Source organism: Heterodontus francisci, chromosome 16, assembly GCF_036365525.1.
Source record: "Heterodontus francisci isolate sHetFra1 chromosome 16, sHetFra1.hap1, whole genome shotgun sequence".
NCBI classification, from domain to species: Eukaryota; Metazoa; Chordata; class Chondrichthyes; order Heterodontiformes; family Heterodontidae; genus Heterodontus; species Heterodontus francisci.
In genome coordinates, this window is record NC_090386.1 from 87,457,323 (window position 1) to 87,529,411 (window position 72,089).

The following is a 72,089-nucleotide window of genomic DNA, read 5'->3' on the forward strand; positions in this document are numbered from 1 at the left end:
TGATAACCCACGCAAAGGCGGGGAAATGTGACAAACTGTTACAGCACTCTCCCTTCACTTTGGGCACCGCAGTATCAATCCAATGCAATCTGAGGGGATGGAACCCTTTTCTTTCTCTGCTGGCTGTAACAGGCTCATAGTGTAGAAACTCTCTTCAAAAGTCAGCACCAATCGGTAAATAAATTGCCGGTCTCTCTCGCAGAGGCCAAGGTGTGGCTGGTTGGTGCAAGAAATTAAAGGACTCATATTGGCAAATTGCACAGCTCTCTTCTAACTTTGGCTGTAAAGGACTTTGAGGGGTGGGATCATATCTCACCATATCTCTCAATCAAATTTACCTGGAAATTCTTCTCCAACTCTTCTCTTGAATCTTCTGATGTGGCCAGCTCTCTTGGCGGTCCATTCCATTCATTCTCTACCCTCTACAGAAAGTTTGTAAATCTAAACTGCCTTTGCACCCTCCCTCTTTTAAGTTTAAAGCTACACTCTTGTGTTGTGGAATCTGTGACTATGTTAAACACACTGATCCTAAATTTCCATGCACTAATGGCACACTCCTGACTTGGGTGTTCAGCCGTGCCTCAACTGGTAGCATAGAAATGTACAGTGCCGAAGGAGGCCATTCAGCCCATTGTGCCTGTGCTAGCTCTTTGAAAAAGCAGTTGTGCCCACACCTCTGCTTTTTGTCCGTAACTGAGTAAGTTCCTCGTCCCCAAATCCCTGTCCAACTCTCTTCTAAAATTAGTTATGGCATTAGCTTGCCCCACCTTTTCAGATAGAACATTCCAGATCCTGACAACTCTCTGAGTGGGTAAAAAAATCTCATCACCCCTCTAGACCTTTTGCCAATGATTTTGAATCTATGACCTCTGATTTTTGACCCACTTGGCAAAGGGAACAACTTTTCTCTATCTATTCTATCAAAACCTCTCATCACTTTGGAAACCTCCATCAGGCGACCTCTGCACCTTCTCTGTTCCAAGAACAGTCCTAACCTTTCCAACCTCTCCCCATGCCTGAGGTTCCTCACTCTTACCTCTGAATCAGAGGTTTGTGAATTCCCACTTCAAAAGGCTGCCACTCCAGAGACACGAGCACAAAATTTAGGCTAATATCTCCAGTGCAGTACTGAGGGAGTGCTGCACTGCTGGACTTTAAACCAAGGCCTTGTCTGGCCTCTTGGGTGAAGGCAATGAAAATAAGAATGGGAACAGATGTAGAATGGGCTTACGAGTCACGATCATCTGCTTTACACTATTGCACTGACTCAAAACCTATACCACTGTTTCTTACTATTAATATCTCAGAGCATGATTTTAACCCCTCGTTCTGGTGTAATATACAAGCTGCATTCCCACCACTCAAGCGATTTAATTTATGTTCAATCACTAACCACAATTTTGATAAGATGCATGATTCAAACAGTACCTCTACCAGAATCTGGGTACAACATGTGACTACTTGTTCTTTATACAAGTATGAATGGTTTTGCCCCCCATAATCATATCTGCCTTAACTTGTTTCTTCCATTGCATCATTATATATGAGGTTATGTGCCCTTCTGCAATTGTGTCTAATGCGAAGGGGCATTTACTCATAACGATTAATATAGATTGTTCGTTTTCCACTGTGTCAGTTGACCTCTTTAGTCAATTAATCAGCGCACTCATAGTGATTGCTTTGGTTAGACCTATATCCTTCTGCCTGTTTCTTAAGATGGTCAGGGTTAGAGTCACAGCCACTGCCAAGTTTGCCGCAGAGGGGGAGGAATTCCTACCAACACAGTTTGTGGACCAATGACCCTGCACTTCCTGAATGTACAGGGATTCAACAAGTCCAGTACAAAGTGCCATACTCACCACATCTTGGTCATAGGTACCAGTGGGTGGAAACGAAAGGCACTGAGGGAAATGGTTAAGGTTAATCTTACAGAAAGAATGACTGCAAATGGTAAAGTAATTCGGAACATCAAAAGCTAATCGGCGCTGCCTGAGTTCTTCAGAAAAGCACCCTTAGTCCAACCATCTTCAACTGTTTCATCAATGACCTAACACCAGCATTATCAAATGCCCAACCATCAATATCCTGGGGGGGCGGTCACCATTAATCAGAAGCAAAATTGGATCGACTATACCAACATTGTGGCTACAACAACAGGACAGAGGTTTGGTACTCTGCATAGGGTGGCTCACTTCTTGATCCTTCAATACCTCTCAACAGGGCTCAAGTCAGGACAGTGATACTTGACTTGCCTGGATGGGTGTAGCCACATCACCACTCCAGTAAGTCAACTCCATCCAGACCAAAACAGTTCACTTAATCGGCATTCTTGCCGCTGAATTAATATCCACCCACTCCACTGTTGGTGCCCCGTGGTTGTAATCTGTCCTACCTACTGGATGCACTGCAGCAACTTATTAAGTTTACTTTGACAGAACCTCCCAGCTCCATGACCTGCACCACTAAAAAGGACAATAGCAGCAATGTCATGGGAACACAATAACCTTCACGTTCTTCTCTAAGTTACGCACCACCCTGACTTGGACGTATATCACCATTCCTTCATCGTCACTGGGTCAATGCCTCATTTAAACCATCACAGTAAGGTTTCCTCTGCTTCAATCAGAAATTCCACTGCCACCTTCTCAGGGCAACTAAAGATGGACAATAAAAGCCAGCCTTGTCAGTGACATCCACATCCCAGGAATAAATAAAAAGAGATGCAGGATCTACATCAAATCCCACTTGTCAGTGGACACCTTTTTTTCATTCTTGAAAGATGGCCATCTCTGGCCAAGCAGGTATTTATTGCCTGTCCTTAATTGCCCTTGAGAAGGTGGTGGTGAGTTGCCATTTTAAAAAACTTCAGTCCATGTGGTAAAGGTGGTCTCACAATGCTGTTGGGTGGGAATTCCAGGATTTGACCCAGCAACAATGAAGGAATGGTGATATGAAGCAACCCTCATCCAGACCTTTGTTACCTTCAGACTTGCCTATTCCAATGCGCTCCTGACTGGCCTCCCATCTTCCACAAACTTAAGTTCACCTAAAGCTCCGCTGCCTTAACTTGCACAAAGTCCCATTCACCCATCACCCCTCTGCTCGCTGACCTACACTGGATCCCGGTTAAGCAATGCCCTGATTTTAAACTCCTCATCCTTATTTGCAAATCCCTCCACGGCCTCGCCCCTCCTTTTCTATGCAATCTCCTCCAGTTCCACAACCCTCCAAGATATCTGCGTGTCAATAATTCTGGCTTCTTGTGTATCCTGGATTTTCTTTGCTCTACCATTTGCAGCCGGGCCTTCAGCTGCCAAGGCCCTAAGCTTTTGAATTCCCTCCCTAAACCTCTCCACCTCTTGACCTCTCTTTCCATATTTAAGCCACTCCTTAAAACCTAAGCTCTTTGATCGAGTTTTTGGTCATCTGCCCTAACATCCCATAATATGGCTCAGTGTCAAATGTTGTTGGATAACTTTCCTGTGAAAGCCTTGGGATGTTTTACTGCATCAGTGGCGCTATAGAAATGTAAGTTGCTGCTGTTTAAGGGTAACTTGGAGGTGAAGGCGTTCTCAAGTGTCTGCTGCCCTTGTCTTTCTAGGTGGTGGAGATCGCAGGTTTGGAGGATGCTGTCGAAGACGCCGTAGCGAATTGCTCCAGTACATTCTGTAGATACCACACACTGTGACCATGGTGCTCCAGTGAGGGAGGGAGTGGACGTTTCAGTTGAAGGATTTGGTGCCAATCAAGTGGACCTGAGCTTACCAAGCACAGCAAGTTGTTGGTCTTATCGGTGGATAAGTGTTGGTGAAATCCTTGTCTAGACTGCTGAAAGGGGTGGTAACATTGGCAGAGAATTTTGCCTCAGTGTTTCTTGGCCAGATGCTGAACATTGACCATGGCCACAGAAACCGTGGAAACATCTGCCTGCACTCCCAGCCAGCATGTGATAGAAATTGGTTTAAGAAAAAGTTGCATGAAAACACATTACATTTTGGTTGCGTAGTGTAATACTGAGATTATATGTGCCATGTTTGATTTGTGGTTTCGAGCAGACTGGAAAAGAGGTGCTACAATTTCCCTGGGTGGGACCATCCCCAGTTTCTACCCATTTGCTACTCATGATAGTTCTCCAGTAAGTCCTGCTGGACATCTGATTAGAATGGAACTGGGCTTGGCTGTGATACCTCCACAGCTGAATAGCTGGAATTTCGGAATTGGTGTGACTTTAGCACTAGCGTGGATAAATCCCTGTAACAAAATAATGCTGATGGCACTTAATGTCAGGGCTCACACATTAAGAATACCAGTGAATACTGGCGGGCAGCCATAAAGACAGGGCTAAATTGTGGCGAGTCGAAGAGACTTAGTAGTTGGCAGGAAAAAAGACAGAGGCGCAAGGGGAGAGCCAACTGTGCAACAGCCCCAACAAACAAATTTCTCTGCAGCACCTGTGGAAGAGCCTGTCACTCCAGAATTGGCCTTTATAGCCACTCCAGGCGCTGCTTCACAAACCACTGACCACCTCCAGGCGCGTATCCATTGTCTCTCGAGATAAGGAGGCCCAAAGAGAATACCAGTATCCAGGCAACACCAGCAAGGAACAAGGAAGAGAATTGGAGGGGGAAAAAAATGCATTAATGTAAGTATTAAATCCCACCACAATATAATCAGTTGCATTGTTCAATCTGTTTGTGCTAGATAAACAGGGCTTGTGATGTGGACTAAACATTCCATTACACAGCCAGAAAAAATTATAGTGCAAAATGCAAGCATAAACAGGAACCATTTATCAGGCAGACCTAAGGTAAAACGTCACAGGAAACATACAAGGAGATGTTAGGCAACTGCCAGATACATAAATACTGGGACACTAACCCAGCACGTCATCTTACAGCACTCCACACTCAGGAGACACCCCTAGCGACAGCTGCACACTGACTCATTCCCCTTTAACTGAACCTTCACACTGTTCACACTGTCACTCGAAGGCTCTCTGAAGGCTTGAGAATACATTGACGTTCTGTCTTCATCACCTCAGCAGAGGTTTTATTGGATTAACTGCTTGCTGGGTGCTGTATGCTGTAGCTGGTGACACGGGTGCAGTCTTTATAGGAGAAAACAAATCCGGTGGAGAAGATACATCTTGCCTCAGGGAACGGGAGAGACAATGCTGTAAGTATTAAACATTACACATTTTACCTGGAGTGAAGAGAAAATGGGAGGGTAATGTGTAGAAAAGATGTTAATTTCTCTTTCATTATATGTGTCGCTGATATCAAAGCTTTTTTGCGTGTGAAAAGTTTGTGCCCATCAGCATGAGATATGTGAGTGATGGCGGATGGAACTTTTCCATTTAACGCATGACTTTCCCAGGACAGAAGTAGCATGCTTAGACACAGAGAAAAGTCATCCTCTACTCTGTCCCGACAGCGTCCTCAGCCCCTAACTTTTTGTGTAACATTTTACATGTTACATGAGGCTTCCAGAGAATATTGGTGAGAAATAGGTGCTGACTAAGGGGGAACATTTTTTATTCATGTCACACGGGTCATGTACCCTAAGTTATGCAATTTAGCAAAGATTTGCATTCTTACCAGGTACTGAATTTTGTAACAACTTTTGCAAAGTTGTTATAGTGTGTAGTAACGTGTCCGTGTTTAGTGACGTACAAATTTTAAGCTCTTTATACATTTTGACATCGCTACTTGATCTAGTATTCACTCTCTGCCATTTCAGTGCAATTGACGAAACTTACATTTATATGGACCTTTAACGTTGTAAAACCAAAGCAATCCGCAGTGATGGGCAGTTCTGGCACAAGTGGGTTAGAGCGGATTGAACTGAACTCACTTATTCTTTACAACTCCCTTTCCCTAAATGACATTGGTTATCACAAGGCAAATGGTTAAGACCAAGTTAGAGAATACCAGAAGTGCCTCCTCACATCTCTTACAGATCGAGGTGGAGGTGGTTTCGGGGGGTTGGGGGGTGGGGGGGTGTTGTTTACTATCTTGTTGGTCACCGAAAATTGAGTCACTTTTAGAATCTGACAACATAAATATTGAGAAGTTTGGTCAGAGTCCAGCCCACAGAGGAATTAACAGATATAAACCATTGCATAAAGAAGGTGCCTTTCTTTAAAGAGTTACTTTAGTTTAGCATCTGAAACAGAAACAGAGAGCAGAGTACTTTGTGAATATGTTTCAGATTCCCTGTACAAAAATTAAAAATACATTCTGAACCCTGTGCTCTGGTTCATTCCCCCCCCCCCCCCACCCCCATGTTAATTGTTCAGAAACCTATCTCTATCTGCATTATTCTAATTTCTGATGAATAAACTTGGTTATCAGAAATGTGGGGAACCTTGGAACATTATGAAAAATAACACAAAGGGCTGTGTTATTTGGAAAAGCAAAATACCTTTCAGCACTGTAAGGGTTAACTTGTCCACTTATAAACAGGTGGAGCAATTCAGACAGACAAGAGGATGTCTTGGGTGCCAACTGCTTGGGGATGTTGTTTTTTGTTACCCAAGTGCATTGTTGCTAAGTTAGACACTTACCCTTTTTGAAGTTTGAAGTCCCATGGCACAGTTTGTCAAAGAGCAGGGGAGTTCCCTCAAATGCTCCCCCACTGAAACAAGCTCTACTTGCCCCACTTCATTCCCCAGAACTAGCTCCAGCACTTCGTCATTCCTCAATGGGCTGGAAATATACTGGTCAAGCAAGTTCACTTGCACACATTGTTCAACTCCAGAAAGTTAGTTGGTCAAGGGTAGAACTAGAGCCAATCTTTACACACTTTTATATTTATTTACAGATTTACACATTATGAGCATACACCTCCTAACACCAACAAACACAGTTTTAGTCAATGTCTATTGTTACAACCATGGCAGGAGGAGTGCACTGTTTATTCTAGTTCCACTTATTCACGGGCCACAACATATATTTAATTTTTTTTCCACTTACCGATACAATCAATCATCGACTCTGTTTTTATCCCAGAATAAAACACACCAACCAAGTTTATTTAATAAACAACAAAATTATCAGTTTATTATAAAACAAGTCTTAACCAGTAATGAAGCAAAGCATAAACACACAGATTGAAATATTAAAGTTCCCTTTTACCTTAGCCCCTCACACTCACACACACACATATACCGGTTAACCAGAAAAATAAAAGGGATTTTTGTTTAGAGCTTTGTTGCCAAAAAAAAGACACAAAAAAACAAAAACACTTAGGCTGAATACCTGCTCATTCTTGAAGCAAGAAAATATGGAAAGATGTCCTTTGTTTTGCTTTGGCATCCCAAATGATTATAAACAGCTGTTACTGGGATCTTCCTAAAACAGTTTGTTCTAGGCAATATTGAAGATGTTTGGGTAGGCTTTCCAAGAAATGCAGTTACAGAGGCTTCAGGAAGGCCTTACAGCAGAAATACTGCAACAGGGGGGTTTCAGTTCATACACATTCGATATGCAGGGTTTCTTCAAATACAGGCGGAAGGAGGAGACTGACGCATTGGATATGCAGGTTTCTTTCCAAGAGACAGTAAAAGATGAGCCGGGTTTTTCTTGGCAGGCAAAAAGTAACTGTCTTTTGTAACAATTCAATGTGAAACCAAAAGCATTCCAGAAGTCAAGCCTCTTGACCTCTATAAATCTTGACCTGTCACTTCTTTGTAAAAATCTCCCCAAGTCAAAACAACAAGCTCCCTGCTGGTATTTTTATCTGAAAACAGCTGCCTCCGGTAAGGGCTTGTTTGCAAGCCAAGTTCAGGAATCCTTCTGGTGACCTCTTCTAAAAAAAGACCAAGTTCAACATCTTTTCAACCTTCCAGATGAATCAATGTCCATAATTTAACTATAAATTGACTATTTAAAACATACTTTACAAAAAATAGAAGCACTCTCGTAACACTTTTTATAAGGGCTCATGTGAATCCCCAGTTAATGCCCACCACGTCCATACAATTAAACGCTGTTAATATGCAATTAACACACATTTTAGGAATTCATCTTCCTCTTTGCTTTTTACATTTTTTTTTCAATTCTTTCCCAATATCACGACTTGAAGGTTCTTGCATCTTGCTGCAATTTCCTGGCAAGTTTGCTCAGTTATTTCCTTCCCCCAATTATTCAATGTCTGATACAAGACATTCAGTAACTGCAATTTGAATGTATGCTCATAAAAGGAGATTGCACTGTCAATACTCCTGCTTGTCTGAGATACTGCAGACAAGAATTGGTTTCTCCATCCCTGCTTCTCTCCTGTCTGTTTTGGTTTGTAGGATGTTAACAAACCCTGCAAATCCCGATTATGCCAGGAATTTGCATCTGCTCGTGCATGCCATTCAGGATCTTGGACAATCCTAGAAATTGGTGATATCCTGCAATTTGTTGACAAAGAACCAATGGGGGAGATAAGGAGACTTTTTTTGAAGGCAACGAGCAGTTGTGATCTGGAATGTGCTGCTTGAAAAGCAGAAGCAGATTCAATAGTAACTTCCTAAAGGGAATTGGATTTACGCTTGAAAAGGAGAAATTCGCAGGGCTTTGGGAAAAGAGCAGAGGTGTGGGACTAATTGGATAACAAGAGATGGCACAGACATCCACCTTCTGTGCTGTATGATTTGCAGAAAGAGTGACAGCAAGTAGAAAGGCTTGATTCATGATTTTTCTTCACACACCCTACCTCCACTATTTTCTATTTTTTTTTTTTATTTTCAAAATATACTTTCTTCATAAAAATCTGTAAAAAATACATTTCCAAACAGTTTCAAACAGCACCAAAAAATACAAACATTGCAAGGGAGATCAGTTTCCTTCAATACAATCATGAGTTGCCTCACAACCCTTCCATTTCACTATTGTCATGCCAATTACATTTTTACATTTTACAGCAAATGAAAAGTTTCCCGATACAGTTCAAGGGGTTTCCCATGGATCCTTTCTATTGTTGGGTTTAAATAATTCAACATAGGAATAAGCATTGCCCATTGGATATGAAGGTTTGGTGCCTCTGTCTTTATTCCTCATTTGTGTCAGGTATGTTTCATTTAGAAATGGATATTTGAACACCCCTGTTATAAATTGACATTGTTTTTTAGCATGCTGCTATGGGTATTCAACCTTTGACACAAAAACATGACTTGCTAACATTTTCCTCTTGTGTGTACTCCGCACGTTTATCAGATGCAGATAGATTGTGCTATTGTCACACACGAACACACACACACACATACTTCCCTGATCTGGTTACAGTATGAGCTGATTTGCATTTCACACTGCAGCACAATCACACTCTTTTGCTGTCTCCTACACCTGACATTTTCACTGAAAGTTCTTCACATGCAGCACAGAAAATCCTCTTAGCTTGATAAAATGATTTTGCTCACATGTGCAAATGTTTCAAGGCTTCTTTCCTTTGTTGACGCATGGAATAGGACCAGAATGGTGTATGTGTGACTGTAAACTGGGGTGGCGGGGCGGGGGGGGGGGGGGGGCGGTGGGGGGGGAGGTTACCATATAGTGTCAGCTGCACTGCCCTTCAGCATTGCATTAAGTCCACTACTAATGTCAGGAGATTTAGACTGAGGGGCTTTGATGTGTGGGGTCGCTGATACAAGTGAGGGGGAGGCCCTCACTAACTCGAGACAAGAGCTTATCCATCTGGTTGCCAGCACTGCACCTGTTTGAGCTGATTGTGCAGCTCACTGTGGTTGGAAACTTAGTTTGGTTGTACAATAAGCTGTGGTTAGGTACATCCTCCAGAATATACATTGAGCTTACTCAAAAAGGCTGAGAAAAAAGGAGAGAAAAAGAAAGCATCTTTGCAGGTCAAATTTCTCTTAGCACCATGGATTTAAAAAAAAAATCCTAACCAGTAATAATTTTCCATTGCACACTTGATGATATCAACCTAAATGGTAGGATACTCATCGACTTGCTACTTATTAGTTTTCTTTGGTTGGCGTGAAGAGACTGGAATACATAGAATTACATAAAATGTACAGCACAGGAACAGGCCATTCAGCTCGACAGCTCTATGCCAGTGTTTATGCTCCACACGAGCCTCCTCCCACCCTTCTTATCGAACCCTATCAGCATATTCCGATCTTCCTCTCGTACTTATCCAGCTTCCGCTTAAATGCTTTGATGCCACAACTATTCCATGTGGTAATGAGTTCCACATTCCAACCACTCTCTGGGAAAAGAGTTTCTCCAGAACTCCCTATTGGATTTATTCATGACTATCTTATATTTATAACTCTTTTGGACTATCCCCACCCCATCCCCACTCCACCACATTAAGTGAAATGGTCCCAGGATGGCAGTGAATGACATTTAAAATTTTGGTGAGCTCATCTGACGGCTTGGCGAGCAAATACACTCTTGCATCTTTTCCTGTGCCGGACAGACCAGGAAAGTCCTAGGTTTGATTCCTGGCCTTTGCAGTGTTCATTGATCACAACTGCGGCTGCAATTGGCGCACTACAATTGGCCTCAGTATCTGTTGGCTATGGCGGTGGTGGGTGAGGTGTGGTGAGTGAGGTGGGTGCAATCAGCCATGGTCTTGTTCCTGTGATTCGTTCCGGAATGTGTGAATTTAAGGATCTCAATTCAAAGCAGGATTTGTGGCTATATCCTCAGAATTGGAATAACCATTCAGTATTTGCTGTTTAGTTCACACTTTGTGAATGGATGCGTGATTGTAGAACAAGAGTCAAAGCTTTCAGGAGGGGAGAGGGAAAAATGGGGTGGAGGGGGGAAGCCCTGGTTGAAACTGAGGTTTATCATGTGGAACCAATGGACCAGAATTTAAGGTCTCCTGTTAACTGTTTTATATTTATGCTGAAACCTTCATTCCTGCCTTTGTCATCTCTGGATTTGATTATTGCAATGTACTCCTGACAGGTCTCCCACATTCTACCCTCCGTAAACTTGGGGTCATCCAAAACTCTGCTGTCTTAACTCACACCAAGTCCTGTTCCCCTATCACCTCTGTGCTCGCTGACCTACATTGGCTCCTGGTCAAAAAACATCTTGATTTTAAAATTCTCATCCTTGTTTTCAAATCCCTCCATGGCCTCGCCCCTCCCTAGCTCTGTAATCTCCTCCAGTGCAACAACCCTCGGAGATATCAGTGCTCCTCATTTTGTATCCTTTCTGCGGCTTGAATGCACTGTTTGTCTGCAGTGCTTGGCACTGGATTCATATGGTTGACAAGTCATTTCTTAACATTGTACAGAGGCGGACTAAATCATTCACAAAGTATTACAAAAAACTTGCAATTACATAGCATCTTTCACCGCCTCAGGATGTCTCAAAGTGCTTGACAGCCAATGAAGTACTTTTTGAAGTATACTCATTGTTGTAATGTAGGTAACATGGCAGCCAATTTGTGCACAACAAGATCCCACGAACATCAATGTTATAATAATCAACTAATCTATTTTATATTGAGGGATAAATATTGGCTGGGACACTGGGGAGAACACCCCTGCTCTTCTTCTAAGTATTGCCTCGGGCTCTTTTATGAGCAGCTGAGTGGGCAAGCGAGGCCGCCGTCTAACATCTCATCTGAAAGATGGAACTTTTGACAATGCAGCACTCCCTGTACAGCACTGGGCGTGTTTAAGGCAGTGCCAATAACTGTTCCAATACAAATAATTTTCAAAGTAACTTAAGGACAAAACAACTGAAGTCGGAAAATAACTTTACAGAAAATGCATGCAACGTGGGGAGTATTATCTTGCGTTTTACTAAGATTTGCTTTGTTGCTTCACACATTTTTCGCTTAAAGAATTAGACGTAATTAAAAAAAATAATAATAGCCATGGATTTCTAAACCTGTAAACAAGATGTTTTTGCACAGTGAGGCTCAGAAAAGATGCAAAGCGCAAGAGATGGAAAGCCACATGCTAATCAACCACATGACCTTAGTGTTCGGTCTGGGCCCATTCAGCCCATTTTCCGAGGATGTCTGGTGAGCAGCATGGTGCAGGACACCATGTATTGACAAAAGATATAGCAAAGTCACAGAAGAATAGATGTGCACATTGGCAGATCTCTCGTGGCACTCCTCTGGGTAAGTAAGAGGACATGCTGCTTTATCACGAGAGTGTGCGATTTATTATTCTGCTGCTAAGACACCATTGTATTTAAAGCAACCAGTTTCTTAAAGGCCATAAATTCTAATTTCTGTAAGAAAGACATGTTTAAGTCCATTCTCGTGAATGATTGCTGCAGCAAAAGTGCTGCACTTTATATTTATATTTAAAACATGTCCCCACAGTGCAAACAAGGGAAAAAATGGTAGATTAAAGCAGGAAATGGGGCAGAATTTAGAGCCTTTCAAAATAGTCAACAAGATTGGCCATTATCTCAGCGAAATTGAGAGAAATAGTGAAAGCTCACCAAAATCAGTGAGAAAACGTTGTGCCCAATTATCTACATTTTAATCTTTTCTTGATGTTTCAGTGACAGAATTTGAATCGTATGAACCTGTATGTAGAATTGTTGCTTTCTTGTGCATGCTGCGGAGTCAGCAGAAAATAACTTAAAAGTGCGCTGTGATAGCCACTCAGTCACAAGAAGTTATGGATGAGGAAAACCATTTGGGCCATTGTAGTTAATCCATCCAAATCCACCCTTTGCAGTCTCTAATTATTTCTCAAACAATTCCAGGGTATTCACCACCACCACTCAATCTGTATCTCTATTCCATATGTTAACACTAATAGTGTGAAGAAGAAAGAACTTGTGTTTATATTGGGCTTTTCCTGGCCTCAGGACGTTCCAAAGCACTTTCACACCCAATAAAACACTTTTGAAGTATAGTCGCTGTCGTAATGTAGGAAAAGTGGCAGCCAAATTGTGCACAGCAAGCTCCCACAAACAGCAATAAGATAATGACCAATCAGTTTCAGGAGCGTTAGTTGAGGCATAAATATTGGCCAGGCCACTAATACTTTTCTGATGTCAGTCTTAAATCAGCCTTTTTACTACTTTGAAACTGTGGCTCATTTTATCCTGCAGTTACAACACAATTCTTCCAAGATGGTTACAAAGGCAACAACCTTCTTCTTGTTGAATACATTAATTCAAACAGCTCAGATACTCTTTTTGCTTTTTTTTAAAAAAGTACTCTTACCACCATAGCAATGGAAGTGGGTTCCTTTTATTCATTCAAGGCTTGTGGGTGTTGCTGACAAGGCCAGCATTTATTGTCCATTCCTACTTGCCCTTGAGAAGGTGGTAGTGAGTTGCCTTTTTGAACCGCTGCAGTCCATTGGGTGTAGGTACACCCACAATGCTGTTAGGAAGGGAATTCCAGGATTTTGACCTAGTGACAGTTCAGGAATGGCAATATAGTTACAAGTCAGGAAGGTGTGTGCCTTGGAGGGGAGCTTGCAGGTGGTGATGTTCTCATGCGTCTGCTGCCCTTATTCTTCTAGGTAGTAGAGGTCACGGGTTTGGAAGGTGCTGTTGAAGGAGCCTTGGGGAGTTGCTGCAGTGCATGTTGTAGATGGTACACACTGCTGCCACTGTGCGCCGGTGGTGAAGGGAGTGAATGTTTGAGGTGGTGAACGGGGTGCCAATCAAGTGGGCTGCTTTGTCCTGGATGGTGTGGAGCTTCTTGATTGTTGTTGGAGCTGCACCCATCCAGGCAAGTGGAGAGTATTCCATCATACTCCTGACTTGTGCCTTGTAGATGGTGGACAGGCTTTGGGGAGTCAGGAGGTGAATAACTCGCTGCAGAATTCCCAATCTCTGATCTGCTCTTGTATGCCAAGGATGGAGACTACTTGTCCCTGGCCACTGCCCTGTGACACTGCTGGAAAGAAGTCTGTGTGAGGACATAAACAGGCTCAACAGCAGCAAACACCCTATCAACACTTACTGTTCGGGCTTGCACATGCACATTTTTGCCGATCCTTCTCTTTGAATCACAAGCACTCATCTGCTCTTCCTTCCCTTTACAGCCTCTTCTATTTAATACATTGAAAAGCAGTTCACTGGCCTGAAAGTTATGGGCAGCCGACCAAGCAAGTCCAGGCCCCAGACGAACATGATGATTTCATCAAACTCGGCCAACCAGCCCTCAACAGGTAAGATACACTTTTTGTTGGCGAGGGGAGGAGGGGGGAGGTAACTATCAGCCAGGGTACCTGCTCCTGGCCACTGGTCTGTAAGCCTTGCTGGAAGACGTTACATAGAATTACATGTACAGCACAGAAACAGGCCACTTACAGCAGTGCCATCTCCAGGCATGATTGAATGGAGAATTACCATTCTGGCTGGGAATAGTGGTGTCACTACATGTAGCTAACAACAAGAGCGCTGCTGTCAGATTTTCCAGTAACAGCCCGCATCATGTTCCACACCTTGTCCGCCAGATCTGAAATATTGCGGAAACGGTTACAAAGTGACACCTGAGCCAGAAACACTAAACACTTTCAAAACACTCTCACCCCAACAACAGATATTAAGGAGCCAATGCAAATAACTGACAATTTTTTTTCTGCATGAGTACATTTTGAAATTTTCCATTGTACTCCGATAAACGGTTAAAGACCAAATACTCCCATTGAGTGACGGCAGTGCGAGCTGACCCAGCCTGGCCCCTTCATTTTCTTTCTTATGCAAAATGGTTATCTTAAGATGAATAGCTCAAAACGCACCAGTGAATCACAAAGTCCTTTACCCTTGTCAAATGACCTTGTCAATTTGATGAAGCTGTTAAAAAAGCATACGGGATCCTTGACGTTATAAATAGAGGCATAGAGTGCTAAAGAACAAAAGTTATGGTAAACGTTTATGAATCATTGGTTAGGCTTCAGCGGGAGTATTATGTTCAATTCTGGACATCAAACTTCAGAAAGGATGTCAAGGCCATGGAGAAGGTACATCTAGATTTACTAGATGGTATCATGAATGAGGAATGTCAGTTATACGGAGAGACTAGAGGAACTGGGATTGTTCTCTTGACAGCAGAGAAGTTGAAGGGGAAATTTAATAGAGGGGTTCAAAATTATGTAGGGTTTTGAAAGACTAGATAGGGAGAAACCGTTTCCACTGGCAGGAAGGTCGGTAACTGGAGAACAAAGACTCAAGGTAATTGGCAAAAAATCCAGGGGGGAGATGGGGAGAATTTCTTTTACTCAATGGGCAAAGATACTTATACAAGTCCAAGCTAGTAGTGCATCAGTGAGTGTGCACCAGGATCACTCTAACCAACACATATACAAACCAGAGCCTCCCCACCAGGGCTAACAGACTCTGTCTACCAGAGCTCAGCTCATAAGGGACAGAATCACGAGTGTTACCTCCAGTCAACGACGCAAAGGTCACTTTCTCTGCTATCCATGAGGTACGCTGCTTGTAAATTGCGATGGTAAGAAACATAGTTGAGAAACTGTTGTGTTGACTGGCATGTAGATCACCCCAGTATATAGGCCGCACCCTAGCGTAGATTTTAACTTTCATCACCATGCAGTAAGCTGGAAGTAGAGGATCAACTGCCCATTAGCCATCCAGCCTTTCCATTAAAGTCCACTACCACTCATTTCATTCCAGCTGGTAGAAGGCGAATTCGAGCTTTTTAGCTGAACACCCCTCTCTTCCCCAGAACAAAATATCATTAATACATATAACACCTAGCAGTACTGTGAGAGCACCAACAAAGACTGTAGCAGTTCAAGGAGTAGGCCCACCACCTTCTCAGGGCAACTAGAGATGAGCAATGGTGGGCATGCCAATGTCACCCACATCCTAAGAATAAATGAAAAAAAAATAGGTGACATTGCCAATATTAAGAGGAACTGAGAGGGCAGATAGAGAGAAACCATTTCCACTGGTTGGGGAGTCCAGGACTAGGCCACAGAGCCTAAAAATTAGAGCCAGGGCCTTCAGGATTGAAATTAAGAAACGCTTCTACATGCAGATGGTTCTAGAAGTTTGGAACTCTCTTCTGCAACAGCAGTTGATGCTAGATTAATTGTTAATTTTAGAGATTGAGATTGATAGATTTTTGTTAATTGAAGTATTAACGGATATGGGGTGAAGGTGGGCACATAGAATTAGGTCACAGATCAGCCACGATCCCATTGAATGGCAGAACAAGCTTGAAGGGCGATAGTTTTTCAATTGTGTGGCCTACATGCTAGTTAATGTGGTTATCAATACTTGTAGGTATGTATATTTCCATTTCTATGAACTGGAACCACACTCGTCAACAAATGAAATGTCTTTTTAACACCTCCATATCCGTTGAGTCCCAAAAATGGCTCCACTGCTTTCTCAAAATTCACAGATTGTTCAATACAGTCGGACAGCTATATTTAACCTCAAGCCAAACATACAAACTCAAAAAAATTTCTAGTTTTCTTCATCTAGATAGAGCTAAAGGTGCAACTTATAGTCAGTTGACACCAGAATTGTTGCATGTTTATCAAAGATATTTGGTGCAAAAGTATTGTTGGTGATATTAACAGGGAAACACTTAATGCATTCTTGACAGAGGTTTTATCCATGTAAAATAATAGCTTTACATATTCCTCTTTTATGACTATCAAGTACTTTGTGCGTTGGAAAGCAATTTGAAAAGTGACTTTGGGGGGGACGACATTTTGTTTTTGTGCAGCAGCCATTTTAACACCTTTTGTTAATCCTGATTTTGATTAAAAAAATAGTTCCTAATGTTTTTTAAAAATATGTTTTCTTTCTCCAGATATTAGCAAAGTTATGACGGTGGTGGCACTATATAATTATCCATCGTCATCTGATTCGGAACCCGTTATTAGTGTGGGTGAGAGGCTGAATGTTATTAGCGAGTAAGTGTTACTCTACGTGAAGCTGCGACATGCTTTGACTGTGGTTCAGCCGTTAACCCATTCGAACGTAGATGAGTAATTTTGTAAATGGGTTTTCATGTGCTGATTCTTCCTTATGTAACGTCCCAAATGCATATCCAGACAGGCCTTCGACCAGAGAGGCAAGAACCTGCTCTCATGGGCCACTCACCAATGAAATCTGTGGTGTAGGCATTAAAGGACTACTATTATTCCCTCCCGATCCTTCCCTCGACAGTAGCTCATCGACAGGAGCTACAATAAGGAATGCATCCAGGAATCCTGTCAATCTGACCTTCCTGAAGCTCCTTGTAAAGCCTGGCTCGGGTATAAAATTAAAACCCGACTCGGGCCCGTGTCCTTTAATATTTATTAAATGCCCGACCCAACCTGAAAATAACAAACATATTAGATTAAATGTAGATTAAAAAGAAAACAGTACGAAACAAAAGAGTACAATCCGGCCCGACCGGACCTGAGCCCGAATGCTGGACGCAGAATACAGACCCGACCCAACCCGAACCAGGCACATGTAGTCGGGTTTGGTCGGGTTTGGGTCGGGTAGGCAGGCTTTGGCTCCTAGGGTTGAGGACAGTGTGTGTGATATCAATAGCATTATAGTTGCCACCCTCTAGGATTTTCCTGGAGTCTCCTACAGCAATCCTGGAGAAAAGTGCTGGGGACGTTAAATAAATTGTGCACTTTATTTTCTTGAAATACTTTCCTTCATTGGTTATATTGAAAAAAAATTGGAGATGGGGAAAACGCTATTTGACTAATGGTTAAGAATAATCCAATTGGGGTGATTAAGAGTCTGTTTGCTTTACAATTGGCATGGGAAAATGTTGTGCCAGTTGGACAAATGTACAGCGACCGATGGTGGGAGTGGGAGGAGTGGGACAGTTGGCGGTGGGAGGTCATGTGACTAAAGCTCGAGGATTATGCCCAACCTGAGTTGATAAGCCTGGCAACAAGACAATAATGTATTTGCATGATGCACGTTGTCGGCTATTTAGGGGTTTGCTAAAAGTAGTGGACAGAGGCATTTCAAATGGTCGTGGGACTGTATTCATTACTAATAGCACTTTGTGCAGTCTCAACTTTAATATGTTTTGTGTCGCTTAAGGGAAAGATTTTCTTTATTCACTGTGAGTAGTGAAATTGCAAACATGGGTTAAAACCACAAATAGTAAATCTTCCCTGATTAATCTCTACTAGAATGACATTCTCAAATTAGACTGCGGAGTATTTCAGAAAGCAAATTTGAGTGCAATGTTCTCACAGTGGCCATGTACATGTGCGGTTAAAACGACTAGTCAATTGCAATATAAACGATTAATGAACTCATCTATATTTACAGTATGTGTCTACATGGATTGAAATGTAAATAGTGGCTGAAATCTCATACAAAGCCAAGCAATTTATATATTTGCATATCCATAATGATCCTTTTAGTGTCTTGAATTTGTCAAAAACCAGGTTAGGAGGGGAAGGGGGTGCAACATTTGGTATTTTTATTAAATCTATGCACGGTATAATATTAGTAAATTGCTTACAGCATATTCCACTGTAGTCTGCAGAAAATGAGCAGTTCTGAGATTGGGGAGAACTAGGCATGCAGAAAAGGCTTTGTATTCTCTTCCAAAGACAGGCTCATGTTGATTAAAATGCATATGAATTTCTTTTCTATTAATTTATAGGGAAGGTGATTGGTGGAAAGTAGTGTCCATGGCAACTGACAAAGAATGTCACATCCCTTGCAACTATGTGGCAAAGGTATATCACAGGTAAAGAGAATTCCCTCACCTTTCAGACATTCTAGGCTGCAATTATGTTCATAGTTTTGTATTGACAAGCAGCAGTTTTCGGCTGAAAGTTTTCATTTTCTGTTTCAGTCAGTGGTGAAGTAAGAGTGAAACTCATGGCAGTTACAGGTCTCACTCCCGTTTTCCACTCTAGTGCCCAATGTTCATCAAAAGTTGTTTTGTTTCCTTAAACTTTCACTGTCAAAGTGCCGGTCTTGACTCAGAAGGTAGTACTCATCTCTCAGAGTACTCTCTACCCTCTAAACTGGATGTGCTAAAGCCCTTGGCACTATTTTGAAGAACAAGGGAGCACCCAACATCACTAAAAGCAGATTGTCTGATCATTATCACGTTGCTGTTGGTGGGATCTTGCTGTGCGCAACATTGGCTGCCACATTTCCTGCATTGCAACAGCAGCTACAATTCAAAAGTTAATTTAATTCACTTTAAAGCACTTTGGGACGTCTCGAGGTTATGAAAGGCGCTCTAAAAATGCAAGCCTTTCTATCTCATCACCTACTCGCTCTGCTGCCTGCCTATTTCTGCTGAGATGCTTGGAAGTGACAAGACGTGGCCTGGTGGGAGCTAATACGTCATGTTTTCTGTGTCGTGCAGCATCATCGTTGAGTTCGAGTACGGGGAAATTACAGACTTGGTGAGGGCTGAATGAAACTGACTGTGCCTCCCCCCCTTTGTGCCATCTCACTTTCTTTGTTCTTTCCTTCTTCACCACCACCACTCCCCCACCAACCACCCACCCCAACCCTGCCACCAACACCCACTCCTGCCCACAGGTGGCTGTTTGAAGGCATCAGCAGAGAAAAAGCGGAGGAACTACTTTTGTTGCCCAGCAACCAGTCCGGGGCCTTCATGATCAGAGAGAGTCAGACCAGGAAAGGTAGGTGAAGGAAAGAAATCATGTCCGTTCCAAGTGGGATGCAATCTTCAATTCCAATAAATTTTTAATTCCAGGAAACATAAGAAATAGGAGCAGGAGTAGGCCATTCAGCCCCTCGAGCCTGCTCCGTCACCCAATAAGATCATGGCTGAACCTTTACCTCAAATCTATTTCCCACCCTCTCCCCATATCCCTTGATTCTCTTAGTGTCCAAAAATCTATCGCTCTCTGTCTTGAATATACTCAATGACTGAGCATTCACAGTCCTCTGGCTTAGAGAATTCCAAAGATTCACAACCCTTCGAGTGAAGAAATTTCTCCTCCTCTCAGTTGTAAATGGCCAACCCCTTATTCTGAGAAAGAAGCAACATTTGAGTGCTAAAAAAATCAACTAAGATGTTGATACCATGGATGAGGTCATGGTTTGGTTACAAACATCTGGTCTCAGGCATGGCAAAAAGATGGTAATTAAGCTGATGTGGGGACTAACATGTTGTTTATAGCATGTGGAAGTGTTAAAACTCAATTAAGGCAAAAGTCGTAAAAGCCAACTGGGTTGTTGGTGTTTATCCTTCAAGACGGCAGGAGTAAGTCTCATGCTTAGAGCAGAGTGGTCGAGGCAGTAATGTGGTGTCACTGATGTCTCTGTCAGTATAGGCCCAGTGCCCTCAGTATAAAACACATCTGTAAGCTTTTACGTGTAGCAGGCATCCGGCCAATGCAATCATTATGCCAGTAGTCTCAATTTTCGAAGATTGCAATCTGTAATGCGAGACTCTCTTGAGTAGAGAAGGTGGTGGTTGGGGGGATTCTTTCATATCAAGTAAGAAAGATTTGCAATAATACTGCCAGAGAAAAATTTTCAAGGGTTTTTTTTAAATTCCTCGCTTATGTTTATTACCAATTGCACTGTTTTAAAAGAAAAACCCTCAGCAGCAAATAAATCGTCAACTTGGCTGAACTAGAAAACTAGTAGGTACCAAAAGCTAAAAGTGAACAAATATTAACATGACATTTATAAAATATTAAAACTGACTAATTTAAAAAATCTCCAATCGATTATTTTCTGCTTTGAAAAGTCCTCGCAGGCCACCCCCTGGATGTTAATATTCTTTTATGGTTTCTGTATGCTTCAAAGCACATAATTGAATTGATTAGTAGGATCTTAGCGATATTCAAACCAGAGTTTGTTGTCAGCCATGGTTCTGTTGGTAGCACTGTCATCTTGCTATCTGAAGTTTGTGGGTTTAATTCCTACTATCAAGAACTGAGGACAAAAGTCAAGGCTGATACACCAGTGCAGTACTGGGGGAGTGCTGCATTGTTGGAGGTGCCATTTTTCAGATGAGACATTAAAACAAGGTCCCATCTGTCCTTTCAGGTGGATGTAAAAGATCCCATGGCACTATCTTGAAGAACAGCAAGGGAGTTATAACCCTGTGTCCTGGCCAATATTTATGCCTCAATCCACATCACAATAACAGGGCACCTGGTCATTATCACTCTGTTGCTGTTTGAGGGAGCTTGCTGTGCACAAAAGGGCTGCTGCATTTCATACATTACAACAGTGACTACACTTCAAAAATACTACTGTAAAGTATTGTGAGCATCCTTTGGTTGTGAAAGGAGCTATATAAATGCAAGTCTTTCTTTCTTAGAGTTGTACCAAACCCCAGTGATAATCAGAACTGTTACACCTAACCGCACTTTTCGATTAGTTTTCTTTTATAATGAAATTACAAATAGAAATTTAGACCACACAGACGGCAGGGATCTTTTAGGTCTTGATACATATGCTATCATTAATACATAAACTGATTTGAAATCATTTCTTAGATGATGCCCTGTATAAATAGTAAAGGCTCAAGCCAGTAGAAAGATCAGCTGATGGAAATAATGCTGTATGTGAAGTTGGTAATGGGTTAACTGTGCTGCATTACTGCTACGGTCAGCCTCACTGTGAAGATGTTAATCACACTCCACTGTTAACCGTGAGAAAATATGCTGCTGCATCGGTCATAAATTAGTTTAAACTGTTACTTTACTGAGTAATGCTAACCCCACTGAATAAACAACTCCATAGTTGCACAGTGAGTAACCCTTACCCTGCTGAATAAACAGCTCCACATAGTTAATATTGGGTAACCAGAGCTCCAGAGCAGTATGAGTGCTGTAACTAATCCTCAGAAGGCACTAGTCACTGCATTCACTGTATTGCGTTACAAAGTTTCTATTTATTCAGCAACATAAGGGTTAAAATGTTAGCAAATGTCAGAGTATTTGTTATAATTATCCAACTCAGTCAGTTAGTACAAATTGCTACTGCAGGAAATATTGTAATATCATAGCTGTAATGCCTTTAAGATATTTTTTAAACACTCATTAGGAATCAGCAAGGTAAAACTCAGAAAGGCATAAATGTTCTCTGCAAATTAAAAAGTGTGAAGACTTCACCTGCACTCCCCTCCAGAAATGGTAGATGAAGAAAGGAAACCAGATAAAAGTTCCAGTGTAAAAACTGGTTGCGAGGTGCTTATCGGTATTGAGTGGCTGCACCTGTGAGACCACATTCCCTCAAACAGGTGGCACTGAGTGTAAACCATGAAACACAGAACTGGTGACAGGAAGCTGCTTCTTCAGACCACCTTCTCTAGTCAGCCCCTCTCGGCTTTGGGTGAACACTGTCGACTGCCACAACACATTTACCCTTTCAACATGTCTCTGAGACAAACCCGTTAACCCTTCAACTGCTGAGGCAGGATTACTGCACTGTTTCGATGTCTGAGGGAGGAAAGCATGTTATTGAAAATGAGTCCTATGCAAATATAAAAATCTTGCATTTATATAGCGCCTTTCACAGCCTCAGGGCATCCCAAAGCAACTTATAGTCCTTTCTGGGTGTAGTCACTGTTGTAACCACCTCCTAAATGATCAGGAAATGGATGGCGGGAAGTAATGCCGTGTTACTCTGCAGGAAGCTTTCCAAAAACCTGGCTTAAAATCAGAAGCGAATATTTCTTACTGTGTCACAGAAATGAAGTACATTTTGTTTCCAGGGCTGTCTCCTTTCACTCTATGTCTCCACATCACCACGTTCACATTAGAGTACTGCTCGCAGACAACCTTCGACTGGTGGCTTGCAAGATGGCAAGAATGGCCATAATCATTGGGATATTGGAATGGACAGGCCCAGTTAGATAAAAGGGAGCAATACATTGTTTGTTTGGATCAGTGCTAGCACTTTTTCCCTCGATGTCAAAATATTGTGTGTTCAAGCCCCACTCCAGGACTTGAACACATAGTCTAGGCTCAGCTATGCAGTACTGATCCATTGCTGCATTATTAAAGGTGCTACCTGTGGAGGGAATTGCTAAAGCAATGCTCTTAAATGCCTGTTCAGCTGGAAGAAGAGCAAGGAATAGCAGTGCAAGATTTATCCTTCAACAAGCACCACCCCTAAAACAGGTCACACAGCACGGAAAGAGGCCATTCAGCCCATTGTGTCTTCCAAAGAGCTATCCAATGATGCCTGCTCCACTGTCTATCTCCTTGGCTGCACTAATTTTCCCCTTTTAAGAATATATCCAATTCCCCTTTAGAAAGTTACTATTAAATTTCCTCCGCCATCCTTTCAGGCAGTGCATTCCAGATTGTAACAACTCACTGTGTAAAATATATAACTCCTTATCTCACCCCCACCACCCCCCCCCCCCCCCCTCCCCCAACCCTACTTTTTCCAATTCCAGATCGAGGATTGGGGGAAAAAACATTGTGGAGATTCTGCTTATTCCCCTCCCATTCCTTTCTCTCTGTTCTAAATCTATATGTGCTCCTCTTGTTTTTTGCAGGTTGCTATTCATTGTCTGTTCGGCGATCCAACAACGCGTCATGGGATTCCATCAAACACTACCGCATTAATCGCTTGCCCAATGGCTGGTTCTATATCTCCCCTCGGCTCACTGTCCCATCTCTGCATGACATGGTGGATTATTACTCAGGTACGTCTCACCAAAGTTTTCAGCCTCTTGCGTTGCATCATCCAAAAGTTTTCAACAGGCTTTCTGCTACTGACAACAGGAAAAATTAAAAAGTTAGCATTTTCAGGCCTTTTAAATTCTTTTCACTCATTATTTTATTCCATTGCTGCTGCTCAATAAAGGGCAGCCTAACAAGTTGTTGGGAACACCATCAGCTCCTAGTTGCCTCCAAAGTCACACAGCATCCTGACTTGGGGAGATAGATATATAATAGACGTCCCTTCCTCATGGCTGGGTCAATGCACAAGAACTTTTGTAATTTAAGATGTCCCACCATCACTTCTAAGGGATGGGCAATAAATGCGCCCATGCATTATTCTTAATATTTCCGACGTCTTTTGTTTCTTCTTTTCTAGAGCAAATGATGGCATAAGACAGTGTAATAAATTATGCAAACTGTAGAGTTCTTTTCTTTGAATGTTAGAACCAATTTTGTGCCGTTACGGAGGATAGGTGCCAGTGCTGGGGTGTAGAACCTTGTTCCGTTTGGGTAGGAGAGTATGAAAATGTCTGTTCATTGTTTACTTGGACAAGATATTATTTGTCTGTTCTTAGATGGCAGGGAATGTCACATGGCTTTGTATCGGAGGCTGGCCTTGCCTTGTTGCACTTTGCTGACTCCACATTCTCTCTATCCTCTGCAGAATCCGGTGAGGGTCTGTGCTGCACCTTGAAGGAGCCGTGTCACATTCAGGGGCCTCCCATTGCTCGGCAACATCATCCAGACCCCATTGTGGTGCGGAAACCTCAGCTGAACTGGAATGCGGTGGACAGGTATGAAATACGCAGACTGTTCACATCACCAACAAAGTTCATCTCCCAATAGGCACCTCACATAAAGAAAAACAACTCAGAGCACTTTACAGAGCAAGAATAGAGAGCTACCGAGCAGCAGGAAGGTTTCATAGGAAGAAAGGGGTAAAACGATACTGTCTAGGCTTTAGGAAGCTTTCAAAAACAAAGTGGGGATGAGGTGGGAGAGAATTCCAGGGGCCAAGGCCATGAGGGCGGGGGGGAGGGGGGGGTGTTGGTGAAAGAGGGATGGTGGTGTGGAATTTTGATTAGGAGAGGTGCAGCATGCAGAGTTGTGAAAAAGAAAATTGATGGGTAAGGGAGGGCTGAAGTGGAGTCTCATTCCTCGGCTGATGAATATGCAGTGTAGGGCTTTAGCAGTGGTAAAGGAGAGATATCTTTGTCGAGGTGGAAATTGGCCATGTAATTGGAACAAATGCAATCCTCTAGTGTACATTGTGTGTTGTTTCTTCTCTGAAGCTCTTGTGTGTGAGCCTGTGACGTTTTTACCTTGCTGGAGTGCTCAATGTCCAACTCCTTCTCTCTTCCAGCTCCATCTTGATAAACGACGCAAAGGATTCAGAAGAGGAGCTGCCTGTCAGCATTGGCCTACGGGAGGCCATCAACTCTTACTTGGTCATGACTGAGGAGCTGGGGCTGGATGAGATGAGTGACAAAAAGACTCGATTGAAAGCACTGCAGGCCCGATTACAAAACAGCCAGCGACATGCTAACCTCAACACGGCCGGGAATCTCGGCAACCTCAATTTCAACTCAGCTGGATTCTAACCCCAAATGAAAGATGGGGCAGGAGGAGACTCTGTTGAGCACTTCATTGCATATTCCTTAAATTATTTACCACAGTTATTATTCTGGTGCAGTTGAGCTGCACTTTGTTATTTGCTGTTTTTTTTAAATGAAAGAAATCAAATGCCGTATTTGGGGCAACATAGTCTGTTCCTGTCAGTCTTGTGGGGTGGAGGAAGATCTGAAACAGTGTTGCCAACTCTGGTTCCACATATTCCTGGAGGTTTTATCACATGACCTCCTGCTCCAACCCCAAACACCCTTCTTTTTGCCCCATCTCCAAAATTTTTATAACTAAGAAACAAAAACGTTCAAAGAAATTGAAAAACATAGCACTTTTTAAAAAATGCCTCTTAATTTTCCTCCTGGTTGTCGCTTGCAGCAGCATTCAGGAGATTAATCTTTAATTCCTGAAGACCCCAGGGCAATCCTGGAGAGTTGGGAACCCGAGGTGGAAATGATTTATTGGCCGTTTGGAGAAGTTCCTTTGTGTGGGATTTTATTGACTGCAGTTCCTGCCACTCTGTGTTCTATCACTGTTCCTGTCCCTTATGTTAGAATATAGCTGACTCCCCGCTATGACAAGGACATTACAACTTGGCAATGCTTTTGAAAGTTTTCCCATTTGTTCCCTTCTTCTCCTGAAGTTGCTCGGGACAGAATTCCACCTGCAGCTTTGTACTGTGCCCAGGTGGCTTTTCTGCAGGCGTGAGCCCAGACAGGGAGGGGCAGAGAGCTATTCAACACTGAAAGCATCACAGTCTAGCCCAACACTATCCTTACCCAGCACTGAATGGTAATCAGGAGTTGCAGTAATTGCCTCACTTTCTTCAATTCTAGCCAAGAGATAGCTTAGGCCATCTGAAGTAATCTGATCGCCATCCAAGATTGGCTCGTTCGGTACAGACTGCGTTATCAGACTTGGAGGCTTGCTGGTCTTTATAACTCAATGACAACAGAGAACAATATTAGGTTGTTGTACAACTAGCATTCTATCTGATCCCCTAAGATTCCTGCCCAGCAAGTTTGGTTAAAATGCCCCCACTACCGTTTCACTGAATTTCTGGAGTGGAGATTTTCTTTTAAAAACTAAAGCAAGATTTTTTTTCTGCTAGCACTTTTGAACCTTGTTTAACTCAGCACCAAAAGCATGGGGCTTACAACAACAACTTATATTTATACAATGCCCTTAACGCAATAAAACGCCCTAAGGAGCTTCACAGGAGCATTATAAAACAAAATATGACACTGAGTTAAATAAAGAGATATTCGGGCAGATGACCAAAAGCTTGGTCAAAGAAGTAGGTTTTAAGGAGTGTCTTAAAGGAGGAAAGCGAGGTAGAGAGGCGGAGAGGTTTAGGGAGAGAATCCCAGAGCTTCGGGCCTCGGCAGCTGAAGGTGCGGCCTTCAATGGTGGAGCAATTAAAATCAGGGATGCTCAAGAGGCCAGAATTAGATGAGTGCAGATATCTCGGAGGGTTGTGGGGCTGGAGGAGATTACAGAGGTAGGGCGGGGTGAGGCCATGGAGGGATTTGAAACAAGGATGAGAATTTTAATATCAAGACGTTGCTTGACCGAGAACGTAAAATTACATAGATTTTACAGCACAGATACCGAGCATTCAGCCCAACTGGTACATTCTGTTGTTTATACTCCACAAAAGCCTCTTCTCACCCCTCTTCACCTAACACTATCAACATACCCCTCTATTCCTTTCTCTTTTATGTATTTATCTAGCTTCCCCCTTAAATGCATTTATGTTATTTGCCTCAACTATTCCATGTGGTAGCAAGTTCCATATTCTAACCACTCTCTGGGTAAAGAAGTTTCTCCTGAATTCCCTATTGGATTTTTAGTCACAATTTAAGTAAATAGCAAATTATTGTCAATGTTAAACCATTGTGTGGGTTTGCAAGTGTCATAAGGATAGGCAATGAGCAATTACAATATTACTAGTTCTTTGTGACTAATTTCAGAGTTAGGAAAGATATTTTTGTATCAGCCCCTAGGATCAAGTTGTAGCTTTGATAACTAAAACGGCAAAGCAAGCTAAAAGCAATTTTATGCCCCTTTATGTTTTCAGTGACCAACGTTACTTCCTGTAGAATTAGCAGGATCTAGTTCAGAGGAACTCATGTGGTATGAGCGTGCTGTCTAGCCACCAAATGGAAAATTCCGTCAGGTCCTTTACAAAACTCCATCCAGCTTGTGGAAACAACATGAGCTTTAACGCTAACCCAATGCCACAACAATAACTGTGTGCAATACTCCGATGGCGAAACTTCGATAGCCTTGGAGGTTGTCACGCAGTCTTAATCTGGTGCTGCAATTGTTTAAAACATAAAGAATTGAATCATTTCCAACGTTCTCAGAACCAAAGCCACTAAAATGCAAAATTCAGAGGCTTCAATCCATCATCTGCGCTTATGAGGAATTACCAAAGGTCTGCATTCCAGTTAGGGTTGGTAACTCCGGTTGGATGTATTCCTAGAGATTTCATCACATGATCTCCCGCCTTCAACCACCTCACCCAAGCAGCCATTTTTTTCAAATTTCCAATATTTTTGTAACTAAGGAACAGTTTAGGGTGGCACAGCGGCACAGTGGTTTGCACCACAGCCTCACAGCTCCAGGGACCCGGGTTCGATTCTGGGTACTGCCTGTGCGGAGTTTGAAAGTTCTCCGTGTGACCGCATGGGTTTCCGCCGGGTGCTCCGGTTTCCTCCCACAGCCAAAGACTTGCAGGTGATAGGTAAATTGGCCATTATAAATTTCCCCTAGTGTAGGTAGGTGGTAGGGAATATGGGATTACTGTAGGGTTAGTATAAATGGGTGGTTGTTGGTTGGCACAGACTCGGTGGGCCGAAGGGCCTGTTTCAGTGTTGTATCTCTAAATAAAAAATAAATAAAACAATGTTTAATACCCCTGGTATTTTTATCCTGCAGCAGTGTCCGGGAGATTAATTTTTAATTCCCGGAGAGTCCAGGACAATCCTGGAGTGTTGGCAACCCTAAATCTATGAGTGTTATATGCTTTGACTGGGAATTCCAGGTGATTGGAATCAGTAGGGAGTCCTGCGCATTTGGGATTATAGGGATTTTGGGATGGCACTCACAAGGATCCCTACGCAGGAAATCACAGCCCACAATATCTGCAGTCCTGCATTTTTTTAGCTAGTGCTCCCTAAGAGCAGCACTCCACACTGGCAATGTCCTATCTGGAATCAACTCCTATATCCAATAGGCAAGTGGTCTTGGACATTGGAAGTCTATCCAATGGGAACTGGTGTAGTTCATTGGAATTGTGTGCAAATGGAATGAATAGGAAATAGCTTAGTCCATTGGATTTCTATAAGATGGGAATGAAGAGGGAATGGTTTGCTTTCTTGGAATTCTATGCTTGGATCAGGAATGCATTCTGCTTCAATGAAACAAGAAATTGAAATTTGAAAACTTTGCCTCAAATGTAATATTGAGCAACAGTGTTCAAAGGTGGTTTTGTCTAATTTATTTGACAAATTCAGTGGTCATATTGTAAAAATATTTTGACTTATTTAGTTATTATTGCTATTGTGAATAAAGCAGACTTTGTAATAAAGTCATTTCATCGATTCATTGTTTCATTAAGGAGCTAAAAGCCACGCTAAAAAGATCAGAGCAACACAGAATTAACTATAAGATTTTCTGCAGTTATTCACCTGTAAATCAACCCTTTCAATGGCATTCTAGAATCTCTATTTTTTGCAACATCTATGAAATGTAATGCCTGCTTGATGAAAAAAAATCTAAATCTTTACACAAAGATAGAAAGAGTTTGCATTTATATTGCACTTTTCATGACCTCAGGCAGTCCCAAAGTGCTTTCCAGACAATAAAGTACTTTTGAAGTGTAGTCATTATTATAATGTAGGAAATGCTGCAGTTAACCTATGCACAGCTAGATCCCATTAAAAACAATGCGATGAAGACCAAATTGTCTGTTTTTTAGTGATATTGGCTGAGAGATAAATATTGGCCAGAACACTGGAAGTAGATCCCCTGTCCTTCTTCAAAATGGTGCCATGGGATCTTTTACAGCCACCTGAGAGGGAAGTTGGAGCTCATGGTTTACCATCTCATCCAAAAAGCATTGGGCAGAATTTTATGTGCACGCCGCAGATCGCGGCGGCACACTCTGATCTCGGCGGTCTTCCGGCACAGATGCGCTGTTGCTGAGCCCCCATCGCAGGGGGGGGATCATTTAAATGGAGGGGGTGGAGCGGCCGCCCCCGATGACGTAGAGGGAGTGGCTGCAGCATCCCCAGCGATGGTGTCCGGCACCACCGTGCAGGCACTGGCGCCATTTTTAAAGGGCTTCGGGTCCTTCAGCCTCATTTAAATTTTTAAAGGTCCCGTTTCAAAGAAAACTGCAGAATACGTTTTATTTTACTACGATTCCCCTCTCCGCCCCACCCGCCCACTGAGTCTTCATTTAATAATTTGGCTTACCCCGAAAAAAACACCTTTTGATATTCCGAACTTTCCCCCCCCCGACTTCAGCACCCTCAACCCATTCCCATCATCCCCACAACCAATAACAATAGTTCTTCCGACAACCAACACCCCCCCATCCCGCCCTGAGAACTGCACTCCTTTCCCCTCCCCACCAGTGTCTCGCCTCGGTTCCCCAAACGGGGTTCCGAAGGCACGGGACTTCCGGCCACCGGCCAGAATATCACCGTGGGACGGCCGTCTGGTCCAGGTAAGTTATTTAACATTTATTTGCATTCATTATCATATGCAAATGTGGCAGAGCCTTCCTGGCATCGGGTGTCGTGGCGGGCCTCTCTCGGAAGAATTTCCTGGGCAACCCCTGCCCCCCGCCATGACCCCCAACGTCAGAGGGGCTGCAAAATTCAGCTCGATTATGACCAGCTGTGCAGCACTCTCCCAGTGCTGTCACTGGAGCGTCAGCCTAGGCTATATCCTCAAGTTGTTGGAGGGAGATTTGAACACATAGCCTTCCTTCAGGCTCAGAGACAAGAGGGTTACCACTGAACCACAGCTGATCCCTCAACTACAGATATAATCTCTGCAGAGTAGCTGCCAAAAACATGCTCTTCCAAACCAGCAATGACATTTTTGCCCCAATTTTCTCCCTTTTTCACCTGATGGTGTCCGCTGACTCTTGCTGAGCTAGAGTCGGCAGGGCACAGGCAAGTCTCTGATACCATGCCTAAGTGGCTGTTCTCCATATTTGAAATGAGATTCTGGGAGTTGACAGGTTATTCAAGCATGAACAATGTGGCAGTCAAGTCCGCTTATTCCCTTACCCAACGCTCAGCACCCACACGCACTTGCTAGCAGTGGTCACTGGCTGGTGATCAGGAAAAGAAACCCAAGTTAAGTTATCACCTCTTTACAACCCCCAGCTTAGCTGAGATAACTACAGTTGCCAACGGGCTGTGTCTTTACCATCCAAACCTTCAGGGCAGTTTACTTATTTTGTGCAAACAATGCCTGACCAGCGGTGGAAATTAAATAAGAAGTAAATTTCAGAGTGGATATCCTGAAAACTCCATGACAGTAGAACAGCAACTTGCGTTTATATAGCGCCTTTAATGTAGTAAAGCACCCCCAAGGCGCTTCACAGCAGTGGTACCAAACAAAATTTGATAACACAGAGTGACTTTAGGTCAAGTTTTGCCCGGTATTTTCCCAGATATTCCATCTCACCATGCAATATTTTGTTGACACCATCCCCTCACATGTACAAAATACCTGTTGCAATTGTCTCACACCTCCCTGATAACCTGCGCCGAGAAGCAGTTTCGTCATAAGTGTGGAAATACAGTATAGAAAACATTTCCACCATTGTAACATCCCACACACGTGACGAACCTCAGTTTTCATAAGATGGATGATTATGTGATTTCTCCCCTTCCCTTACACGCACTTTGCTCTTAAATCAGACGAGATACTGAAAGGTTACAGCCACAAGCAGAAGCTGTGGGCGGAAATTTGTGAAATGCGACAAGAATAGATGATTAATCAGCACTTAAAGGAGAATATCACATCGAATGTTCCGCTCAGCAGTATGAAGCATATCAGTGATAGGCAATGATATACTTGTGTACTTTGAACACCTGGCTCCAGCATTAAGCACGGCTAGGCCACATCAAGTGTACAGACACTTCCAATTACGTGGAACAGATGCAATGTATGGTCATGTTACTGAACTAGTTATCCAGAGGCCTGGGTTAATAACCCCAACATGGGTATTTTGAGAATTTGAATGCAGTTTAAAAATAAATCTGGACATAAGTTGGAATAAGTTAAAGTAATCATGAAAAGATTTACATTTGTATAGCGCCTTTCACAGCTCAAAGTATTTTACAGCCAATGAAGTACTTTTCAATTGTAGTCACTGTTGCAATGTAAGAAATGCCGTAGCCAATTTGTATGCAGCAATCTCCCACAAACAACAATATGATAAGAACATAAGAAACAGGAGTAGGCCATTCGGCCCCTCGAGCCTGCCCCGCCATTTAATACGATGATGGCTGATCTTTGGTTTCAACTCCATTTTCCTGCCCGCTCCCAATATCTCTTGATTCCCTGAAATATCAAAAATCTGTTTATCTCAGCCTTAAATATATTCAACGATGGAATGTACTCAATGTACTTGAATGTATTCAACGATGGAGCATCCACAATCCTCTGGGGTAGAGAATTCCAAAGATTTACAACCCACTGAGTGAAGAAATTTCTCCTCATCGCATTCCTAAATAATCAACCCCTTATCCTGAGTCTGTGCTGGATCGGGTTAAGATGGCGGTGTCCAGGACGGTGGTCGCGTACGGCTGGGAGAGGAATTCACTGCAGAGACAGGGTGAACGGCTGGCAATCCGGGAAAGGACTGCTGATGAAGACCCTGCCAGTTGTGGCCAAGCTTGGAAGGCCACTTGGCTGTGTTCGGGGAGCCCGTCCACGGCGGCGATCAGGAGGAAGAGCGGCCACATGGTCCCGGCAGCAGCTCCCGCTCACTCGGCGACTCCGCGCTGTTCCCACACAAACTTTCCGTCAACTCCGGCTCGGCTCCCGGATCCCGATCCCGATCCCAGTAGTAGTACACCATTGTAAAAGAGACAATGGTGGGAGCTGATGCAATGTTTTACGACCTGCACCCCCTCCCCCACCCCCGCTCCCAGCTCACCCCCCTCGCACCCCCTTCCCCCCCACCCCCCTCGCACCCCCTTCCCCCCCACCCCACTCGCACCCCCTTCCCAGCTCCCCCCTTGCACCATCTTCCCCTCGCACCCCCTTCCCCTGCACTCCTCTTCCCTACCCCCTGCAGCCCCCCTCCCAGCTCCCCCCGCACCCCCTTCCCTCCACCCCTTCCCACCGCACTCCTCCTCCTCCTCGCACCCCCCCCCACCCTGCACCCCCTTCCCTCCACCTCCTCCCACCGGCATCCACCTACCCCTGTGTAGGGGCCCCAACAACCCCACTGCCTTGTGGGCATCTCGGGCAAGACCAAGGCTAAGGGAGTAAACCCTCACAGAAAATCCGGAGTGGAATCTCGAAGGCGGTCATGTGTCACCTTTGGCATGTTTCCGGCAGTTCCTGCAGCCATACTGGTGCCAAATGTCGTGCTCTGCACTCCTTTGGACCCCACCAGGAAGGCCGAGAGGGGGGTTTTGACGCTTGGGCAACTTACAACCTCCATAAATCCGCCCAGGCATGCGCCATGGAGAGGTCACTCCATAGTCGTCTCACAGCGACCAAATCAACACGGGAGGCAGCAGTTACGGGTTATAAGTCCAGCTCAATTGGCGTAGAGATTGGGCACCACGGGTTGTCTTTGTCGGTGGGAGAGGTCATCGCATCTCACTGGACAGCTACTGCCCACCTCAAACCGGGCAGCCCCCGGTCAGTAAGGTTCTGTCCCGCCACAGTCCACCTGCTTCAATGGGTGCCCGACAAGTGGACTGTAACACCGCACCAAACAGCACGACCAAAAAAGGAAAGAAGGTACCAGCCCTTCGTTTTGCAAGCTGGAACGTCAGAACTATGTGATCTGGCCTGTCGGAAGACTTTACACAAATCAACGATTCTCGGAAGACCGCCATCATCAACAACGAGCTCAGTAGACTCAATGTGGACATTGCAGCACTTCAGGAGACAACGCCTCCCTGCGAGCGGATCTCGAAGAGAGCAAGGCTACACCTTCTTCTGGCAGGGTAGGGATCCTGAAGAACCAAGACAGCATGTAGTGGGCTTCGCCATCAGAAACTCTTTGCTCAGCATGATAGAGCCTCCCTCAAATGGCTCGGAATGCATACTGTCCATCCGACTGTTCACCACCTCTGGTCCAGTACACCTACTCAGCATCTATGCTCCAACACTCTGCTCCCCACCTGAAGTTAAAGATCAGTTCGATGAGGAATATCATTAGTAGCATCCCTAACACTGAACACCTATTCCTGCTGGGGGACTTTAATGCCAGGGTTGGGGCCAACCATGACTCATGGCCTTCCTGCCTTGGACGCTATGGCATTGGAAGGATGAATGAGGATGGACAGAGACTGCTTGAGTTGTGTACCTATCACAACCTCTACATCACCAACTCATTCTTTCACACTAAACCCTGTCACCAGGTTTCTTGGAGGCACCCAAGATCACGTCGTTGGAGCCAGCTGGACCTCATCGTCACAAGGCGAGCCTCTTTAAACAGCATTCAAATCACACGCAGCTTCCACAGTGCGGACTGCGACACCGACCACTCCCTGGTGTGCAGCAGGGTTAGCCTCAAACCAAAGAAGCTGCATCACTCCAAGCAGAAGGGCAGCACGCGCATCAACACGAGCAGAATTTCTCATCCACAGCTGTTACGCAAGTTTCTAAATTCACTTGAAAAAGCCTCCAAAACACTCCCACAGGGGATGCAGGGACCAAGTGGGCCCACATCAGAGACGCCATCTATGACTCAGTAATGACCACCTATGGCAATTGTGTGAAGCGGAATGCAGACTGGTTTCAATCTCACATTGAAGAGCTGGAACCTGTCATAGCTGCTAAGCGCATTGCACTGCTGAACTACAAGAAAGCCCCCAGCGAGTTAACATCCGTAGCACTTAAAGCAGTCAGAAGCACTGCACAAAGAACAGCCAGGCGCTGTGCAAATGACTACTGGAAACACCTATGCAGTCATATTCAGCTGGCCTCTGACACAGGAAATATCAGAGGGATGTTTGATGGCATTAAGAGAGCTTTTGGGCCAACCGTCAAGAAGATTGCCCCCCTCAAATCTAAATCAGGGGACACAATCACTGACCAACGCAAGCAAATGGACCGCTGGGTTGAACACTACCTGGAACTGTACTCCAGGGAAAATGCTGTCACTGAGACTGCCCTCAATGCAACCCTGTCTCTGCCAATCATGGATGAGCTGGACGTACAGCCAACAAAATCGGAACTCAGTGATGCCATTGATTCTCTAGCCAGCGGAAAAGCCCCTGGGAAGGACGGCATTACCCCTGAAATCATCAAGAGTGCCAAGCCTGCTATACTTTCCACTCTGCACGAACTGCTTTGCCTGTGCTGGGACGAGGGAGCAGTCCCACAGGACATGCGCGATGCCAATATCATCACCCTCTATAAGAACAAGGGTGACCGCGGTGACTGCAACAACTACCGTGGAATCTCCCTGCTCAGCATAGTGGGGAAAGTCTTCGCTCGTGTCGCTTTAAACAGGCTCCAGAAGCTGGATGAGAGTGTCTGCCCTGAGGCACAGTGTGGCTTTCGAGCAGAGAGATCGACCATTGACATGCTGTTCTCCCTTCGCCAGCTACAGGAGAAATGCCGTGAACAACAGATGCCCCTCTACGTTGCTCTCATTGATCTCACCAAAGCCTTTGACCTCATCAGCAGATGAAGTCTCTTCAGACTACTAGAAAAGATTGGATGCCCACCAAAGCTACTAAGTATCATCACCTCATTCCATGACAATATGAAAGGCACAATTCAGCATAGCGGCGCCTCATCAGACCCCTTTCCTATCCTGAGTGGCATGAAACAGGGCTGTGGTCTCGCACCTACACTGTTTGGGATCTTCTTCTCCCTGCTGCTCTCACATGCATTCAAGTTCTCAGAAGAAGAAATTTTCCTCCACACAAGATCAGGTGGCAGGTTGTTCAACCTTGCCCATCTAAAAGCGAAGACCAAAGTACGGAAAGTCCTCATCAGGGAACTCTTTGCTGACAATGCTGCATTAACATCTCACACTGAAGAGTGTCTGCAGAGACTCATCGACAGGTTTGTGGCTGCCTGCAATGAATTTGGCCTAACCATCAGCCTCAAGAAAACGAACATCATGGGACAGGACGTCAGAAATGCCCCATCTATCAATATCGGCGACCACACTCTCGAAGTGGTTCAAGAGTTCACCTACCTAGGCTCAACTATCACCAGTAACCTGTCTCTCGATGCAGAAATCAACAAGCGCATGGGAAAGGCTTCCTCTGCTATGTCCAGACTGGCCAAGAGAGTGTGGGAAAATGGCGCACTGACACAGAACACAAAAGTCCAAGTGTATCAAGCCTGTGTCCTCAGTACCTTGTTCTACGGCAGTGAGGCATGGACAACGTATTCTGGGTACTGCCTGTGTGGAGTTTGCAAGTTCTCCCTGTGTCTGCGTGGGTTTCCTCCGGGTGCTCCGGTTTCCTCCCACATGCCAAAGACTTGCAGGTTGATAGGTTAATTGGCCATTATAAATTGCCCCTAGTATAGGTAGGTGGTAGGGAAATATAGGGACAGGTGGGGATATGGGATTAGTGTAGGATTAGTATAAATGGGTGGTTGATGGTCGGCACAGACTCGGTGGGCCGAAGGGCCTGTTTCAGTGCTGTATCTCTAAACTAAACGAAAACTAAACGTATGTCAGCCAAGAGCGACGTCTCAATTCATTCCATCTTCGCTGCCTCCAGAAAATCCTTGGCATCAGGTGGCAGGACCGTATCTCCAACACAGAAGTCCTCGAGGCGGCCAACATCCCCAGCATATACACCCTACTAAGCCAGCGGCGCCTGAGATGGCTTGGCCATGTGAGCCGCATGGAAGATGGCAGGATCCCCAAGGACACATTGTATAGCGAGCTCGTCACTGGTATCAGACCCACCGGCCGTCCATGTCTCCGCTTTTTTAACGTCTGCAAACGCGACATGAAGTCTTGTGACATTGATCACAAGTCGTGGGAGTTAGTTGCCAGCGATTGCCAGAGCTGGCAGGCAACCATAAAAGTGGGGCTAAAGCGTGGCGAGTCGAAGAGACTTAGCAGTTGGCAGGAAAAAGGACAGAAGCGCAAGGGGAGAGCCAACTGTGTAACAGCCCCGACAACCAATTTTATCTGCAGCACCTGTGGAAGAGTCTGTCACTCTAGAATTGGCCTTTATAGCCACTCCAGGCGCTGCTTCACAAACCACTGACCACCTCCAGGTGCTTACCCATTGTCTCTCGAGACAAAGAGACCAAAGAAGAAGATCCTGAGTCTGTGCCCCTATGTTCTAGATTCCCCAGCCAGGGGAATCAACCTCTCCGTATCTACCCTGTCAAGCCCCTTCAGAATTTTACATGTTTCACTGAGATTACCTCTCATTCTTCTAAACTCCAGAGAGTATGGACCCATTTTAACCAGCCTTTCATCACAGGCCAACCCGCTCATCCCAGGAACCAGTCCGGCGAACCTTCGTGATACCATCTTCAAGGCAATGGCACAATAATCTTTTATTTTGTGCAGTTGGTTGAGGGATAAATTTTGATCAGGAAACTGGGGAGAACTCCCTGCTTTTCTTCAGCATCTTTTACATCCATCTGAGAGGGTAGATAGAACCTCAGTTTAACATCTTATCTGAAAAACAGTATCTCTGACAGTGCAGCACTCCCTCAGTATTGCACTGGACTGTCAGCATCAATGTTGCTTTAGTGGCAGGAGGCAGAGGGTGATGGTCGAGGGTTGCTTTTGCGATTGGAAGCCTGTGACCAGTGGTGCACTGCAGGGATCAGTGCTGGGACCCTTGCTGTTTGTTGTGTACATTAATGATTTAGATATGAATATAGGAGGTATGATCAGTAAGTTCGCAGATGACACAAAAATTGGTGGTGTAAATAGTGAGGAGGACAGCCTTAGATTACAGGATGATATAGGTGGGCTGGTAAGATGGGCAGAGCAGTGGCAAATGGAATTTAATCCTGAGAAGTGTGAGGTGATGCATTTTGGAAGGACTAACAAGGCAAAGGAATATACAATGGATGGTAGGACCCTAGGAAATACAGAGGATCAGAGGGACCTTGGTGTACTTGTCCATAGATCAGTGAAGGCAGCAGCACAGGTAGATAAGGTGGTTAGGAAGGCATATAGGATACTTGCCTTTATTAGCCGAGGCATAGAATATAAGAGCAGGGAGGTTATGATGGAGCTGTATAAAACGCTAGTTAGGCCACAGCTGGAGTACTGTGTCCAGTTCTGATCACCACACTACAGGAAGGATGTGATTGCACTGGAGAGGATGCCAGAGGAGATTCACCAGGATGTTGCCTGGGCTGGAGCATTTCAGCTATGAAGAGAGACTGGATAGGCTAGGGTTGTTTTCCTTCGAGTAGAGAAGGCTGAGGGCAGACCTGATAGAGATATACAAAATTATGAGGGGCATTGATAGGGTAGATAGGAAGAAACTTTTTCCCTTAGCAGAGGTGTCAATAACCAAAGGGCATAGATTTAAGGTAAGGGGCAGGAGGTTAAGAGGGAATTTGAGGAAAGATTCTTTCACCCAGAGGGTGGTTGGAATCTGGAGGGGTGGTGGAGGCAGGAACCTTCACAACATTTAAGAAGTATTTAGATGAGCACTTGAAACGCCATAGCATACAAGGTTAAAGCTCAAGTGCTGGAAAGTGGGATTAGAATAAATAGGTGCTCGATGGCCGGCACAGACACGATGTTGTATAACTCTCTGACTATGACCCTAATGTTTGTGCTGAGTCCTGGAGTTCAATTCCAACCCACAACCTGGTGATTCAGAGGCATGAGTGTGACCAACTGAGCCACAGCTCACACTGCAGATCATGTTGCTGTCAGGTCGTTACAGAAACCCAACTAATTCAATCATTTCCATTGGGGAAGGAAACATGCAGTCTTTACACAGTCTGACATAGTCCCACGCCTACATGGTTGACTCTTAACTGCCCTCTGAAATGGCCTAGTTGTATCAAAATCAACGGTTTAAGAAGGCAGCCCATCATCTCCTGCTTACGGCAACTAGAAATAAGCAATAAATTCTGGTCTTGCCAGCGATGCCCACATCCTGAGAATTAGTTTTAAAAAAGCTCTCTTTACCCTGCACCAGTAATTAGCATTAACCCTTACCTCATAAGATCTGTGTGCCATTCTATTTGTGCGATCCTCAGCTGGTCTGTGCTAAAGTTGTCCTGAGAATCTTTGCTGTTGAGAATGTGTGGTCAGTCTAGAAGTGGTCCCTTCCACATCCCTCTTGCTCATCAGCAGAACACTAACTAGGTGGGATTTAGAGCCTAGTGTCTGGTTGTACTTGGTCACTGGTATGCAACCACTGACACATTAACTAGGTTGTTTCCATTGGCTAGGAAGATGATACTGAGAGGATAACAACATAAAATAATCACAAAAGAATTAATGGGGAATTTAAAATTATGCAACAAATTTATTTTACTGAAGTTGTACAAGAAAGTAAAAGATGATCTTCTTTTATACACATATTCATTCTCAGGATGTGTCACTGCCAAGACTGACATTTGTTGCCCCTCCTCAGACCACTGGAGATGGAGAAATGGGGGTCTCCTAGATACCCGATGACAGAATTCGTTATCACACAGCCACATGTCACATATCAATCACTCATATTGGCATACTGTCACCTGTAACTGAAATGTGATCATCACCACAACAGAGGTTCACCAGACTAATCCCTAGGATGGCGGGATTTTCTTATGAGCAGGGATTGCAGAAACTGGGCCTGTATTCTCTAGAGTTTCAAAGAATGAGAGGTGATCTCATTGAAACCTACAAAATACTTACAGGGCGTGACAGGGTGGATGTGGATAGAATGTTTCCTCTGGCTGGTAAGTCTAGAACAAGTGGGACACAGTCTCAGAATAAGGCTTAGGCCATTTGAGACTGAGATGAGGAGGAATTTCTTAACTCAGAGGGAGGTGAATCTTTGGAATTCTCCGCCCCAGAGAGCTGTGGAAGCTCAATCATTGAGCATGTTCAAGACAGAAATTGTTAGATTTCTGAATACTAATGACATCAAGGGATATGGGGATATTGGGGAAAAATAGCGTCGAGCTAGATGATCAGCCATGATCTGTTTGAATGGTGGAGCAGGGCTTGATGGGCCAAATGGCCTACTCCTGCTCCTATTTCCTATGATCCCGAGTTGCCCTTGAGAAGGTGGTGGTGAGCCACCTTCTGGAATCACTGTAGTCTGTGTGGTGTAAGTTCACCCACAGTGCTGTTAGGGAAGGCGTTCCCGGATTTTGATCCAGTGAAGATGAAGGAATGGCTGATATATGTTCAAGTTGGGAAGTTGCGTGACTTGGAGGGGACGTAGGAGGTGATGGTGCTCCCATGCCCTTATCCTTCTAGGTGGTGGAGGTCGGAGCTTTGGGAGGTGCTGTTGAAGAAGCCTTTATTCTTCACAATCTCCACATTCTTCTGTTTCTAGTTATCATCCAGCTTCACCGTGCAGTAAAAAGTGTTTTTTTTATATTGGGTTACTTTACTGGACTGAGGTCCATGGAGAGTAAACTTTTGTGGCATTTTCATGGAATGGGAAGGAGGGTTGTATGAATTTGCTGCTACTGTCAACACTCTGTGATATGATTCCCTACTGTGGTAAATTGTATTATAGTGTCAGCTGACTGTACAATGGAGCTGAAACTATAAGATATAATAATAGCTCCCTTGGCGTCTTGTTGGGACAGGGATTCAGTATTTCTAACTTTGTTGCAACAAAATTCATAACCATTGAAGTAAAATTAGTCAACTTTTATATTCTGTATGTTTGCTTTTGCACATGGATTGCTCATGTGACATATACATCCTTGATAGCAAATATTCAAAAATAGCATCCTGGAGTTACCATTGACTAGAAACTGAACTGGACCAGCCACATAAATACTGTGGCTACAAGAGCGGTCAGAAGGTGGGAATTCTGCAGCAAGTAACTCACCTCCTGACTCCCCAATGCCTGTCCACCATCTAGAAGGCACGTCAGGAGTGTGATGGAATATTCGCCACTTGCCTGGATGGGTGCAACTCCAATAACACTCAAGAAGCTTGACACCATCCAGGACAAAGCAGCCCACTTGATTGACACCCGATCCACTACCTTCAACATTCACTCCCTGCACCACTGACACACAGTGGCAGCAGTGTGTACCATCTACAAGGTGCACTGCAGGAACTCACCAAGGCTCCTTAGACAGCACCTTCAAAACCTGCAAACTCTACCACCTAAAAGGACAAGGGCAACAGATGCATGGGAACACCACCACCTGCAAGTTCCCTTCCAAGGCACACTCCATCCAGACTTGGAACTATATCGCTGTTCCTTCACTGTCGCTGGGTCAAAATTCTAGAACTCCCTTCCTAACAGCACTGTGGGTGCACCACAAGGGCTGCAGCAGTTCAAGAAGGCGACTCACCACCACCTTCTCAAGGGCAATTAGGGATGGGCAATAAATGCTGACCTAGCTAGCAATGCCCACATCCCATGACTGAATAAAAAAAAAATGTGCATCTTTGGTTTGCTCTCTCTCTGTCCCTGTGGTTCTCTCTGTCCCTGTACATATGTGTGATTCTCTGTACTATTCCTAGTATCTGCCTTGCTCTGAAGGAAAATAACACAAGCCTTTATAACAATAGAGTTTGCGGTTTTCCATCTCAAAATTGCATCATTATAGTTTACAATTTATTGTGAAATATTTCTGTCTGTCACTTTTGATAGTCTCATCCTGTAACGCTTTTCAGACGTTGATTCGAAGGTTGGCTGCTGAACTGCAAGAACTTTTCTTTCACAATGTTGTACAAGAAAGTTTAATTTAGTTTTTGCACCAACAGTTTGACACCCATTGATCCCTGTGTAAATGCCTCTGTGGAGTGATGGTGCATAATACACAGGGCATGACATTCCTGTTCACTTTGAAATACTCCCAGCGGAGGTCCTGCACTCCCACTGCTACTCTGGGTTTTATAAAATTCACTTTTTTCCTGCAATAAATTCACAAACAAATGCAAATTTGTGACTGAGTAAATGTCTTGGCCCAAGTGGATCTAAACCATACAGAGCAGGGAAATTAACAGGTTCAATCCTTGTCTCTACTGAGTCAGTTGTCATTGATGGCCCTTGGAGAGGGAGGGGGAATACCAAGCATGGTTCCCACACCTGAGAGTAATCCTACAAACACAGTTAGAAAACGCACATGTACAGGTGGTGGGTGAGGAGAAAACTGGAGGAGATGGAGAGATGGAACTACTCTCCATTTTCAAATATCTTGATGACATTGCTGTCAAGTCATACATGAAGAATAGACAATCGTGTGAAGCACCAGAGAGTTAACCTCAGCTCGTGCATTTCCATCTTTTTTTCAATAACAAATTCTTGGGGCAAGGCAAGCAATTTATTGATCATCCCTAGTTGCCCATTTGATACAAAAGAGTGGCTTGCTAGGCCACTTCAGCTATTCACAATATACATTACTGATTTAGATGAGGGAACTAAATGTAATATCTCCAAATTTGCAGATGACACAAAACTAGGTGGGAGGGTGAGTTGTGAGGAGGATGCAGAGAGGCTTCAGGGTGATTTGGACAAGTTGGGTGAGTGGGCTAATGCATGGCAGATGCAGTATAATGTGGATAAATGTGAGGTTATCCACTTTGGTAGCAAAAACAGGAAGGCAGATTATTATCTGAATGGCTATAAACTGAGAGAGGAGAATATGCAGCGAGACCTGGGTGTTCTCATACACCAGTCACTGAAGGTAAGCATGCAGGTGCAACAGGCAGTAAAAAAGGCAAATGGTATGTTGGCCTTCATAGCGAGAGGATTCGAGTACAGGAGCAGGGATGTCTTGCTGCAATTATACAGGGCCTTGTTGAGGCCACACCTGGAATGTTGTGTGCAGTTTTGGTCTCCTTATCTAAGGAAGGATGTTCTTGCTATAGAGGGAGTGCAACGAAGGTTTACCAGATTGATTCTTGGGATGGCGGGACTGACGTATGAGGAGAGATTGAGTCGGTTAGGATTATATTCGCTGGAGTCCAGAAGAGTGAGGGGGGATCTCATAGAAACCTATAAAATTCTCACAGGACTTGACAGGGTAGATGCAGGAAGGATGTTCCCAATGGTGGGGGAGTCCAGAACCAGGGGTCATAGTCTAAGGATACGGGATAAACCTTTCAGGACTGAGATGAGAAATTTCTTCACCCAGAGAGTGGTGAGCCTGTGGAATTCACTACCACAGAAAGCAGTTGAGGCCAAAACATTGTATGTTTTCAAGAAGGAGTTAGATATAGCTCTTGGGTCTAAAGGGATCAAAGGGTATGGGACGAATGCAGGAACAGGTTACTGAGTTGGATGATCAGCCATGATCATAATGAATGGCGGAGCAGGCTCGAAGGGCCAAATGGCCTACTGCAGCTCCTATTTTCTATGTTTCTATGTCAGGAGTCAATTCTGTTGGTGTGGGACTGGAGTCACATGTAGGCCCAGAACAGGCAAGGGCAGCCAGTTTCTTTCTTAAAGGATATTAGTGAACCAGATGAGTTTTATAACAATCTGAAAGGCCACTTTTACTAAAACCAGCTTTTTATTTCCAGATTTTTTTAACTGAAATTAAACTCTCAAACTGCCTTGGGGGGATTTGAACTGATGCTCTCTGAATTATTAGTACAGGCCTTGGGATTACTAACTTAGTAACATAACCACAATACTGCTGTACCCCTACATCTTGAGAGAGGAGTGGAGAAAATTGGGGAGAAATAAAACCATAGTGATAAACAATGTAAAGAGAAGTTTCTTTTGCACTTGACCAGACATCAGTGATGTTACTCTGGAAAAATAATAGATGCCTCTGTCTTTAAAAGATTTGCAAGACTATCATACAAATCACTTGCAGAAGGATCTCAAATAGGACAACCTAATATTATAATAGTTTCTTTTTTGCTAGTTCTCTCAATTCTCATCTCTTCTGAATAAATGGACTGCTTATTCAGCTACCTTTCCACAGTACTTCCTCTGCAATGGCCATGCTTTGTGCCTGATCCCAGACAATGAATATTCCCCAGCAGGCTATTCCTCCCTTGCAGGCATCACAATCAATTCTGCAACCAGCAGTGTGAATGGTCATTGGATAATGATCAGGACCAGGAATCCTGACTGCCTTTCTTCCGGTTAAATAAAATGTAGAGCACTTAAAAAATTACATATAATTGATTTAAAAATTCACTTTCAAACCTAATCATCTTTGACATTTCGTCTGTTTTCTTTCACAGAAGCCAGTTTTAGTTTGGGGATTGGAAATCTTTTAACTCGAAGTTTCTGTGTCTTTAAACACCCACCTCATGTCTCAGCCCCCGGGTCAGCTGGGTAGATGCGAGGGGTGCTTGGGTCTGAGGAAAAATTATATATTGAACAAGTGCGTTTGAGTAATCCCACGCACAGACTGTGAAAGAAAAGGGAAAATGAAAGAAGAAACTCACATCAAAGAAATGTCATCTTATTTTTCTTTAGAAAATGTCCTGACATTGAGGTGAGTCGCAGTCAGTTCATCCAACTATTAATGTTAACCATACTACCGCACCCCTCCCCCCCCACCCTCCCATGGTTATCTCCCTCAGGATGGCTCTTCATAATCACCTTTGCTTGCTCCCTCCAGTGAACACACACCTCAAAGTCACACCCACAGGGACAACAACATTGTCTATCATCACCACTTTTTCACAGTGTTTATATAAGGTTTTGGTGAGACCACACATGGACTACTGTGTACAGTTTTGGTCTCCTTACCAAAGGAAGGAAAACTTGCTTTAGAGGCAGTGCAATGAAGATTCACTTGACTGATTCCTGGAATGAGGGGATTGTCCTATGAGGAGAGATCGAGTAGCCGAGGCCTAAATTCCCTAGAGTTTAGAAGAATGAGAGGAGATCTCATTGAAACATATAAAAGTCTTAAGGGGTTGAAAGGGTAGATGCTGGGAGGATGATTCCCCCACCTGGGATGCCTAGAACTATGGGGTCACAACCCTAGAATAAGGGGTCAGCCATTTAGGACCGAGGTGAAGTGCAATTTCATCACTCGAAGGGTTGTGAACCTTTGGAATTCTGTACTTCAGAGAGTTGTGGATGCTCAGTCATTGAATATATTTGCATTAGAGATTGATAGGTTGATGACTAAGGGAATTAAGGGATATGGGGATTGGGTAGGAATGTGGATTTGATGTAGAAGACCAGCTACGGTTTCTGACGACAGGGGAGGCTTGAGGGGCTGAATGGTTTATTCCTACTCCTATTTCTTATATAACAAAAACAGAACATACTGGAAATACGCAGCAGGTCAGGCAGCGTCTGTGGAGAGAAAAACAGTCAATGTTTCACGTCGATGACCTTTCATCAAAACTGGCAAAGGTTAGAAATGTTGTAGGTTTTGAGCAAGTGAAAGGGGCAGGGGAAGATGAACAAAAGGGAAGGTCTGTTATAGGGCGGAGGACAGAAGAGATTAAATGACTAAAGTTTTCATGGTACAAAGCCAAGACAAAGAAACAAAAGACGTGTCTGGATGAGGTGTAAATGGCAGGAGAACAGCCATCGGAACACAAAGTAAAGGGAACAGCATGAAGGGCAGGGAAACAAGAAAAAAAGAAAAAAAGAAAAAAATGGGGGCAGAGGTTATGATCTAAAATTATTGAACTCAGTGTTGAGTCCGGAAGGCTGTAAAGTGCCCAGTCGAAAGAGGAGGTGCTGTTCTTCGAGCTTGCATTGAGTTTCATAGGAACACTGTAGCAGGACAAGGACTGAAAGGTCAGAGTGGGAGCAAGGTGGTGAATTGAAATGACAAGCGACAGGAAGCTCGGGGTTGTGCTTGTGGACTGAAGGGAGGTGTTCCGCAAAGCAGTCTGCATTTAGTCTCCCCAATGTAGAGGTGACCACATTGTGAGCAGCGAATACTGCCTACTAAATTAAAAGAAGTACAAGTAAATCGCTGTTCCACTTGGAAGGAGTGTTTGGAACCCTGGATGGTAGAAGGGGCAAAGGTAAAAGGGCAGGTGCTGCATCTCCTTCCCTTGCATGGAAAGGTGCCATAGGAAAGGGGAAATGTGTTGGGGTTGACTGAGGAGTGGACCAGGGGAGGGAACAGTCCCATTGAAATGCTGAAAGGGGAGAAGAGGGAAAGATGTGTTTTGTGGTGGCATCACGCTGGAGGTGGTGGAAATGGCAGAGGATGATCTGTTGAATTTGGAGGCTGGTGGGGTGAAAGGTAAGGACAAGGAAAACCCTGAGGCAGTTCTGGGAGGGAGGGGAAGGGTTGAGGGCAGAATTGCAGGACATGGGTTTAGTTTAGTTTAGTTTAGAGATACAGCACTGAAACAGGCCCTTCGGCCCACCGAGTCTGTGCCGACCATCAACCACCCACTTACACTAACCCTACACTAATTCCATATTCCTACCACATCCCCACCTGTCCCTGTATTTCCCTCCCACCTACCTATACTAGGGGCAATTTATAATGGCCAATTAACCTATCAGCCTGCAAGTCTTTGGCATGTGGGAGGAAACCGGAGCACCCGGAGGAAACCCACGCAGACACAGGGAGAACTTGCAAACTCCACACAGGCAGTACCCAGAATTGAACCCGGGTCGCTGGAGCTGTGAGGCTGCGGTGCTAACCACTGCACCACCGTGCCGCCGTGGATATGGTTGAGGGCCCTTTCAACCATGTTGGGGGGGTGGTGGAATTCCTCAGTTGAGGAGAAAGGAAGACACATCAGAAGCACCAGTGTGGAAGTTCGCATCATCTGAACAGATGCTATGGAGATGGAGAAACTGGGAGAATGGAATCAAGTTCTTGCAGGAAGTGGGGTGTGAGGAAGTGTAATCAGGTAGCTATGGGAATCCGTGAGCTTATAGTAAATATTGTTTGATAGCTTATCCCCAGAAATGGAGACAGAAAAGTCAAGGTCCCTCGTGGCAGACTGGTACAAAAGGTGAAGTCACATGGGATCAGAGGTGAGCTGGCAAGATGGATACAGAACTGGCTCGGTCATAGAAGACAGAGGGTAACAGTGGAAGGATGCTTTTCGGAATGGAGGGATGTGATTAGTGGTGTTCCGCAGGGATCAGTGCTGGGACCTTTGCTCTTTGTAGTACATATAAAAATGATTTGGAGGAAAATGTAGCTGGTCCGATTAGTAAGTGTGCGGACGACACAATTGTTGGTGGAGTTGCGGACAGTGATGAGGATTGTCAGAGGATAAAGCAGGATATAGATCGGTTGGAGACTTGGGCGGAGAAATGGCAGATGGAGTTCTTTTTTTTTTCTTTTGGGCCTCCTTATTTCGAGAGACAATGGATACGCGCCTGGAGGTGGTCAGTGGTTTGTGAAGCAGCGCCTGGAGTGGCTATAAAGGCCAATTCTGGAGTGACAGGCTCTTCCACAGGTGCTGCAGAGAAATTTGTTTGTCGGGGCTGTTGCACAGTTGGCTCTCCCCTTGCGCCTCTGTCTTTTTTCCTGCCAACTACTAAGTCTCTTCGACTAGCCACAATTTAGCCTTGTCTTTATGGCTGCCCGCCAGCTCTGGCGAATGCTGGCAACTGACTCCCACGACTTGTGATCAATGTCACACGATTTCATGTCGCGTTTGCAGACGTCTTTATAGCGGAGACATGGACGGCCGGTGGGTCTGATACCAGTGGCGAGCTCGCTGTACAATGTGTCTTTGGGGATCCTGCCATCTTCCATGCGGCTCACATGGCCAAGCCATCTCAAGCGCCGCTGACTCAGTAGTGTATATAAGCTGGGAGTGTTGGCCGCTTCAAGGACTTCTGTGTTGGAGATATAGTCCTGCCACCTGATGCCAAGTATTCTCCGAAGGCAGCGAAGATGGAATGAATTGAGACGTCGCTCTTGGCTGGCATACGTTGTCCAGGCCTCGCTGCCGTAGAGCAAGGTACTGAGGACACAGGCCTGATACACTCGGACTTTTGTGTTCCGTGTCAGTGCGCCATTTTCCCACACTCTCTTGGCCAGTCTGGACATAGCAGTGGAAGCCTTACCCATGCGCTTGTTGATTTCTGCATCTAGAGACAGGTTACTGGTGATAGTTGAGCCTAGGTAGGTGAACTCTTGAACCACTTCCAGAGCGTGGTCGCCAATATTGATGGATGGAGCATTTCTGACGTCCTGCCCCATGATGTTCGTTTTCTTGAGGCTGATGGTTAGGCCAAATTCATTGCAGGCAGACGCAAACCTGTCGATGAGACTCTGCAGGCACTCTTCAGTGTGAGATGTTAAAGCAGCATCGTCAGCAAAGAGGAGTTCTCTGATGAGGACTTTCCGTACTTTGGACTTCGCTCTTAGACGGGCAAGGTTGAACAACCTGCCCCCTGATCTTGGGTGGAGGAAAATTCCTTCTTCAGAGGATTTGAACGCATGTGAAAGCAGCAGGGAGAAGAAAATCCCAAAAAGTGTGGGTGCGAGAACACAGCCCTGTTTCACACCACTCAGGATAGGAAAGGGCTCTGATGAGGAGCCACCATGTTGAATTGTGCCTTTCATATTGTCATGGAATGAGGTGATGATACTTAGTAGCTTTGGTGGACATCCGATCTTTTCTAGTAGTCTGAAGAGACCACGTCTGCTGACGAGGTCAAAGGCTTTGGTGAGATCAATGAAAGCAATGTAGAGGGGCATCTGTTGTTCACGGCATTTCTCCTGTATCTGACGAAGGGAGAACAGCATGTCAATGGTCGATCTCTCTGCACGAAAGCCACACTGTGCCTCAGGGTAGACGTGCTCGGCCAGCTTCTGGAGCCTGTTCAGAGCGACTCGAGCAAAGACTTTCCCCACTATGCTGAGCAGGGAGATTCCACGGTAGTTGTTGCAGTCACCGCGGTCACCTTTGTTTTTATAGAGGGTGATGATGTTGGCATCGCGCATGTCCTGGGGTACTGCTCCCTCGTCCCAGCACAGGCATAGCAGTTCATGTAGTGCTGAGAGTATAGCAGGCTTGGCACTCTTGATTATTTCAGGGGTAATGCTGTCCTTCCCAGGGGCTTTTCCGCTGACTAGGGAATCAATGGCATCACTGAGTTCCGATTTGGTTGGCTGTATGTCCAGCTCATCCATGACTGGTAGAGGCTGGGCTGCATTGAGGGCAGTCTCAGTGACAGCATTCTCCCTGGAGTACAGTTCTAGGTAGTGCTCAACCCAGCGGTCCATCTGTTTGCGTTGGTCAGTGATTATGTCCCCCGATTTAGATTTGAGGGGGGCGATCTTCTTGATGGTTGGCCCAAGAGCTCTCTTCATGCCATCATACATTCCTCTGATGTTTCCGGTGTCTGAGGCCAGCTGAATATGACTGCATTGGTGTTGCCAGTAGTCGTTTGCGCAACGCCTAGCTGTTCTTTGTGCAGTACTTCTGGCTGCTTTAAGTGCTGCGGATGTTAAATCGCTGGGGGCTTTCTTGTAGTTCAACAGTGCAATGCGCTTAGCGGCTATGACAGGTTCCAGCTCTTCATTATGAGATTGAAACCAGTCTGCATTTCTCTTCGCACTTTTGCCGTAGGTGGTCAAAGCTGACTCATAGATGGCGTCTCTGATGTGGGCCCACTTGGTCTCAGCATCCCCTGCAGGAGTGTTTTGAAGGGCTGTTACAAGTGAATTTAGAAATTTTTGTAACAGCTGTGGGTGAGAAATTCTGCTTGTGTTGATGCGCGGTGGCCCTTCTGCTTGGAATGATGCAACTTCTTTGGTCTGAGTCTAACCTTGCTGCACACCAGGGAGTGGTCGGTGTCGCAGTCTGCACTGTGGAAGCTGCGTGTGATTTGAACACTGTTTAAGGCGGCTCGCCTTGTGACAATGAGGTCTAGCTGGTGCCAACGACGTGATCTTGGGTGCCTCCATGAAACCTGGTGACAGGGTTTAGTGTGAAAGAACGAGTTGGTGATGCAGAGGTTATGATAGGTACACAACTCAAGCAGTCTCTGCCCGTTCTCATTCATCCTTCCAACGCCATAGCGCCCAAGGCAGGAGGGCCATGTGTCATGGTCGGCCCCAACCCTGGCATTAAAGTCCCCCAGCAGGAATAGGTGTTCGGTGTTGGGGATGCTGCTAATGATGTTATGGAGTTGTTCATAGAACTGGTCTTTAGCTTCAGGTGGGGAGCAGAGTGTTGGAGCATAGATGCTGAGTAGGTGTACTGGACCAGAGGTGGTGAGCAGTCGGATGGACAGTATGCGTTCCGAGCCATTTGAGGGAGGCTCTATCATGCTGAGCAAGGAGTTTCTGATGGCGAAGCCCACTCCATGCTGTCTTGGTTCTTCAGGATCCCTGCCCTGCCAGAAGAAGGTGTAGTCTTGCTCTGCTAGAGAGCCACTCGCGGGGAGTCGAGTCTCCTGAAGTGCTGCAATGTCCACATTGAATCTACTGAGCTCGTTGTTAATGATGACCGTCTTCCGAGAATCGTTGATTTGTGTAAGGTCTTCCGACAGGCCAGGACACATAGTTCTGACGTTCCAGCTTGCAAAGCGAAGGGCTGGTACCTTCTTTCCTTCTTTTAGATGGAGTATAATCCGGACAAATGTGAGGTAATGCATTTTGGAAGGTCTAATGCAGGTGGAAAGTATACAGTAAATGGCAGAACCCTTAGGAGTATTAACAGGCAGAGAGATCTGGGCGTACAGGTCCACAGGTCACTGAAAGTGGCAACACAGGTGGATAAGGTATCAAGAAGACATACAGCATGCTTGCCTTCATCGGTCGGGGCATAGAATATAAAAATAGGCAAGTCATGCTGCAGCTGTACAGAACTTTAGTTAGGCCACACTTAGAATATTGCATGCAATTCTGGTCGCCACACTACCAGAAGGATGTGGAGGTTTTGGAGAGGGTACAGAAGAGGTTTACCAGGATGTTGCCTGGTTTGGAGGGCATTAGCTATGAGGAGAGGTTGGATAAACTCGGATTGTTTTCACTGGAACAACGGAAGTGGAGGGGCGACATGATAGAGGTTTACAAAGTTATAAGCGGCATGGACAGAGTGGATAGTCAGAAGCTTTTTCCCAGGGTGGAAGAGTCAGTTACTAGGGGATATAGGTTTAAGGTGAGAGGGGCAAAGTTTAGAGGGGATGTGCGAGGCACGTTCTTTACACAGAGGGTGGTGAGTGCCTGGAACTTGTTGCCGGGGGACGTGGTGGAAGCAGGTACCATAGAGACGTTTAAGAGGCATCTTGACAAATACATGAATAGGATGGGAATAGAGGGATATGGGCCCCGGAAGTGCAGAAGGTTTTAGTTTAGGCGGGCATCAAAATCAGCGCAGGCTTGGAGGGCCGAATGGCCTGTTCCTGTGCTGTACTGTTCTTTGTTCTTTGTTTGTTGAATGGAAGGGAAGAGTCAGAGATGGACCATGTGAAGGGGAGAGAAGGGTAGAAATTGGAAATAAAGTCAATGAAATTTACCAGTTCGGGGGAGAGCAAGAAGGGGCACAGATACAGTCATCAATGTACCGGAAGAAGTGGTGAGGGAGGAGGCCTGAGTAGGACTGGAACAAGAGGACTGGCAGCTTAATATCCCAGAGTATAGAATCTTCAGACCTGATAGGGGAGGGGGTAAAAGAGGAGGTGGCATTGCACTGTTGATTAAAGAGACAATTACTGCAGTAAGGAGGGATGATATCATAGAAGGTTCCTCTAATGAGGCCATATGGGTAGAATGTAAAAACAAAAAGGGGGCAATCACTTGGCTGGGAGTGTACTACAGGCCTCCAAACAGTCAGGCAGTGGTAGAGGAGCAGATATGGAGGCAAATCTCAGACAGGTGCAATAATAATAGGGTAATAATAGTAGGGGATTTCAACTTCCCCTATATTAGAGGGGATAGTATTAGTGCAAAAAGCTTAAAGGGGGCAGAATTCTTCAAGTGCATCCAGGTGAGCTTTTTGAGCCAGTATGTAGAGTGTCCTACAAGAGGAGGGGCGGTACTGGACTTAATCCAAGGGAATGAAGCCGGACAAGTGGTAGAATGTCAGTGGGGGAGCATTTTGGGGATAGTGACCATAACTCTAAGATTTGAGGTTGTTATGGAAAAGGACATAGAGAGACCGGAAATAAGAGTACTGAATTGGGGGAAAGGCAGATTTCAATATGATAAAACAAGATCTGGCCAAAGTGAATTGGGAACAACATCTTAAAGGAAAGTCTACATCAGACCAGTGGGAGTCATTTAGAAAGGAAATTGTGAGGGTTCAGGTGCAGCATGTTCCTGTAAAGGTGAAGAGTAGGCTAAGATCAAGTGTAGTATCTGTTCTTATCAGTGCTTATTTGATTGAGAAGAGACCATGATCATTGCCTTTTGATCCTGGGGAAGCTTTGAGTAAAATGGCTATAACCAATTTTCGAGCTTCGGGCCAGGGAGTGCGCAACACCGTTCGGGTGGTCGTGAAGGACAAGGAAGGAGATGCACCGGTCGATCGCACCTTTTTCATCAAGAAAATTCTCTTCGATTGCTGCGGATTTCAAGCGACGGACGTCTTCTGCCTGCAGGATTTCCCCAGCAGTGGATACTTCGACGTGACGTTCCGGAACGTGGCGGGATGCATCAAGTTCTTGAAGGCGTTCAAGGAGAAAGGGGACCGGGCGCCACTGTCGATCCTCACAGCGGAGCCGCTCTTCACGCTTCCGTCACAACGGGACCGGGTGGTGACCATTCACCTCTACAACCCCCATGTTCCGGTGGTGGATGTACTCACCTTTCTCGCCAGGTACGTCGAGGTGGCCGGCAGCAGCACTGATGTCAAGGACCCCTTTGGGATCTGGACCAGCAAGTGGCAGGTCAAGGTGACCTTGAAGGTAGATCCCAGTGGAGCCATCATCCACCCTCCCTCCAGCTTCGCTATCGGGGGAAGTCGAGGCTTCTTGGTCTATGCTGGGCAGCCCAGAGTTTGTCGCACCTGTGGCAAATCTGGTCACATGGCAGCCAACTGCAGCACGGTTGTTTGCAAGAACTGCAAGGAGGAAGGCCATCAGACCAAGGACTGTAAGCAGACTAAGTGTTGCAACTTGTGCGGTGCGGCAGGCCATCTCTACAAGACCTGCCCCAAACGTTGTCTCAGCTATGCTCAGGCGGCAAGGTCCAAGGAATGGCCGGGCGAAGGTTCGACGAAGGCGTCCGCTGTTCGAAAGGAGACCAGCAACCTTCTCCGCAGTGAGGAACTTCAACCTGAGAAGGAAGGGGAGGCGGCTGAAACCAACGACCCAGCACCTACCCAGCGCCCGGAAACCCCTCCTCCACAGACAGAATCAATGGAGGAGGAGGCAGCAGATGGACAAACAGGTCAGTGGCAAGTGGTCCAGAGGAAAACCACAAAGAAAAAACATCCCAAAGCCACCACCCAAACCAGTGGCAAGAGGAGGCTCTCTTCTGAATCAGACTGCAACAACTCCTCTTCACTGGACGGGGAAATGCTGGAACGACAGCCCCTTCAAAAGAGGCGGCAGAACTCCGAGATGGATGATAAAGCATCCCAGCCCCCGGGCACTGGAAGCTGTGATGGGCCCGGCGTGCCCCAACCCCAATTCCCCACACGTAACGACGTGGCCAACGCATCTCAGCTCCGGGACACCGGGAGCAAAGACACGTCTGGCGCACCTGAGCTCCGGGAGACCGGGAGCTGTGATGTTTTCGAGGAGGAACAGATGGAAGCAGCTGAGGACAACCCAATCCTCTCTGCCTACAAGACCCCCCCGATGTCACCCGAGCGGCACAAACCCTGCATGAAAAATCAGGAGGGGTTTCTGAGCCCAACCAACGTGAAACTGCTTGCGCATACGATGGATATGCAGGAACATCCTGAAGGGGAAGGACTGGGACTAGCAAGGACAAATGGTATGGGAAGCAACAACTAATTTTTAGTAAAAACTGGGTGTAAGAATTGCTTCCATTAATGTGCGTAGCATTAAATCGACTACGCGATGTGTTTCAACCTTGGATTACCTCGCCAAGGTCAAAGCTGACCTACTGTTTCTGCAGGAGTGTGGAATACCACACCTCAGCACCTACAGGCAGTGGTCGCGATGGTGGTCCCACGGGCCATCGATCTGGTCGGGGGGTAATGACTGCCGTTCCTCCGGCCTGGGTATTCTGCTGCGGGGAGGTAACTTCACCATCTCCGAAGTTAAGGAGGTGGTGGGCGGCCGCCTCCTCGTAGCAGACGTGATGTACAACAACGCTCCGCTCCGGTTGATCAACGTGTACGCCCCGGTACAACGCAGCGAGCGGCTGACCGTCTTCCAGCAGCTCCCACTGCTGCTGGCGACGTCCAGGCCGGTCATCCTAGGCGGTGACTTCAACTGCATCATCGATGCGGCTGGACGATCCGGCAGTGACGACAGCAAACTGGACGCTACGTCCAGATTCCTAATGGAAACAGTTAAAGATGCCAAACTGCACGACGTCTTCAGCAAACCTGCAGACGGAGCGCAGCGCAGATACACATGGTCAAGATCGGACGGGTCTGCCCGTTCCAGGATTGACTTCCTGTTTGTTTCCCGTGCTGTCACGGTCGGATCCACCAACGTCAAGCCGGTGTTCTTCTCCGACCACTGCCTCTTACTGGCCGACTGTCACTTACAGGACAACCAGCGGGTTGGCAGAGGGACGTGGAAGCTCAATGCGACACTGCTGACCCCAGAGAACGTTGAGGAACTCAAAAGGGATTACAATGGTTGGAGGACCGTGAAACCCCTCTTTGAGTCTCCAGTTCACTGGTGGGAAGCGATTAAGGAGAACATCAAGAGGTTCTTCATCCACAAAGGTGTTCAGAAGGCGAGAGAGAGACAGAGGGAACTGTCCCGACTCCAGAAAATTATGCAAAATCTACTCCGGTTGCAGTCAATGGGGGTCGAGGTCAAGGAGGACCTCCAAGAGGTGAAGAGCCAGCAGGCCTCGCTCTTTGCCAAGGAGGCCTCCAAGATCATCTTCCGGTCCAGAGTCCGCTCCATCGAGCAGGATGAGACGTGCTCGCGTTACTTCTTCCAAAAGGTACACAGAGAGAGCTCTGTTATCAGCAGCCTGAAGGAAGAAGATGGCTCGGTAACGTCTTCGCAGTCCGACATACTAAGGATCAGCAAATCCTTTTATGCTGGGCTGTATGACGCGAAGCCCACAGACAGCAGAGCCTCCCAGTCCTTCCTGTCATCTATCACAGAGGTCTTAGATGACAGCAGGAGGGAGGGACTGGACAAGCCGCTAACTCTGGACGAGCTGACAAAGGCCGTCGAGTCTTTCGAGGCGAGTAAAACTCCCGGGAGCGATGGCTTACCGGTCGAGTTGTACTCGGCCCTGTGGGACTGGGTCGGCCCGGACCTGCTGGAAGTATACGAGAGTATGCTCCTGGCCGGTAGCATGTCAGAATCCATGAGAAAAGGCATCATCACCCTCATTTACAAGCAGAAGGGGGAGAGGGTAGAAATCAGAAATTGGCGGCCCATCTCACTGCTTAATGTTGATTACAAGATTCTGTCCAAAGTCATAGCCAGTCGAGTCAAGTCTGCTCTGGAGCTGGTGATTCACCCCGATCAGACCTGTACTGTACCCGGCAGGAAGATCTCTGATAGCCTCGCGCTACTCAGGGATACGATCGCCTACGTACGGGACAGGAGGGTGGACACCTGCCTCATCAGCCTGGACCAGGAGAAGGCTTTTGACAGGATATCGCACACCTACATGATGGACGTGCTTTCCAAAATGGGGTTTGGGGAGGGAATCTGCAATTGGATCCAACTGCTCTACACAAACATCAGTAGCGCAGTCTCAATCAACGGGTGGGAATCTGAAAGTTTCCCGATCAAATCTGGAGTCAGACAGGGCTGTCCTCTTTCCCCGGTCTTGTTTGTTTGCTGTATTGAACCCTTTGCTGAGTCTATTAGGAAGGATGCGAGCATAAGAGGGGTGACAATCCCAGGCAGCGGAGGCACTCAGGTCAAAACCTCCCTGTACATGGATGACGTCGCCGTCTTCTGCTCGGATCCGCTGTCCGTGCGCAGACTGATGAGCATCTGCGACCAGTTCGAACTGGCCTCGGGAGCCAAAGTTAACCACGGCAAGAGCGAGGCCATGTTCTTTGGCAACTGGGCTGACCGATCCTTTGTCCCCTTCACCGTCAGGTCAGATTACCTGAAGGTGCTGGGGATATGGTTCGGAAGGGCCGGGGCGTGCACCAAAACATGGGAGGAGCGAGTAGCCAAGGTACGACAAAAGTTGGGCATGTGGGGGCAGCGATCTCTCTCCATTGTGGGTAAGAACCTGGTCATCAGGTGCGAGGCGCTCACGTTGTTGCTCTACGTGGCGCAGGTCTGGCCCATACCCCACTCCTGCGCCGTGGCAGTCACCCGAGCCATTTTCCGCTTCGTCTGGGGATCTAAAATGGACCGGGTCCGGAGGGACACGATGTTCAAATCTCTGGACATGGGCGGGAAAAATGTACCCAACGTGGCCCTCATCCTGATGACCACCTTCGTGTGCGGCTGCATCAAGCTATGTGTAGATCCCCAGTACGCAAACTCCAAGTGTCACTACGTGCTGAGGTTCTATCTGTCCCCGGTGTTGCGAAGGATGGGCCTGGTCACATTGCCGCGGAACGCTCCGTGCAGTTGGGACGTGCCGTACCACCTATCCTTCGTGGAGCAGTTTCTGCGGAAAAACACCTTTGACTACCGGTCCATCAGGCAGTGGTCTGCACGGAATGTCCTCAAGGCCCTACGGGAAAAGGAAACGGTGGATCCTGTCGGATGGTTCCCCGAGCAGACCGTCAAAGTCATTTGGCGGAATGCCTCATCACCAGAACTTTCAAACAAGCACCAAGATGTAGCTTGGCTGGTGGTGAGAAGGGCCCTCCACGTCAGATCCTTCCTGCACACCCGAAGTCTCGCCCCCTCCGCACAGTGCCCCCGCGTTGGCTGTGGTGGGGAAGAGACGGTCGCCCACCTCCTCCTGGAATGTGCCTTTGCAAAGCAGGTGTGGAAAGAGATGCAGTGGTTTTTGTCAAGGTTCATCCCAAGCAGCTCTGTAACACAGGAGTCTGTGCTCTACGGGCTGTTCCCAGGGACGCACACCGAGACAAACATCAACTGCTGCTGGAGGACTATCAATTCGGTGAAAGACGCCCTTTGGTCTGTCCGAAACTTGCTGGTCTTCCAGCGCAAAGAGTTGTCCACCACCGAATGTTGCAGACTGGCACATTCCAAGATCCAGGACTACGTGCTGAGGGACGCACTAAAGCTTGGGGCAGCCGCAGCAAAGGCTCAATGGGGAAAGACCACAGTGTAAGGTTCCCCCACCAAGCTAGACTGAGGGGCTGGATCCATGGGAAACCCCTCGAACTGTATCGTTAATATTCTGAATTGCTGTAAATGTAAAACTGTAATTGACATGACAATTGAGAAACGGAAGGGTTGGGAAGAAACTCATGACAGTATTGAAGGAAACTGATCTCCCTTGCAATGTTTGTATTTTTTGGTGCTGTTTGGAAACTGTTTGGCAATGTAATTTTTACAGATTTTTATGAATAAAGTATATTTTGGAAATAAAAAAAAAAAAAGTAGGACCAACAGGTCAAGGGAACCCTGAAAGTCAAGGGATATAGAGGATTGGATAATGATAAAAAAGGAGGCATTTGGCAGATTCAGAGTGCTGAAAACAGCAGAGGCCCTGGAGGAGTATAGAAAGAGTAGGGGAGCAATTAAAAAAGTAATTAGGAGAGCGAAGAGGGCTGGCAGACAAGATAAAGGAAAATCCCAAGGCGTTTTATAAGTATGTTAGAGGCAAGAGGATAACCAGGGAAAAAGTGGGGCACATTACGGATCTAAGAGGCAATCTGTGTGTGGAGCCGGAAGACATAGGTGATGTTTTGAACGATTACTTTTCATCTGTGTTCACTATGGAGAGGGACGATGCAGGTGTAGTGATCAGGGAGGGGGATGGTGATATACTTGAGCAAATTAGCATTGAAAAGGAGGAAGTATTCGCTGTATTAGTGGGCTTTAAGGTGGATAAATCCCCAGGCCCAGATGAGATGCATCCCAGGCTGCTATGTGAGGCAAGGGAGGAGATAGCAGGGGCTCTGACACAAATTTTCAGATCCTCTCTGGCCACGGGAGAGGTGCCAGAGGACTGGAGGACAGCGCATGTGGTACCATTATTCAAGAAGGGTAGCAGGGATAAACCATGTAATTATAGGCCTGTGAGTCTAACATCAGTGGTAGGGAACTTATTGGAAAAAATTCTGAGAGACAGGATTAATCTCCACTTGGTGAGGCAGGGAATGATCTGGGATAGTCAGCATGGCTTTGTTAGGGGGAGATCGTATCTAACAAATTGGATTGAATTTTTTGAGGAGGTGGACTAGGTGTGTAGATGAGGGTAAAACACTTGATATAATCTGCATGGACTTCAGTAAGGCTTTTGATAAGGTCCTGCAAGGGAGATTGGTTAAGAAGGTAAGAGCCCATAGGATCCAGGGCAATTTGGCAAATTGGATTCAAAATTGGCTTAGTGGAAGGAGGCAGAGGGTGATGGTGGAGGGTTGTTTTTGTGAATGGAGGCCTGTGACCAGTGGGGTACCGCAGGGATTGGTGCTGGGACCCTTACTGTTTGTAGTGTACATTAATGATTTAGACGTGAATATAGGAGGTATGATCAGTAGGTTCGCAGACAACACGGAAATTCTTCTTTGGCCTCCTTGCCTCGAGAGACAATGGATACGTGCCTGGAGGTGGTCAGTGGTTTGTGAAGCAGCGCCTGGAGTGGCTATAAAGGCCAATTCTGGAGTGACAGGCTCTTCCACAGGTGCTGCAGAAAAATTTGTTTGTCGGGGCTGTTACACAGTTGGCTCTCCCCTTGCGCTTTTGTCTTTTTTCCTGCCAACTGCTAAGTCTCTTCGACTCGCCACACTTTAGCCCCGCCTTTATGACTGCCCACCAGCTCTGGCGAACGCTGGCAACTGACTCCCACGACTTGTGATCAATGTCACAGGACTTCATGTCGCGTTTGCAGACGTCTTTGAAGCGGAGACATGGACGGCCGGTGGGTCTGATACCAGTGGCGAGCTCGCTGTACAATGTGGCTTTGGGGATCCTGCCATCTTCCATGCGGCTCACATGGCCAAGCCATCTCAAGCGCCGCTGACTCAGTAGTGTGTATAAGCTGGGGATGTTGGCCGCCTCGAGGACTTCTGTGTTGGAGATACGGTCCTGCCACCTGATGCCAAGTATTCTCTGGAGGCAGCGAAGATGGAATGAATTGAGACGTCGCTCTTGGCTGACATACGTTGTCCAGGCCTCGCTGCCATAGAGCAAGGTACTGAGGACACAGGCTTGATACACTCAGACTTTTGTGTTCCGTGTCAGTGCGCCATTTTCCCACACTCTCTTGGCCAGTCTGGACATAGCAGTGGAAGCCTTTCCCATGCACTTGTTGATTTCTGCATCTAGAGACAGGTTACTGGTGATAGTTGAGCCTAGGTAGGTGAACTCTTGAACCACTTCGAGAATGTGGTCGCCAATATTGATGGATGGAGCATTTCTGAAGTCCTGCCCCATGATGTTCATTTTCTTGAGGCTGATGGTTAGGCCAAATTCATTGCAGGCAGCCGCAAACCTGTCGATGAGACTCTGCAGGCACTCTTCAGTGTAAGATGTTAAAGCAGCATTGTCAGCAAAGAGGAGTTCCCTGATGAGGACTTTCCGTACTTTGGACTTCGCTCTTAGACGGGCAAGGTTGAACAACCTGCCCCCTGATCTTGTGTGGAGAAGAATTCCTTCTTCAGAAGACTTGAATGCATGTGAGAGCAGCAGGGAGAAGAAAATCCCAAAAAGTTTGGGTGCGAGAACACAGCACTGTTTCACGCCACTCAGGATAGGAAAGGGGTCTGATGAGGTGCCGTTATGTTGAATTGTGCCTTTCATATTGTCATGGAATGAGGTGATGATACTTAGTAGCTTTGGTGGACATCCAATCTTTTCTAGTAGTCTGAAGAGACCACGTCTGCTGACGAGGTCAAAGGCTTTGGTGAGATCAATGAAAGCAATGTAGAGGGGCATCTGTTGTTCACGGCATTTCTCCTGTATTTGACGAAGGGAGAACAGCATGTCAACGGTCGATCTCTCTGCTCGAAAGCCACACTGTGCCTCAGGGTAGACGTGCTCGGCCAGCATCTGGAGCCTGTTTAGAGTGACTCGAGCAAAGACTTTCCCCACTATGCTGAGCAGGGAGATTCCACGGTAGTTGTTGCAGTCACCGCGGTCACCTTTGTTTTTATAGAGGGTGATGATATTGGCATCGCGCATGTCCTGAGGTACTGCTCCCTCGTCCCAGCACAGGCATAGCAGTTCATGTAGTGCTGAGAGTATAGCAGGCTTGGCACTCCTGATTATTTCAGGGGTAATGCCGTCCTTCCCAGGGGCTTTTCCGCTGGCTAGAGAATCAATGGCATCACTGAGTTCCGATTTGGTTGGCTGTATGTCCAGCTCATCCATGACTGGTAGAGGCTGGGCTGCATTGAGGGCAGTCTCAGTGACAACATTCTCCCTGGAGTACAGTTATAGGTAGTGCTCAACCCAGCGGTCCATTTGTTTGCGTTGGTCAGTGATTATGTCCCCTGATTTAGATTTGAGGGGGGCGATCTTCTTGATGGTTGACCGAAAAGCTCTCTTAATGCCATCATACATTCCTCTGATGTTTCCGGTGTCGGAGGCCAGCTGAATATGACTGCATAGGTGTTTCCAGTAGTCATTTGCACAGCGCCTGGCTGTTCTTTGTGCAGTGCTTCTGGCTGCTTTAAGTGTCACGGATGTTAACTCGCTGGGGGCTTTCTTGTAGTTCAACAATGCAATGTGCTTAGCGGCTATGACAGGTTCTTCATTATGAGATTGAAACCAGTCTGCATTCCTCTTCGCACATTTGCCGTAGGTGGTCATTGCTGAGTCATAGATGGCGTCTCTGATGTGGGCCCACTTGGTCTCAGCATCCCCTGTGGGAGTGTTTTGAAGGGTTGTTACAAGTGAATTTAGAAATTTTTGTAACAGCTGTGGGTGAGAAAATCTGCTCGTGTTGATGTGCGGGTGGCCCTTCTGCTTGGAATGATGCAACTTCTTTGGTCTGTGTCTAACCTTGCTGCACACCAGGGAGTGGTCGGTGTCGCAGTCCGCACTGTGGAAGCTGTGTGTGACTTGAACACTGTTTAAGGAGGCTCGCCTTGTGACGATGAGGTCCAGCTGGTGCCAACGACGCGATCTTGGGTGCCTCCATGAAACCTGGTGACAGGGTTTAGTGTGAAAGAATGAGTTGGTAATGCAGAGGTTGTGATAGGTACACAACTCAAGCAGTCTCTGTCCATTCTCATTCATCCTTCCAACGCCATAGCGCCCAAGGCAGGAGGGCCATGAGTCATGGTCGGCCCCAACCCTGGCATAAAAGTCCACCAGCAAGAATAGGTGTTCGGTGTTGGGGATGCTGCTAATGATGTTATGGAATTCCTCGCAGAACTGGTCTTTAGCTTCAGGTGGGGAGCAGAGAGTTGGAGCATAGATGCTGAGTAGGTGTACTGGACCAGAGGTGGTGAGCAGTCGGATGGACAGTATGCGTTCTGAGCCATTTGAGGGAGGCTCTATCAGGCTGAGCAAGAAGTTTCTGATGGCGAAGCCCACTCCATGCTGTCTTGGTTCTTCAGGATCCCTGCCCTGCCAGAAGAAGGTGTAGTCTTGCTCTGCTAGAGATCCACTCACGGCGAGGCGTGTCTCCTGAAGTGCTGCAATGTCTACATTGAGTCTACTGAGCTCGTTGTTAATGATGGCGGTCTTCCGAGAATCGTTGATTTGTGTAAGGTCTTCCGACAGGCCAGGCCACATAGTTCTGACGTTCCAGCTTGCAAAACGAAGGGCTGGTACCTTCTTTCCTTTTTTCATGTTGTTTGGTGCGGTGTTGCAGTCCACTTTTTGGGCAATGACCCTGAGCTCCAAGCACCCATTGAAGCAGGTGGACTGTGGCTGGACAGAACCTTATTGTCCGGGGGCTGCCCGGTTTGAGGCGGGCGGTAGCTGTCCAGTGAGGTGCGATGACCTCTCCCACCGACAAAGGCAACCCGTGGCGCCCAATCTCTTCGCCAATTTATCTGGACTTATAACCCGTACCTGCTGCCTTCCGTGTTGTGTCAGTCGCTGTGAGGCAACTATGGAGTGACCTCTCCATGGCGCATACCTGGGCGAATGTGTGGAGGTTGAGAGTTGCCCAAGCGTCAAAACCCCCCTCTTGGCCTTTCTGGTGGGGTCCAAAGGAGTGCAGAGCACGACATTTGGCACCAGTATGGCTGCAGGAACTGCCGGAAATGTGCCAAAGGTGACACATGACCGCCTACGGGGTTCTGCTCTGGATTTTCTGTTAGGGTTTACTCCCTTAGCCTTGTTCTCTCCGAGATGCCCACAAGGCAGTGGGGTTGTTAGGGCCCCTACACAGGTGTAGGATGATGCCAGTGGGAGGAGGGGGTGCAAGGGGGAGGGGTGGAGGGAAGGAGGTGCGAGGGGGAGCTGGGAAGGGGGCTGTAAGGGGGTAGGGGGTGCAGGGGAAGGGGGTGCAGGGGGAAGATGGTGCGGGGGGTTGCTGGGAAGTGGTTGTGAGGGGGGAGGGGGGTACAGGGGGTTGAGCTGAGAGAGTGGAGCTGGGAAGGGGAAGTGGGGTGGAAGGGGAAGGGGGGGAGAGGGGGTGCAGGTAATAATCCATTTCCTGAGTTCCCACCATCGACGCCTGGAAATCTCCTCCGCGTCCTTCGGGAGGTATGATCAGTAGGTTCGCAGTCAACACGGAAATTGGTGGTGTCATAAATAGTGAGGAGGAAAGCCTTAGGTTACAGGACAATATGGATGGGCTGGTAAGATGGGCGGAGCTGTGGCAAATGGAGCTTAACCCTGAGAAGTGTGTGGTGATGCACTTTGGGAGGTCTAACAAGGCAATGGAACATATGATGGATCGTAGGACCTTAGGGAGTACAGAGGGTCAGAGGAACCTTGGGGTACTTGTCCATAGATCACTGAAGGCAGCAGCACAGGTAGATAAGGTGGTTAGGAAGGCATATAGGATACTTGCCTTTATTAGCCGAGGCATAGAATATAAGAGCAGGGAGGTTATGATAGAGCTGTATAAAACGCTAGTTAGGCCACAGCTAGAGTACTGTGTACAGTTCTGGGCACCACACTATAGGAAGGATGCGATTGCAATGGAGAGGGTGCAGAGGAGATTCACCAGGATGTTGCCTGGGCTGGAGCATTTCAGCTATGAAGACAGACTGGATAGGCTGGGGTTGTTTTCCTTGGAGCGGACAAGGCTGAGGGGGACCTGATTGAGGTATACAAAATTATGAGGGGCATAGATCGGATAGATAGGAAGAAACTTTATCCCTTAGCGGAGAGGTCAATAACTAGGGAGCATAGCTTTAAGGTAAGGGGCATGAGGTTTAGAGGGGAGTTGAGGAAATTTTTTTTCACCCAGAGGGTGGTTGGAATCTGGAACACACTGTCTGAAGGGGTGGTAGAGGCAGGAACACTCACGACATTTAAGAAGTATTTAGATGAGCACCTGAAAAGCCATAACATACAAGGCTACGGGCCAAGTGCGGGGAAGTAGGATTAGTTAGGACGGGTGCTTGATGGTCGGCGCAGGCGCGTTGGGCTGAAGGGCCTCTTTCTGTGCTGTAAAACTCTATGACTCTATGACTCCAAGGAATGTTCCACATATCCCACAAAAAGGCTGGCAAAGTTAGGATCAATGTGGGTGCCCATAGCAACACCTTTTATTTGGAGGAAGTAAGTGGAGTTGAAGGAGAATTTGTTCAATGTGAGAACAAGTTCAGCCAGGCGGAGGAGGGTAGTGTTGGATGGAAACTGGTTGGGCCTCTCTTCAAGGAAAAAATGGAGAGTTTTCAGACCATCCTGGAGGGGGATGGAGGTGTAGAGGCATTGGACATTCATGGTGAAGAGGAGACAGTAAGGGCCAGGAAACTGGAAACTGTTGAAGTGACGGAGGGCATCGGAAGAGTCACAGATGTAGGTGGGAAGAGACTGAACAAGGGGATTAAAAATTGAGTCGAGATAGGAAGAAATCAGTTCAGTGGGGTAGGAACAGGCTGAAGCAATGGGTCTACTAGAGCAGGCTTGCTTATGGATTTTGGGAAAGAGGTAGATGTGGGCTGTTGGAGTTGTGGAAATATTAGGTTGGAGGCTGTGGAGGGAAGATCTCTGCAAGAGTGTTTGATTGTTGACGACTGGGTACCAACACCTCTCTGGATCATTCTTCCCCTTCCCTTCCCTTCCCTTTCTTTACTTGACTTGTACCATGAAACCTTTTGTCATTTAATCTCTCCCGCCCTCCACCTTTTAACAGGTAAACTGTAGTTTACGCAATAGCACACATGTTCTTTCTTGTCCAAGCATATATACTGTACAAGAATGTGTAACTATCACACATTGACCAGCTGAGATATACATTGCTTGATGTGAATCAATGGCACCTCAGGTCAAATCAATGGGCCAGTCTCAGTTATTACAGGTGAGCTAATGGGAGAAAAGCCCAACCCTGGAATCACATGTAAACAGCTAGATGGGGTGTGTGAGTTAATTGTCAAGTTATGCTCCAAATATAGCTGAACTGGAACAGCCACATAAATACTGTGGCTACAAAAGCAGGTCAGAGGCTGGGAATTCTGCCGGTGAGTAACTCACTTCCTGTTTCTCCAACGCCTGTCCACCATCTGCAAGTTAGGAGTGTGATGGAATACTCTCCACTTGCCTGGATGGGTGCAACTCCAACAACACTCAAGAAGCTCCACAGCATTCCAGGTCAAAGCAGCCCGCTTGATTGGCACTCCATCCATCACCTTCACCATTCACTCCCTTCACCACCGACGCACAGTGGCAGCAGTGTGTACCATCTACAAGATGCACTGCAGCAACTCACCAAAGATCCTTCGACAGCACGTTCCAAACCCGTGACCTCTACCACCTAGAACACCACCATCTGCAAGTTCCCCTCCAAGCCACACACCATCCTGACTTAAAACTATGTCACTGTTCATTCACTGTCGCTGGGTCAAAATTCTGGAACTCCCTTCCTAACAGCACTTGGTGTACCTACATCCCAAGAACTGCTGCGAATCAAGAAGGCAACTCACCACCACCTTCTTAAGGGCAATTAGGGATGGGCAATAAATGCTGGCCTAGCCAGAGACACTCAAATCCCATGAATGAATATCAATTGAGATCTCTAATTAATGATGCACAGAAAGCTTTTTAGATGTATTTCCTACTAAGTGTGAACACGCATGAGCATCTCGGAATACTGAAGATCTCAGTGTTCCCCAATTTAGCTTTCTGTCTGTGAAAACTAGGTTAATGCCAACTAGGTCTCCCCAGAGCCCGACACCCTGTCTGGTTGGCAGTTGAATCCTAACCCTGTGACGCCAAGTGTGGTCTAACAGTCAGACCATGGAAAGCTCTTGTAACACAATTTCAAGTGTTGTGGTTTGGTTCTTTGTTGTTTACAACGAAGCAGCACACACATGAGCAGAGGGATAGGGCGTATACGGGAGACACACTGCAATGGGACAGAAGTGCGTGGGTTTATTTTGTTATTGTAAGGGAAACTCCTAATAAGAGGCCTCCCTCTGCTGAATGCACCTTTGCATTAGCTAGTGGTGCACTGCAGAATGTATGAAATTGCTTACAAATAGAATGCTCCGTTGCACTTTCTTACTTTGGATGGTTCCTGTTTGTCCCTCCCTTTTAACAGGGTGTTAGAAATCTGGCCGAAAGGTTGGTGGTGGTGGCAGCAGGAAGGTAGTGTGACTCATTTAACCCTGTTGACGTTTTTCCACACTGTTGTACCACCAACCAGTATTGAGAGGCTAGACCAATTGAAAATGTTAACATGGATGGAGAGATATACCTTCAGCTTCCTATGCCTGCAGCTCTGGAATTCTCTTCCTAAATCTCTCTGTCACTCTCTCCTCCTTTAAGATGTTCCTTAAAACCTACCTCTGAGCAAACTTTTGGTCACCTAATATCTCCTTATGTGGCTCGGTGTCAAATTTTGTTTGATAAATGCACTTTGTGGAGTGCTGTGCGATGTTTTACTATGTTAAATAAAAGTTGTTCTTGTTAGGTATGGATATTAAGGGTTATAAAACCAATGTGTGTAAGATACAGATAGCCCATGATCCAGTTGACTAGTGGAGCAGGCACGAGAAGGTGAATTGCCCTTTCCTGTTCCTATGTTCTTCGACCCAGCTTCACTCGCTCCGGCTCTCAGCTCAAGGACCTATTGGGTCAGAAAACCCAGACACAACACCACACTCAGCCACTCTCTTACTGGTGCAGTGTGACTGGCTGATTGCAAGAATTTTGATGCGACTCCCTTGTGCTGATTTGAATTTTATTTCAAATATGAAATGTGGTAATTCCAGGGCTGATCCTCACAGATGGAAGTAGATTTCTTTTTACTGTTGCATTTCAGTAAATATCTATATGCCCCAGATTTTGCAGTATAAATAAAATCAACGCTCACCATTATTTAGAATAAATCGGAAAGCAAATTCCAACAGCTACACATGTGCAGTGAAGATCAGGAAGTTGCCCTGTTCTTCCAGGAGTTTTGTTGCAACAGTATTTCACCAACTAACTCTGCATTGAAATACAAGGAAGGGCATAACATTTCTGTCCTTACCCAATAAACACACTAGGAAAAAAAAAGGATTGTCCATTCCAGTGAAATTGGGTTTTTAACTGTGTTATAAGTCCTAATTACTGCCAAAGGGCCTCTCTGGCATTGAAAATTAATTTCTACAATTGTGGAGTCTCATTCCTTCATATTTTTGGTATTGTTGGGGATTTAAAAAAATAGAATTTTTAACTTTTCCTATCTCTTTTATCTTTCTTAATTCCATTTGCCTCTCGTTATTTTGCTTTCCGTACGTGATTTAGTTTAGTTTAGTTTAGTTTAGAGATACAGCACTGAAACAGCCCCTTCGGCCCACCGAGTCTGTGCCGACCATCAACCACCCATTTATACTAATCCTACACTAATCCCATATTCCTACCACATCCCCACCTGTCCCTATATTTCCCTACCACCTACCTATACTAGGGGCAATTTATAATGGCCAATTTACCGATCAACCTGCAAGTCTTTGGCATGTGGGAGGAAACCGGAGCACCCGGAGGAAACCCACGCAGACACAGGGAGAACTTGCAAACTCCACACAGGCAGTACCCAGAATTGAACCCGGGTCGCTGGAGCTGTGAGGCTGCAGTGCTAACCACTGTGCCACTGTGCCGCATTGAATTAAATATTCTAACTTACGTTTCCTGTTTTAGACTCTGCGCTGCTCATTAAGAATTCTTCAATTTGATTGATTAACCAGATACACAGTTGCTTGACCTGTTCACACAGGCCCAGGAGCCCCTGTAGTGGGTGCTGCGCTGCTTTGACTCTCTAACGTCAGCAAATTCCAGTGCAAAAGCCCATAGAAAGTCTGTCGACAGTGTATGTCTGATGAACAGCTGGCATAATTTGTCTGCTCCTGACTATGAATCATTAAAAATTATGTGTGGGAGTCTTTCAGTGTGAGGAAGGATGTTGGGCTGGCCATTTACACTGGCGGCCAACTGCATAATCACTAGATATTACACAAGTGCCCATATCCGTTCTTGTTAGTTTTAATGCTGTTCCCTTATTGCAAATAGCATCATAGAATTTTACAAGCTCGCTGGAGAAGGAATCCATTCAGCACAACATGGCTCTAAAAGAGCCATACACTTCATCCCATCCCCCTACCCTTTCCTTGCATCCTTTTAAAATGTTCTTTCAAATATATATCCAACTTCCCTTTTAAAAGTGATCATGGGGTCTGCTTTCACCACTATTTGACACGGCCTTCCATACAACTCAGTTTTCAATGAATATACCAAACCTCTGCCTTTCTGCTTTTGCTGATGATCTTAAAATCATGCCTCTAATTATTGACTCACCAATCCAGTGGAAATTACTTCTTTCTTAGTTACCACTCATAATTTGGTATTTAGAACTTCAAACAACAGAAACTTCCATTTATGTTGTGCTTTTAATGTAGAAAACCATTCCAAGGCACTTAAAGGGACTGCTGCCAGAGAACAATTCACACCGAGCCAATGAAGGAGATATTAGAATAGATGACTAAAATCTTTGATGATGGTAGGTTTTTTTTTAAAAAAGGTGGGTCTTAGAGGAGAGAAAGTGAGAATGGTGGTGAAATTTAAGGAGGGAATTCCAGAGCTGAGGGCCTTAACGGCTGAAAGCACAGCTACCAATGTTCACTGCCAAGGCCAGAGTTGATGGAACAGAGAGTTCTTGGAGGAGGTTAGAGATGGGGAGGGGCGAGGCCAAGGAGATTTCAAAGAACTCCATTCTGTACACACATTTCAATAACTACATACACAATGTGTGCGGCGCGGCACTTAACATTTTATCGTCCTCTCCAATTGTTCTCCTCTCTCCTCAGAGGTTGGCCTGCCTCATTGGGTACAGACCCACAGCAAAAATCACCTTCCGGTATCTCCACCATGTGAGAGCCCCAACAGTGAATGTAAGCAGGGCCATGACAACCTGCCCTGGTATCAGGAATGGAAGCCCTCATCCAACCCAGATGAGGCTTAGCAAACTGTAGTGTTCCTACCCTTACCAGACTGGGATCAGCTAACTCGAACCTGCTCATTTTGTGGTATTAGATGGTGACTTTATATCTGGAGGGACTTTTACTTTTCCAAAATTGCTTGATCAGTTATTCAAATGTCACCCTTAAAATGGAGAGAACTCAAAATCAGACAGATACAAAACACGTGCATTGCTGATGCTTAGGGTTCCAGTTTGAATGTACACATGGAGGTGCCAATCGCTCTGCGGCCACACTCCTATCATTGGTTGTCCAACATGCCCATCATTATGGTGTCTCACTTTCCCATATGAATTGGAAAGCAACTAGATCCTTTGCCAGTCAAGTGAATGATTCTTGATGACCAAACAGGCCTTCTCCACCCACTAGCACCCACCCAACCCACCATCCAATATTTTTGTAACTAAGATATAAAAATTCAAAGAAAATGTAAAAATCCCACTAAATTTTAATGCCTGTATGATTTTACTCCCAGAGTTGCTTGCAGCAGCATGCTAAAGATTAGTCTTTAACTCTTGGAGATTCCAGGGCGAATCTGGAGGCATACTAGACCTGAACTAATGGGCCTTGCTTCAAACCAATCGTGAATACATTTGCTATGGTGTACAATTTACATCAGCTATGACAAAGTGGAAAATTATAATTTACCACATGCGCCAACTTTGTTTGCATTACTTGACCGTTTTGGTTTTAGTTTTCAAAGGTACTGTTCAGCAATCACAAACCACAGTTATTAGTAGCAACAGGTGAAAAGATGACCGCCACAGGAAGAGGCCAATACATAAAGGCCCAACGAGATAAATACTCTTTCCTGTTTTGTTTTGTGGTTTTGTTAAGTCTGGTTTCTTTTTTGGGAGTAGGAGCATGGGGGGAGGTGGTACATTCATAACACCAGTTGGTAGCACTCTTGCCTCTAAATCAGAAGTTTGTAGGTTCAAGTCCCACTCCAGAGACTTGAGCACAAATATCCAGGCTGACACTCCAGTGCAGTACTGATGGAAGTGCTGCACTGCCAGAGGTGCTGTTTTTTGCATGAGACCCCCTATTTTGGAGAACAGGGGAACTCTGCCCGGTGTCCCGGTCAATAGTTATCCCTCAACCAAGATCACCAAAAAAAAACAACAAATGATTTGGTCATTATCACATTGGTGTATGTGGGAGCTTGCTCTGTGCGAATTGACTGCCGTATTGCCTACATTACAACAGCGACTACACTTCAGAAGTACTTCACTGGCTGTAAAGCACTTTGGGACACCTTCAGGTTGTGAAAAATGCTATGCAAATACAAGTTCTTTCTTTCTGAATATTTCTGTACAATGCAACTTGCTGTACATGATCCGACATAACCAGCCACACCATTCTTTCATGAGTTAACTTTGAAACCCCTCTCCCAACATGTCCCTTTCGGTTCCACCCATCTCATCTCTTAGAGTCATTACGGTACAGGAGGACACCATTTGGCCCATCGGGTCTATGACAGCTCCCTGTAGAGCAATTCAATCAGTCCCATTCTCCCGCTCTATCCCTGTAGCTCTAAGTTTATTGCGAAGTGCCCATCCAATTTCCCTTTGAAATTATTAATCGTTTCCACTTCCACCACCCTCACAGGCAGCGAGTTCCAGGTCATTACCACTTCTCTCCTATAGCCGCAGATCTTGTTTGGCAGCAGCCACCCCACCCCTGCACCCATCTTATCCCAGTGATAAGTCTTCATGGGAGTGTTTCGACTGCAAATAGTCTATTCAGCCAGAGAGAACAGTCCATTGACAGTGAAGGACCGTGGGACATCCGGAAGTGAAAGGTGCACTATAAATGCAAGCTCTTCCAAACACACAAGAACCTGGCACTGCCCTCATGTGACACTCATCCAGCTTCATGTGCCTGGCTGGCAATCACAAGCAGGAGCTGTGGTTGGTTTTAATGTTCCCTAGCATAGTGCTACTAAAACCAGCTGCAACATCCAAATTACTGCGTTGGAATGAGAGGAGTTAATGCGGTACAGAGCACTAAAGAAACAGAACACCTGCTGTGGTTTTAGCTACTGGGACAAACTCTCAGATTCTTTTCCAATCAAGTCCTGCTGAAACTCAATGCAAAGCATCAAATGGTGAGTACACCGAGATCCTATACAAGAGTGGGTTCATAAAGGCTCTGTAAAATCTGCTGCCAAGTTATACAGAGCTGAAGATTGCAGTTAAGCCTCCTGATAGGACAAAGCTCTCCGAATTCAATGGGTAGAAGAGGATGCTGCAATTGGTCTCGGTGGTCTGGGGAGGGGCGGGTGAAAATCAGCCATCTCACCTCACACCAAGGTGACGACCACATCAGGGTTTATACAAAAGTCCATTGGAGAAATGAGATTCATCACATTCTGATAGGAGAGGTGAGAGCGACTGCCCTTGACATCAAGGCAGCATTTGACCAAGTGTGACATCATAGAGCCCGAGAAAAACTGAAATCCTTAGGGAAGCAGGAAATTCACCATTGGCTGAAGCCAAACCTGACACAAAGGGTGATTGTTGTGGTTGTTGGAGGTCAATAACCTGAGCCCCAGGATACCACTACATAGGAACATAGGAAGATTGGAACAGGAGTAGGCCATTCAGCCCCTCGAGCCTGCCCCACCATTCAATGAGATCGTGGCTGATCCGCGGCCGAACTCCATAGACCTGCCTTTGGCCCATATCCCTTAATATCTTAGCTTAACAAAAATCTATCCCAGATTTAAAATTAACAACTGTTCTAGCTTCAACTGCTGTTTGTGGGAGAGAGTTCCAAACCTCTACCACCCTTTGCATGAAGAAGTGCTTCCTAACATCTCTCCTGAATGGTCTGGTCCTAATTTTTAGACTATGCCCCTAGTTTTAGAATCTCCAACCAGTGGAAATAGTTTATCTTTATCTAGCCTGTCTTTTCCTGTTAATATCTTGAAGATTTTGATCAGATCACCCCTTAACCTTTTAAATTCTAGCGAAACAGGCCTAATTTGTGTAATCTCTCCTCGTAACTTAACCCCTGTAGACCAGGTATCATTTTTGTAAACCTACGTTGCACTCCCTCCAAGGCCAATATATCCTTCCTAAGGTGTGGTGCCCAGAACTGCTCACAGTACTCCAAGTGGGGTCTAACCAGGGTTTTGTACAACTGCAGCATAACCTCTGTGTCTTTATACTCCAATCCTCTAGATATAAAGGCTAGCATTCCATTAGCCTTTTTAATTATTTTCTGCACTTGCTCGTGGCATTTTAAAGATCTATGCACCTGAACCTCCAAGTCTCTTTGGACATCCACTGTACTTAACCTCTTCCCATTTAGAAAGTACCCTGCTCTATCCTTTTTTGGTCCAAAATGGATAACCTCACACTTGCCCGCATTGAAATCCATCTGCCACAGTTTTGCCCATTCACCTAGTCTGTCAATATCTCCTTGCAATTTTATGCTATCATCTACAATGCCGCCTAACTTTGTATCATCAGCAAATTTGGATACATGACTTACTATGCCATCACCCAAGTCATTAATGAATAATGTGAATAATTGAGGCCCCAACACAGATCCCTGCGGGACACCACTAGTCACATCCTGCCAATCAGAGTACTTACCCATTATCCCCACTCTCTGTCACCTACCACTCAATCAACTTTCTAACCATGTCAATAATTTTCCCTCAACTCCATGGGCTTCGACCTTAGTTAACATTCTCGTATGTGGGACTTTATCAAATGCCTTTTGGAAGTCCATATAAATAACATCCATAGACACTCCCCTGTCCACTACCTTAGTCACCTCTTCAAAAAATTCAATGAGGATTGTCAGGCATGACCTTCCTGTCATGAATCCATGCTG

General features: G+C 45.7%; 1 protein-coding gene across 1 annotated transcript; it reads left to right on the forward strand.

Annotated features, from left to right (window-relative positions):
* The first annotated feature begins 4,884 nt into the window (after positions 1-4,884).
* sla2b (Src like adaptor 2b) lies at positions 4,885-28,802 on the forward strand. The gene is made up of 8 exons (XM_068048573.1): positions 4,885-5,175; positions 13,997-14,122; positions 16,744-16,846; positions 18,565-18,651; positions 19,464-19,567; positions 23,416-23,565; positions 24,249-24,378; positions 24,948-28,802. The coding sequence occupies exons 2-8, from the start codon at positions 14,044-14,046 to the stop codon at positions 25,183-25,185; spliced, it is 891 nt and encodes a 296-aa protein (XP_067904674.1). The 5' UTR covers positions 4,885-5,175; positions 13,997-14,043; the 3' UTR covers positions 25,186-28,802.
* The last annotated feature ends 43,287 nt before the right edge of the window (positions 28,803-72,089 follow it).

Coding starts and splice junctions, on each gene's coding strand:
- sla2b (XM_068048573.1), top strand. CDS start 14,044: ATGGGCAGCCGACCAAGCAAGTCCAGGCCCCAGACGAACATGATGATT. Junction 18,652..19,463: donor GTGGCAAAGGTATATCACAG/GTAAAGAGAATT, acceptor TCCTGCCCACAG/GTGGCTGTTTGAAGGCATCA. Junction 24,379..24,947: donor AACTGGAATGCGGTGGACAG/GTATGAAATACG, acceptor TCTCTCTTCCAG/CTCCATCTTGATAAACGACG.